Source organism: Magnolia sinica, chromosome 4, assembly GCF_029962835.1.
Source record: "Magnolia sinica isolate HGM2019 chromosome 4, MsV1, whole genome shotgun sequence".
Classification (NCBI taxonomy): domain Eukaryota; kingdom Viridiplantae; phylum Streptophyta; class Magnoliopsida; order Magnoliales; family Magnoliaceae; genus Magnolia; species Magnolia sinica.
In genome coordinates this window covers 11,767,823-11,830,638 of record NC_080576.1, presented here as the reverse complement: position 1 = coordinate 11,830,638, position 62,816 = coordinate 11,767,823, and the positions used below count along the sequence as shown (strand labels likewise).

Genomic DNA, 62,816 nt, shown 5'->3' with positions numbered 1-62,816 from the left:
CGACTCGGTTCAACTCGTGTACAACTCTAATAATAGCACGCGGTCAAGCCCATTGTGGTTCATGTATGGCATCCAATTCCTCTAAAAGCATGAACCCACCTTGAAATTGAAAATCCTCGAAAGTGCTTATCTAACTCTCATGTAAGCCACTACTTGAATATGAAGGTTTTTAGTGATTTTACATGATCTACACCAACTTGTTAATAAATAAGCATTACCTTTTAAGAGTCCTTTTATCATAGCATGATGCAATTTATCCGTAAGTTGGATGATAAACAAATAAGAAAGTGGGCTTGGCATTTATTTAGAGATTTTCTGTGTGGTGCCCTCATTTGGGACGTGACTTCCATTGAGGTGGGTGGATCCTCGAATGCAGGGCTCAAGGTGATGTATGCTACTTACAACCACACCATATTCATCCATTTTGACAGCTTGTTTTAGAGCATGATCTAAAAAATGAAGTAGATCCAAAATGGCCCATGATAGGATATGGTAGTGATTGACCATTAATACCTTCTCGTGGACCACTAAAGTTTTAGACTAAGCTTATATTTGTGTAGTCACTTCATTCATACCTACTTGACCCCATCCACAAGGTAGGTGGCAAATAAGCATTCCCTGGCCCCAATATGTTTTTAATGGTGAGTAATAAATCATCACAATTTTTGTGGTGCAATCCACCTAAGATTTGAATTTTCTTAATTTTTTGTATCATGTCTTAAAATGAGCTGTCAAAAATAGATGGACAACATGAATATAACTCTTGTACATCATGCCAGGCTCCACATTCGGGGATCCACCCACCTCAATGGATCCTATCGAAGCCGCGCCCTCATTTGTTTCTCCATATTTGTGTCCCCCATATTAACTTTTGATCTTTTGGGCCTCACTCTCATGGTGGGGTGAACTTGATGGATGGTTTGGAACTTGGATGCCATACAAACAGGAGGCCCCACGTAAAAACTGTGGTTAAATATTTTACACTGATCTAAAAGGAATGAATTTAAATCAGTAAGTTGCTATTTAGGATATTTAATTAATTATTATATATAATATTTTAATTAAAGATGTCATTAGTTTCGTAAATTATGAAAATGCCTAAGGTAACTGTATAAGCACACATGGATACCGAAATATCAGTATCCGACGGATACTCGAGTGAAATTTTAAAAGGAGGTGAAATCCTATGTATGAAGCCTTTTGTGTTCGGACATCTTCCGTAGTCGGGTAGACATACATCAGTTTCCAGCCACAATAATGACTGTTTCCGGCACGGACTTGATGGCTCCATTCGGGCTCTTAGCTGGTGCTCAAAATCAGACCCGACTTGAAATAGCAAGACCCTGAATTCGGTCGAATTCAGTGCCTCACGTAAACGTGTCCAAAACCAGGGGGGACGCGATTAGCTACTGAGCTCGACAATAGCGAGGCTCGCTATTGAAGTTACGTCACAACGTTCCGTGGGTCCCACCGTGATTTATGTGATGTATCTACACCGTCCATCCATTTGGAGATATCATTTTATGGTATTAGCCAAAGAATAAGGCAGATCCAAATCTCAAGCACTGGGATTGAACGCCTACCATTAAAAAATTCTTTAGGCCACTGAAGTTTTTGATCAAGCTAACATTTGTGTTTTCCTTATTCATGTCTTTGTTAACTTATAAACAGGTTGGATCTCAAGTATACATCACGGTGGGCCCTAGGAAGGTTTCAACGGTGGCTGTCACTGTCTCCACTGCTTTCTATGGTGGGTGGACTAGGGCTTTGGATCTTCCTCATTCTTTGGTTCATGACCTAAAATGATCTTTACAAGTGGATGGATGGTGTGGATACAACACATACATCATGGTGGGGCCCAAGGAATTTGGTGACGTCACTTCAGTAGCCTGGGTGCTATCGGGTTCAGTAGCTAATCCGCGTCCAACTAGAGTACCCTAACCAAATTTCCTTGGCCTGGATAAAGGCGCGCCAGTACCCGACCCAAAACCCGACAACCAAATTTCCCCCGCAGAAGTCCAGGTACGCTCCACCTCATCATAGTTGGAAAACAGAAAATCTGAAAAGGTTAAAAAAACATCGACCTAGCAGCCATCCACCGACCGATCCAGAGACGATCAATCGCAGCCGTCCACTCCGCTCTCTCTAATCAACAGCCCAAACCGACGCATCAAATTCAATCCAACGGTCCAAAACAAACTCCGCGTGAAGCAAGGGCGACTCCGCCTCCTCTCCAACCTCTCTCTTTCGCTCTCTTTCTATCTCTTTTTCTATAAATCAATCTCAACCCATTCCTAGGACTTTCTTTCCAACCCTGGTTCTGTTGTTCTCAGACCAGGCTCTTCTATCCCCGCCTCAAAAATCTTTCCGTAAATGCCCCTGTTTCTTCCTTAAATTCCCATCATCACCCCCCTTGTAAAACCCATTGGCCCTCGGAGAAGAAAATGATGCAATCATCCAACGGTGGCGATCCGCAACAGCAGCAGCAGCAGCAGCAGCAATGGATGGCGATGCAGTACCCATCTGCAGCGATGATGATGCAGCACCAGATGATGCCGCAGCACTACCCGCCGCAGCATTTCGTTCCGTATCAGCACCACCTGCAGCAGCAGCAGCAGGGATCGGCGGATGAGAATAAGACGATCTGGGTCGGCGATCTTCACTACTGGATGGAGGAGAATTACCTCCACAGCTGTTTTGGCCAGACCGGCGAGGTCGGTTTCTCTCTTCTTTGAATCTTTCCCTCTTTCTTCTCCTTTTCTTTTGCTATCTGTCCTTGTTTTATCTTTCGATCTCTCTTGTTGGGATTTTTTTCTTTTGTTTTCTTGCGCTGTTTGAGGCAGTTCGGATTTTTTTGTTAGATTTATTGTTTGTGCGAGGATGCCATCTGTTCGATAGAATAAGTAGGAGAAATTTTATTGAGCTGTACACACCACAGAAGTTTTACGCAGTTCCATCAGCAATCATCATAGTACGCATAGTAAATATGTCTGTTAATCTCACCGGCCCTTCATGTGGGTCTGCTATATGATGTAAATTGAGTGACGTGACTATAACAATCCATTCACTGGTTGCTTGTCTGTTTGAATGTGGACTGATGCTCTGTTTTGAGCTAACCGTCCCTTTTTCAAGCCACTGATTGGATGGTTGTCACAGTCTTATCCCCTTGCCTTTTGGGATATGGCCTATCCATGTTGTGGCCCATCAAATCTACCGTCGTGATCACCATATATAAATGTGGTGGGTATGTTAGGGATGCTTTGGTGCATGTTAGGGATGTTTTGGTGCGCACTCTATAAAACACATGCCATAGTAGCATTCCTCATTTCCCAATTTTCGTTTTCCTTTACTAATTATTGGAGTGCACTGTGCACCCCTTCCCTTCCCAGGATATTGGGTCCGGAGGATTACTGGTTTCGATCTTGCCTGAACCTGCTATGATGTAATCCAAATAATAAGAACATTTTGAACTGTGTATGAGTGAAGGGATTTTTTGTTATGGGTTTTTCTTGAAGAAATGATGCGAAGCTATGCTTTGGTGTTTTGATGTGATATCTGGCTTGAGGGTGAATGTCACATAAAGTTCCATTGCAGGGTGGCTTCAATTTGATGAGGAGGTTGAGCATTTGATGGATTACATGTGCTGTAAAAATGCGGCCTTTCCTATTTCTTATCTGGGTTTACCCATAAGTGGCAATGGCAATCCTAAGGCTGCTTGTTTTTGGGATGTAGCGTGGAAAGAATGGATTAAAAAAAAGGTCGGCAAGGTGGAAGGGCAAGTACCTCTTCTTCAAAGGACGAATCACTCTCATTAAGGCTGGGCATTCAAATTGGCTGCTCTTCCTATCATTATATAGCAAGTCCTAGGAATGGGTTGAGATTGACAAAAATAGAAAGTTTTTCCACAACATATCCAGTGCGCGTGCGACGTAGTAGCATTGTGGTGAATGATATTTGAATCAAAGATAAAGATACAATTTCGAAAGAGGTTATTAGCTTCTTTAGCAATCTTCTACGGGATGAAGGATGGGAAAGGCCCAAACTGGACCAACTGCATGTCGATAGTCTACCTGAAATAGATGCTAAAGCCCTTCAGTCCCCTTTTACGTTGGAAGAGGTAAAAGGAGCGGTGGTAGCTTTGGGAGGAGATAAGGCCCCTGGGCTAGATGGGTTTTCAATAGTGTTCTTCCAAAATTTCTGGGAAGTCTTACAGGGGCATATAATAGAATTCTTTAACGAATTCTACGAAAGAGGTAGGCTTTCAAAGGATCTTCGGGCCTCTTTTATAGTGTTAATCCCACAACATCCGGGTGCAGAAACTTGTAAAGATTGCAGACCAATTAGCTTAATTGGAGGGCCATATAAGATTATGGCTGAAGTATTGGTGTCTTGGTTAAAAGAGGTGCTAGGGAAGATCATTTCCGGAAATCAATGTGCGTTTATTCCTGGAAGACAAATTATTGATAGTGGTGCCCTAATCGTGTATCAGTGCTTGGACTCCAGTCATAAATCTAGTTCCAAGGGCCTTTTATGCAAGCTAGACTTAGAAAAGGCTTATGATCATGTTGATTGAGATTTCCTCTAGTATATGCTTCTTCGGATGGGCTTTGGAGACAAATGGAGAGGATGGATGGGAAAATGCGTGGGATCCGCCTAGTTCTCTATACTTCTAAATGGTTCCCTTAAAGGCTTTTTCAAAAGCTCTAGGGGATTGCGTTAAGGTGATCTCTTGTTTCTATTCCTTTTTCCTAATAGTAGGGGAGTCTCTTTCCAGAATGATGAAGAAAGGTCAAGAAGAAGGAATCATAAATGGAATCAGAGTTGAAGGCTTGGACAAACCGATTTCTCACATCCAATTTGCAGATGATACGTTGTTATTCACTGTTGTTGATCAGAATAAGGTGAGCAACTTGTGAACAACGATTTAGTGTTTCGAGGCAGTTTCGGGTCTCAAGGTTAATATGGCAAAGTCTGAGATGTTTGGGGTGAATATGGAGAAAGAAGAAATAAGGAAATTTGCCGAATACTCTAATTGTTCAGTGGGTCGTTTTCCAACAACATTCGTGGGCCTTCCACTGTGTACCCTAAATCATTATGGGACAAAGACATAGACAGATTTGAGATGTACCTCGCTAGATGGAAATGCAGATTCTTATCTTTGGGTGGGCGCTTAACTCTCATTAAGGCGGCACTTTCAAATCTTCCTTTATATTTCATGTCTTTATTCAAATGCCCAGCTTCGATTGTGGCAACCTTGGAAAAACTAAGACGTGATTTCTTATGGCACGACCGCACAAGAAGGAAGAAAAGAAGAAATTCCACCTGATTGAATGGAAGGAGGTTTGCAAGCATATTCAAGATGGTGGAGCAGGCGTAAAAGATCTCAAGACCATGAATGGGACTCTTTTAGGGAAGTGGACTTGGAGGTTAGGGACTGAAAATGGGAGTCTTTGGAATACGATTGTCAAAAGTAAATATGGGAGCTCGGAGGGAGGTTGTTGGACCAAGGATTCTTCGAACTACAGGGAATTGACTCTTTGGAGAGGTGTGCTATCCATAAAAAAGGAGGTTCAAAAAGGTATTGGTTTTAATTTGGGGAAGGTAGACAACATTCGGTTTTGGGAAGACATCTGGGTGGGTGATTCAACTTTGAAAGAGGATTTCTCAAACATCTTCCGCCTCGCCTCAAATCATGCTATAACAGTAGATAGGTGCTACTCTATCCTCGGGAGTAAAGTTGAGTGGAACCCGATATGCAGAAGAAATCTTCAAGATTGGGAGATTGATGAGTACGTGGCACTCTTGGATCGTATTTACAAGAGCAAGCCGGATCAGTTTAGCAAAGACACAGATTAATTTGGAGATTTGACAAATCCAGCAAATTCTCCGTAAAGTCTTTATACAACCAAATGGGCAGCGATCCCTCCTCCAAAGGAGAGCCACTGACAAATCAGGTTTGGAGCTACCCACTCCCTCCTAAGATTGCAGCCTTTGGATGGTTGGTTGGAAAGAAGAAAGTTCTCACGGTTGACAATATAAGGAAAAGGGGGATGATTATTACAAATGTATGCCTACGCCGCATGGCAGATGAAGAGTCAGTGGATCATCTTTTTGTTCACTGCTCCTTTATCAACCAAATCTGGCTAGATATTTTGAACCCCTTCGGTATTAAGTGGTCTCATTCTGACTCAGCAGGTCGGCTTCTTAAGGCTTGGCATGAGGTTAGATTGGGTCAATATAGGACGGTGTTATGGAGACCGACTCTTCTGGCAGTGTGGTGGTCTGTGTGGGAAGAAAGGAATGGGAGATGCTTCAATGGTACCTCCAACTTAGCGGAGTCTATGGTTCGTAGAGTCAAACAGTTAGTGGTAGAGTGGGCTACAAATGTAGAAAATCTTAAGGGATGTAATTTTCTTTTTCTTAGAGCATAGTTTGGTCCGCTTCCTCTGTGGCCATATTCTCTTTGTATTCTCTTTTTAGCCTTCTAATATAAGTTTCGTGACTTAAAAAAAAAAATAAAAAAAATCATTATACAACATGCCAACACTATTGGGAAGAAGACTTCCTTTGGGAGGGTGGAGGTGATTGTTACAAATTCCGAGGGTTACAAATTCCATCCTATGAGTTGGATGGATGTTGTGAAGTTGAAGGGGTATTGTGATATAGGTAGAATTGGGCTCTTTTTAGGGAAGTGATGGTGGAGATTCAGAGATGTTGAATGCTCTTTGAAGGTAGGCAATGTTGTCAAATGGCATAACCAATCCCGTGAGACCCAAGGGGTCCATGTACTTATGCGATGGCACAACACCCAAAATATTTTTTAAAAATAAAAAAGAAAAATTCAAGGAAAAATTATATATATATATATATATATATATATATATATATATATATATGTATGTATATATGAAAAAACAACATATAAATTTTATTGATGCCATTTTAAGAGAGAGTGAGAGTAATAGAGTGTGAGAGAGGCTCTATATGGGATGATTTGGGGGAAAAGAAAAAAAAATCATTCATTGGATTGGGGCAAGGTGTGTGAGCCCTTCGATGAAGGCAATGCCAACATCTGGAGTTTGGACTTGATGAATCAACCTCTCTTAGGTAAGAGGTGGTGGTGCTTTAGGGTGGAAAGGGAGGTTTTTTGGAGACGGGAAGTCCAAAGCAAATATGATTGCTCAGTTGGGGATGGTGGACAAGGGAGTCTTCTAACTATAGAGCTTCAGCAATTTGGAGAGGCATCTCTGGCGTGAAGGCTTAAAGTCAAGGAAGGTATGGCCAATGTTGTCAAATCGCATATGTGATTAGTACATGTTGTTCGCATATGTGATCACATACTCGCATATGCCATTGCATGTATTTATTTATTTATTTTTTTTGAAAAATAAAAAATTGAAAAAAAGGAAAAGTGAAAAAATTCTTAAAAAAAAAAAGAGAGGAAAACTTGCCTAATTAACACATTATTGGATTGGGTTATTTTACTTATTTCATTTTAGTTTGAGTGTTTCATTAAGTTATTTAATTACTTATATTATAGTATATTATATAAATTTTATCAAAACAATCAACAAGCTATATTAAAAGGGAATTAATTATTAAAAACTTTGAACAAAGAAATTTTATTGATAAATGGATAACTTAAAACAACTTACAAGTTACAATTTAATTTACAATAGAATTATAAAAAACAAACACAACTTACAAAATATAAAAAATAAACATAATTGAAATACTTGTAGAGAGATTAGAGTAAGAGAGAAAGAAGAAGAGATTTAGAGCTTTGGAGTAAAGCATAGTGAAAATGGAGGGGATATGAGTGCCTATTTATAGGCAAAAGTTTTTCAAATTAAAAAAATAAAAAACAAAAAAATTGCTCCCATTCTGACCATTGGGAAATATACGACCGCGTATGTAGTATGCGATCACATATTGGTCACATATCAAAGTGTGCTATGGCATACTTGCCAAGATTGCATATGCCATCATGGCATATGCGATTGCATTTGACAACAATGGATATGGCCATGATATCCCAAATCAGTTACGTATCGGCTGTAACGGCCGATACGTAACGGTAACGGTGGGACCCGTTAAAAAAAAAAAAAAAAAAAAAAAAAAAAAAAAAAACTTACCTTTTTTTCCTTTCTTTTCTTCTTCTTCTTCTCTTTCTTCTTCTTCTTCTTCTTCTTCTTCTTCTCGAGCAGCTGCGCCCTGCTGTGGTTGCGGCTGCGGCTGCGCCCTGCGCCGCTTCTTCCTATTCTTCTTCTTCTTCTTCCTCTCCCTCTCTCAATCTCTTCTTTCCCCCTTTCCCTCTTTTTTGCTTTTCTCTCTTCTTTCCCTCTTTTTTTCTTTTCGTTTCCCTCTCTCTCCATTTTTTAAAAAAAATTTGCAGCAGCTAGCTGCTGACTGCTGTAGGTACGTGTCACGCAAAGACGAGCGCTGACACTCCTTGAGCTCCGAGTTGTACGAACGGTTCAAAGGAGATCAAAGTTATATGGGCTCCACAGTGATGTATTTATTACATCTACACCGTTCATCTATTTTCAAAGATCATTTTAGAGCACCACCCAAAAAATGAATTATATCCGGAGATCATCTAGACCACACCAAAAATAGCAACAGAGATAATGATTTTCACGGTTAAATAATTGGTAGGGCGCACGGTAACGTTTATTTTCCATCCAATCTGATCAGACCCGAGTGGGCCCCACTATGATGTATATATTTTATCCATATCGTCCATCCATTTTGCCATGTCATTTTAGGTAAGGATTCAAAAAATTAGTAATATCCAAATCTCAGGTGGACCACACCATAGGAAATAGTGGTTATAGAATGCTCACCATTAAAAATTTCTTAAAGTCCACTATAATGTTTATTTTCAATCTAACCTGTTAATTGGGTCACATTGACGTGGATGAAGGGAAAACACACATGTTAGCTTGATCTAAAACTTTTCTAGCCCCCAATAAATTTTTAACGGTGAACGTTTAATTATTGTTGTTTTTTATGGTGCAATCCATCTGAGCTTTGGATGTGCCTCATTTTTGGGCTCATGCCAACCCTAAAATTATTTGGCAAAATGGATGGACGGTGTGGATATAACACATTCATCACGGGTGGGGCCCAAAAAACTTTGACACGTGTGCTGCACTTTACATCCGAGTCTCTCTTAATTCAAGCCTTAAAAAATTTTACACGAGACATATATTAACTTAAAATTTGACAATTAAATTATGGACTGCAATTACTAACTCACAATGCTAAAATCAAATTATTTGAATAGTTTTAATTGTTAATTTGTGAACTTTTATTTTTTAAAATAGGGCCTTGTGATTTTTTTTTTTTTAATGATTCACTATCCAATAAATGTCCACCAATTTATAAGTGGGATAATGACAATAAATGGCATGAATTTGAGGTTGATTTGGAGAATAGATTGGTCCTCCAAGTCAGCCCCAAATTGGCAACGCCATCTACCTGAATTTAATTTCATTTTTTTAAAGAACTATTGAGAGAAATGATATCAAGTTGTTAAGTATATAAATTACATATTTAAAAAATTAAATATATGAATTTTGTAGTTAAATTCAAGTTACCTGGTTAAAAAATTAATCAGACAGTCCGATACAACTTCTCACCAAAGAGTGGATTGTTACACCACCATAAATATGTTCCAATTTATAAATGAATGCATATTTGGAATGCTTAAAATATTCTGGATTTAATCCATATTTTTTCATATTTTTTTGGCAAAAAAAATAAATTGCGCCGTTATGGGCCATTACGCCCCCGTATCGCCGTTACGCCACCGTATCCGTATCGGTTTCGGAGGGCACCGTTACGCCAACCGATACCGATACGGGACACCTTGGATATGGCCTTCTCTTTGGGGAATGGGGAGAGAATTTAGTTTTGGGAAGATGTGTGGAGGGGCAATTTCCCTCTTCACATTAGATTTCCACATATTGCTCACCTTGCTCTGAATCGTAGGGTCATAGTGAATTGATGCTACAAATTGAGTGGTGGGTTGTTTGGACCCCTCCTTGTCGTCGTAACCTTCGTGATGACGAGATAGAAGAGTTTTCCTCCATGTTGCCATATGGGAGTTTTTACATCTTTGCATCCCTTCGGTGGGCGATAATGATAGTGTCGTTTGGGTCAAAGATAAGTCAAGTTGCTTCTCAGTTAGATCCTTCACCTCAACGGTGAGAAGAAAGGAACCACCACTCATGTGTGGCACTATGGTGCCGACCTAGGTTGGCTTTTAGGAAGAAAAAGGGTTTTGACGATCAACAACCTCCAAAAGCGATTCTTGGCTATCCCCAACATGTGCCCCATGTGCAAATCCGATTTTGAGACGATTAACCATCTATTCATCCATTGCCCCTTCACTAGCTATATTTGGGCTTCTATTTTCACTCAGTTTCAAATGCTTTGGTCCATGCCTTCGGACGTGGGGGATCTCCTAATGGCTTGGCACGGGTTGCCCTCTATAAAAATACTAAAGTTGTGTGCAGTCTTCTCACTGTTATTTGGTCCATTCAGCGTGAAAGGAATAATAGATGTTTCTGTAATGGTAGTTAAGGGGTGGAGTGGGTTGCTAACAATGTGTGGCTTACAATTGTTGAGCGGAGTGCCTATTTATAGGTAAAAAGTGAAAGAAAATTAATTTAAAAAAAAAAAAAAGAAAAGAAGAAGAAAAGAAGTCATAATAGTCAGAAATCTAACTGTTGGGAGGTTATGCCACTGCATACCATGTACATGATGGTATGATCGCATAACTATAGCTTATGCAGTTGCATACTTCTCAGTGTGGTCGCATAAGCCCCAATGACACAATAACAGCATGTGCCACCATGGCATATGCGTCCCACTAGTCCAAAATGGCATATGTGATGGTATGCTTGCTTATGCGATTGCATATGACAACATTGGAGGTAAGGTAAGTCTTGGCACTTACCAATATGTATGTGATATAGATGGGGGATGGTGGGATGGTTCTTAGGGGTGGGAATGGGAAGTGAGGGCTCGGAGGTGTGGAAGGTTGCATGTGAAATGATAATCATACCAAACCAAAATGGGTTGGGACATCTCAGGTAAAGTGGGCTGCATGATGAAGTGCGGAACTAGGTGGGTGTTGGCATATTCCTATCCATGTGATTAGGTTTGATCTAATGAGGTGCGGTGGCCTTAGGAGAAGGCTAATGCATTGTTGATATCTCTTTTCAAGGTAATTTAGGGATCAAAGTCGACATGAGTAATGCCATATTATGGGCCTTCAATGACTAGAATGATCCTACCCATGCCTTTTGCATTTCCAACATCAGATCCCTTTTAGCCAATAGAAGGTTTATGTTGTTTTTTAATGTTCCAAGGACTGTGAACTAGGTGGCTAATTCTCTTGCGAAAGAGGGAGTGACGAGGGGGTCTTTCAGAATTGACTCCTCAGCCCCCTTATTTGATGCATTCCTCTTTCAGTGAAAAGTCTGTTACCTTTCAAAAAAGTTTAAAAAGAAAAGAAAAAGAAAAAAAAAGGAGATGATGCTTAAAAGAACAATAATTATATCTTGCCTTTTCTTTTCTTTTTGAAAGGTATGTCTTGCTTCTTTTTTATCCCCTTCATTGTTCTTACCAGTTATTGGTATTTTTTGACATGAAATGCAAGAAGCATTTTGTGAATTTGATAATATGGAGGATGATGGGCATACTTTACTTAAAGCTTAAAACAAATTGTCAATGTGAGATGGATTTTTTTTGTCTATCCACCTTCAGGATTTCTTTTGGTTGCTGGATGAAACTTGGGTGGAAAATGCTAATTGGGATGAAGTTTATGTCAATGTGTCCTAAATCTTCGACCCCCTACGTTTTCCGTTTTAAATTAGATGATCTAGTTTATGGTTTGCAATCCAAATCGCTACTTCAACTGACCTGAATTTTTTGTTCTATGCTATGTATTTATTTTAAGGCAAGCAAAAAAATCTTTTTTTTTTTTTTTTTAAAAAAAACACGCACACACACCCCCCGCACTCACACTGGTGGAATTTCACCGCCTATGGGTACTCGAACCCTTGACTAAGTGTTGAAACCCCGGGAGTCTACCACCGGAGCAAGAGTATGGACCCAAATAATTTTATATATTAATTAAAGCAAAAAATCTTTCTTATTATCAACCATGGGCAAAAGCTTAAGAAATACTTTTTTTTTTTTTTTTTGGGTACCGTACTTTTATTGTTAAGTTGTTATGTAAATTTATATTTAGAATGTAGAGATCTATGCTTAGGCGTCGATTGGGAGCTTGTAAATGGATTTAAATGGGAAATGGAATTGGAGGTAAATGACTTACTCAGTTGTGTTTGGATGGGAGTAAATTAAATGCATTTGAAATCCAAATATTCAATTTGGATATGAGTAAATGGGAGGTATTAGAACGCATTGGAATTTTTTAATATATTTACAGGAACGTTTATGATATTCCAAATTAGTTTTAATATCTCAAATCAGTGTACACATGATATTTAATAGAATGATTATAATAAACCCATTGAAATATATAGTTTAGCCAAAAAAGAGGAAATGTTGAGCCTTAGGTGGGCCACAACCGTAAGGATCACAAACAAGCAACTTACCAACATTTTTTAACCGTCCATTTAGATGGTCAACCTTTGGATGGTTTGGATCATTTTATTGGTGTGATTTTAGTTATGTAGCCGATCATTAGATTGTTTTGGAGTACCATTAGCGTGCCACATGTGTGACGGACATATACGTAGTGGTACTTTTGTTTACTCATGCAGCTCTCCAAGGAGCTCAAAAAAGCATTTCAACCCCAATTTACTTCCAAATCCTCTCTCATAGAGGATTTCATTTGCAAGCCCATTTACTCCCATTTCATTTCATTTCATTTCCATGCATGTACTCCCTTCCAAACACACTTCAAATGTCATTTACCTCCATTTACTCCCATCCAAATGTCCCCTAAGATTTATGCAATGCGATGCATATAACATAATACTATGCATGTGGAATCTATAATCTTGCATATAATTTACATTGTCAATTCTCATATAAAATCATATTGCATGTACTTATAGTATGTATTGGAGGCACACAGGATCCTACCCCTAGCATACCACGTATTAGAGGAAGTAGCATACCCGTACCCGTACCACATACCACAGGGACTTGCGATCCGTGTTACCTTGGTTTACGATCAACAAAGGCTTGCAAGTTATGAGAGTATCAATTCAATATTGCTATTCAATCCAATTTGGTTGAATCAAGAATTTATCAATCAAATCTTGCCATTGGATTGAAGTTTTGAACCCATTTACTTGACAAAAGATCATATATGAATCCTGCAATTCCACTCAAAGAAATGGAATGGCATTGGTTTCATGCTTGCTTGTGGGGTTAAATTTCGTTTGTATCTTGTTGATTAAAAGGGATGAGATGGACATGTGGGCAATGTACTAAGATGGACTCCCATCATAATTATTGTCATCGTCGTCACCATCGTCATCATCATCAAAGCCGTATCCCTATTAATTGGGTTGGCTACATGAATCTTGTTCTGCCATTCCACTCTATTAAGGGCCAAACCCTCAGTTAGACCATGTATTATAAAATCTTTTCTTACCGCCTCCATCCACGTCCTTTAGGCCTTCGCCTTGCCCTCTAGAGCCTTCAATTTGTACTGACTCCTAGCTGGCGTGGTTATTGGTCTCCTTTGCACATGACCAAACCATCCAAGTCTACTTTCCATCATCTTATTATCTATTTGGTGCTACTCCTAAGTTCCCTCAAATGCATTCATTTCTATTTCTATACTTCCTCATCTTGCCGCTCATCCATCTCAATATCCTCATTTGAGCTACACTCATCCTATGAACATGTTGTTCCTTAACTACCCAACATTCTATCCCATGAAGCATGGCTGGTCCTATAGCTATCCTATAAAATTTCCCTTTCTGTCTGAGAGTGTTACATGATAATCATATAAAACTCCAGAGGCACATCTCCATTTCTTACACCCAGCTTGAATTCTATAGGCAATATCCTTCTCAATCTCTACACTTAGGGCCTGTTTGTTAACGCTGAATTTTTGCACTTAATGCGGAATTGGGAAAATATTCCGTGTTTAGTGGTGTTTGTTAATGCGTTGTTAACACGGAAGAAGGAAAGCGCTAAGTGGTTTTTCACTGAATTCTTTCCCTGACAGGAGCCTGGCTTAATGGTGAATGCGGAATGCGCTCAATGAATTCTTCATTGAACAAAAAAATTTGCTTCCAAAATTACCCCTTTACAAGTTACTACGCCAATTTTTTCTCTTTAGATTGTTTGCGCAATACAAAATCAACTTTTAACCTGTGAAACTTCTTTATGCCCCACCATGATGTATGTGTTTCATCCATTCCATTCATCCATTTTTAAAGATCATTTTAGGGCTTGATACCAAAAATGAGAGGGATATAAATCTCAGGTGGACCATACCCCAGGAAAACAATAGTGATTGGATATCCACCATTAAAATTCTCCCAAGGCTCAATGTATTGTTTATTTGACATCCAATCTGTTGATTAGGTCATATAGACCTAGATGAATGAGAAAAACAAAGATTAGCTTGATCCAAAACTTTTATGGCCCCCAAAAAGTTTTTAATGGTCGACGTTCATTCAATACTGTTTTCCTATAATGTGGTCAATTTGAGATTGGGATATACCTCATTTTTGGTCTCATAACATAAAATGATCTAAAAACATGGATGGACGGCATGGATGAAACACATACATCATGGTGGGGCCCACATAGCACCGACCATGGTGGCAGGGGACTAGCCAATCTGTTTCCGCGGACGGGGATTGGATACTGACCGATTGAGTAGCGAGACTCCTACTGAAGTTACGTCACCAAGTTATGTGGGCCCCATCATGATGCATGTTTTGTATCCACGCCGTCTATCCATTTGGAAATATAATTTTAGGTAAAGATCTAAAGAATGAGTCAAATCCAAAGCTCCAGTGGACCTCACCACATAAAACAGTGGGGAGAGTGACGCCCACCATTAAAAACTTAAATAGGCTACAAAAGTTTTTGATCAAATTGATATTTGTTTTTTCCCTTCTTTCATGTCTGTGTTAACTCGTGAATAGGTTGGATTTTAAATAAAAATCACGGTGAGCCTTAGGAAGGTTTCAACGGTAGGCATCAATCTCGCCACTGTTTTTTGTAGTGGGGTCAACTACATATTTGGATCTGCCTCATTCTTTAACTCATGCTCTAAAATTAAATCTCCAAATAGATGGACGGTGTAGATAAAGCACATACATTATAGTGGGCCCACATACATCATATTGGGCCCATGGAACTTGATGACGTCACTTCGGTAGCGAATCTCGCTAATCAACCTGTCAGTAGCTAATCCGCGTCCAAGTAGGATGCGGATTGGTTGGTGTACCTCACACCAGCTATATAGCTGTTGTATTGCCATAAGCAAGTTTTGTGGGTCCCATCATGAGGTATGTGTTATATCCAAACCATCCATCCATTTAGCGAGCTCGAATTAATGCTTGAGACAAAAAATAAGCTGCAAAAAGCAGCAGGGGATTGAATGTCTACCAATGAAACCTTTTTTGGGGTCACATAAGTTTTGGGTCAATATGATTTTATTTTATTTTCCTCTTCATACAGGTATTTGTGACCTTATGAACATATTGGATGGAAAATAAACTTAAATAGGCCATGGAAGTTTTGGATCAATGTGTTTTCACTTCATCCAGTTGGGAATGACCTTATAACGGGTTTGGATAGCATATAAATATAAGGTGGGCCTTATTTGAAGGTTTTGTTTCTACTGGTGTTCAATCCTATACAACACATAGTGACAAGCTTCCCGCTAAGAGGAATTGAGGGCCTTATGATGATATTTTAGTTTTTTATTAAGTATTTTAGTTGATTTGAATTAAATATAATGATTTTATTTTCATTTAATAAAAAATAATTTCTTTATAATGTAAAACATTTCCAACTAGAGATAGGGACAAATGTGTCAAATTAACATATTTCAGACATTTAAGATGTTCGTTAAACAAACATTTTGTTTCAGATTCAGTACTTAATTTTTAGACTTCAGCCATAATTATCAAACAAGTTTTTTTTCACTTCAGATTTCAGATTCAGGCTTTAGATTTCAGATTCAGGCTTCAGATTTCAGATTCGGTCTTTGGACTTCAGATTTAACAAACGGGGCCTTACTCATGAATTATTGACTTTTTTTGGGTTCTTTATAGTTCATTGTTATGTAGAAATGCATCTCATGGCAGTCATAAGTACTTTTTGTAATTTTGAATATGTTCTCTTCTTCCATATATTATTTTTCTTACTTTTTTTCTTTGGTTAATTTTTGTTAGTTAAAAATTTCTTTGGGTTGCTTGCCACTTATATTATTCGATATTATCCATCCATTTTACATTTGTTTATATTTTGTTTTTGATGAACGGACAAAAAAATGTTAGCAAAAAGGAAAAGGAGATGCATCAAAAGAACAAAAGAGGATAAAAAGACATAATTGGGGACAATACCCACTAAATAGATACATGTGGCCATGAAGATGAATGAGGCTAACAGGCTGACAGAGGAAGAGCCTGGGGCAACCACAGCCAACTGGAACTATGAGGAAATCCACTGCTTGCTGCTGGAAACACCCTCTTTAGCCAGGTTATTGGCTATGTCATTTGCTGAGTGAAGATGTCATTGAAGGCTGCATCTGAAGTTACCTGTATCTCTTGCTTCCTCTAAAATAATAGTTACTCTCCATGAGGTTCTCCCTTCTTTTATCCAGTTGATGTCAATTTTTGTGTCTTCCTCAATAATGATTGACCTTATATTCCTTGCTGCAACAACTTTTATCCCTGGGAGCATGACTTTAGCTTCATCAGGAATAGAATATCCTCATCCAGCAGGGCTCAAAAACTCCACAATCTTTGACGTAGAATTATCTCTGATTGTCCCTTCTTTCATCCAGCTGATGACATTTTTCCAACATCCCTCACTAATTATTGTCCTTGTATTCCTGGCTGCAGCAAATTTTATACCCATTAGCATGGGTTTAGCTTTAGCAAGACTAGAGTTTCCTCATCCAGCGGGGCCTGAAAACTCCACAATCATCAACCCAGAATCATCTCTGATGGTCCCACCTATGACTGTATGGCTGGCATTAACAATTGAGCAGCCATCAACATTGAGTTTAAAAAAGTTTTAAGGGGAACAGATCCATCTGGCAATACTCTTCAGACATGCACCTTCCACCCAATTAGACCAAAGGAAGGACTTATGGATTCCAATCATGACGCTTGATTGCTTGCCCCGCTGAAAAGAAAGAAAAAAGAGAGCTTTAAGATCACAGCTTCGGACTTCTATTTTCCTTGAAATGTTCTTCTGTTACATTCTAACCTTACACTCCATAATGTGGTTTTTGGAATGAGACACCACAGTAATCTTCCAACTGGACCCCAGGCTCCCACTTGCCATTTGTCCTGCACACAAGTTTCTTACTGTCTTTTGGTGTATGCTGCATTCCAAACTTTTCGGGCGAAGGAGAAATGAATAAAGAGATAAACCAAATTTTTAGATTCTATTCGTTCTTGGTCAAGATGGCTTTCCCCGTGCTTTGGGGAATCATTGTTTCTGATTGTGCGGAAGCTAGAGTGCTTCAAAAAGGGCTCCACTTATTTTTCCTTCCTTCTCCAACATTTTAATTGCAGTTCCAGATTCCCACAATGTTATCAAGTACGTGTTCCCTTGATCATGAAGTCATTGCGCATCTCCTTTATTCTTACTGCCATAGATTATTTCCTCCCATTTAAACGTATCTTTTAGCCATGTTGGGAGCGTCAACAAGGTAGCTGATTCTCTTGCTAAAACTGGAGTAATGAGAGGGTCACTCATTATTGTTCCTCATTTCCTCTCACTTAGGGGCCACTTGATAAAACTTATTTTCAGCACTCATCACCAAAATTTGATATTTTCATTGATTTTCACTGATTCAGATTGTTTGGCAAATCCTACTTTTTAAGTGCTTAAATTAATTTTCAGTGAAAATACAGGTCTTTTTTTTTTTTTTTTTCCAGCTCCCCCCTCCCTACACTTAATGCTCTAGGCTGAATGCTGAAAGTGGCGGTGCATTAAAATTTCTTTTCACTTTTGACTAAAATATCCCTAAAATAATTTCAAAATTACAAGTCAGCACTTAATGTTGAGAACTTAGTTTTCAGTTTATCAAATGACACCTTAGTTGTGGTGTCAGTTTGCTTGCCTTTTTTTCCCATTTTCGGCAATAAAATTTTATCAGTCATTGAGAAAGGTGGATTCATCCTAAAATAGTGTATGTATCATGTATTGTAGTCTAACAATGCCACCTCAAAATTCTGTTTGAGATCAAAGAGAATGATCCCACCACTTGAAGAGCTGTTTTTAGAACTAAAAAGAAGGTTCTAGAATTTGGCTTGGGGATTAGAATCTCAATGACCTTTGTCTGATGCTTGGTTGAAGCATTTGGGGGCCAACTTGATTCATTAATGGTATGGTTTGGTATGAAATGCATAACACAAATAAATTGACTTGGTAAATAAAAGGGTAACATAACATGAATACTGCAAAGCAAAGGTTGATATGAAGCAAAGATACATTAAAAGTTAACAAATTAGCTAGGGATATAGAAGGATAGATTTAACAACCAAATCAAGAGATTAGCTATCTATATAAAGCCAGATTAGTGACTTGGCATGCATATATAAAAAAGACAAGGTTGTTAAACCTTTCATGTACAATTATTGTCTCCTTATGTAAGGTGAAAGTGATGGTCAAGTTAGGGGTTCATATGCGTGTAGTAGTCTTTGCTTTTGCTCGATTCTTTGTATAGAAACCAGGGAAACATGGGATAGCCTATTGCAAAGCATGATGTCATGTAATATGGAGTGAAAGGATGAGATGGTTTATTTGGAAATTGTCTCAGTACAAGCCTCTGGGTTTTGGAAACCTGTGCTTAAAGTGGGGACCTTCTTTAGAAGGGAGTTGTTGTTTATTCCTGGAGATGCATTCTTTTCTGGATGGACAAGTGGTGTGGGGATAACCACTCTTCATTACTTTCCTTCTTCTTTCTAGAACAGCCATGGAGAAAGGTTTCATATTTCTCAGTGTGCACCTTAAAGTGGGGGGAGAATCTTATCTGATGATGAAATTGACAATTTTGTTTGTCTCATGGATCTTGTTCAAGGTATATTTCTGATGGAGAGGGATAGATGGGTGTGGAATTTTGACAGTTTGGGATGCTTCTTGGATAAATCATTCTATTCAACTATTTCCCTACCTTCCTATTCTAGAGTTCTGGACCCCATTCGTTTCATCTGGAAATATCTGGGGCCACCGTGTGTCATGGCTTCTGCATGCGTTGTTAAGAACAAGCGCTCACAGTAGATCATTTGAGGAAGAGATGGATGAACAATCCAAACAGGTGTATTTTGTGTCTTCGGGATGTGGGAGTTGTGGACACTTGTTCATTCTCACAGGAGATCTGTTGGAATTTCTTCGATTGTTTAGTGTTTAATGGGTTATGCTGTTTTTGATCAGGGACTTGGCATTTTTGAAGGGGAGAACAAAAGGAGCTCGACGGTGGCTTGTTTTTTTGCCATCTTGTGGGCGATTTGGCATGAATGCAGTAGCGGGATGTTTTGGGTCAAGTAGCATTCGTCAGATATGGTCTTTCGAAGGGCCAAACGGTTTGCGATTGAGTGGGCAATAGTGTAAGATGTCTTTGCAGATAGATCTGTAGAATCCTGTCATGGATCTTTGCAATATCTATGATCTATCTCATTAATAGGATAATGCTTCATCATCCTCTTTGTATTTCTCTCTTCTTTCCTAATAAAATTTTGGTTGCACCTCAAAAAGAAAAAAAGAAAAGAAAAGAAAAGGAAAGAAAAAAATATGGTTAGGTTGAAACCTAGGTGAACACCCTGTCTTGGGCCAACAAGGGAACCTCTTCCATTTGTGTGTTTCACCCCTACATGGTGGCACAAGTCGCAGCTATATCACTGACTATTTTATATATTCTATTGTTTGGGCTGTCATGTATAAGTATTGTAGGGCTGTCATGTATAAGTATTGTAGGGCTGTCATTGGGGCGTGTCATATAGTACTTGTAACCGGGCTAACTCGGTTAAGGTCTTGTCTGGTCCGGGTCTCGTTCTTGAAGACCCAAACCCGGATCAGGATCCGATTGGGTATGGATCGGGTCTTTGGATCTAGGTCTTAAGTTGGGTTTGGGGTACTGATCGGGTCTTTGGATCTAGGTCTTAAGTTGGGTTTGGGGTACTGATCGGGTCTTTGGATCTAGGTCTTAAGTTGGGTTTGGGGTACTGATCGGGTCTTTGAATCTAGGTCTTAAGTTGGGTTTGGGATAGATGAGTGTGTTTACATGGCTTTGATTGTACACATGTGCCACTTTAAACAAGTACATTGTATGTAAACAGTCTCTTTCACATGTGTGAAGCTTACAAGAACTGCACCGGCTAGGCGTGAGTTGGTTCAAGTTGAAAGGTATTAAAGGGCAAAGGAAATGCCCAAATGGATGTGGGTGGAGGTAATAAGAAAAGGTTTGATGACCTGTGGTTTAACTGAGGATATAGTCCTTGATAGAGTGGATGGCATAACAGGACACATGTGGCTGATCCTTGTTTGTTGTGATAAGGTTTAGATGAGGAAGATGATGATCGCCATTTACAAATTTTGGTAATCTCAATTTTCTTATAGTCATTTAATAAATTTGTATATTATATGAGACATACTTAATATATCAATATGAATTTCTCACAGAAGCTTCCTATGGGGTCTTGGTGTCTTGCCCTATTAATTTATATGGGATGATCATTCCCATGCTTGTAGCTAGTACTGTCATGCTTGGCTCCTCTTAAATTGTCAGTCTTTTTCTAACACAAAATGAGATCTTAAATTGTTTGCAAGAGGAGCTGTAGAAGCTTCACTTCTTAGTCGAGTATGCCCTTTCAGTTTACTCGAAAATAAATTGAGCAATTCTTTTTTAGTAGAATGATGGAGATGATTGGATGAAATGGAGCAGTCTGGTTGGCTCCGTTTTCTTCAATGACCCAAAATATGGCCATTATTGCCATTAGAGGTGTACACGAGTCGAGCCGAGTCGAGCCGAGCCGAGCTTTGCCCAGCTTGTGCTCGACTCGGACTGCTCGAGTCCCAGCTCATGCTTGGCTCGGCTCGTCTCTCGAGCTCAGAACAGCAGCTTGTGCTCGGCTCGTTCGAGTTTGAGCCAAGTTCGATCAGATTTCGAGTCGAGTTCGAGCAGAGTATTCGAGTCGAGTTTGGCACGTTGGACAGTCGATGTGGCATGCCGGACAGGGCGAGGTGTCCGCCGGACTGAGAGAGAGAGGGAAGAAGACGGAAAGGGCGGCTGGGCAGGGCAGGGACCGCCAGACTGAGAGAGAGAGGGAAGAAAATGGGAAATGGGGAAGGGTTAGGGTATTTTTTGAAGGGAAAGGGAAATGGGGCGTGCAGCGTGCGGGTAGGGTATTTTTTTTGAAGGGGTAAAGTAAATTAGTTTTTTTTTTTTAAATTTTTTAATTTTTATTTTTAGGGTATATATACACACACACACACACACACACACTACACTGAGTTGAGCCGAGTCAAACCGAGTTGAGCCGAGTTCGAGTCTGGTTTGAGTTGAGTTGAGTAGGGGCAAGCTCGAGCTTGGCTCGAATACGTTTCGAGCATCAAAAAGCAGCTCGACCCGGTTTGAACTCAGCTTCGATCCGAGTCAGTTTGAACTCAGCTTCGATCCGAGTCAAGTCAAGCGAGCTACCGAGCTTACTCTGCTCGTGTATAGCTCTAATTGCCATTGCTCTGTTTTTGGAAACTGCCAGTTTCTGAAGGAGCTTACTCATAACCTATATGATAATTTCCCACTCCCGTCTTTGTTTCATCTAAATGTTATTAGATGTGGCTAATATGCTTGTTAATTACATATGTTTCCTTTTGGTATGGTATTATTCATTGAATATTATTGCTATCAAATTTGCAAATTGTTAAAAAAATGATTTAGTGCTGAAAGAATTGTAGTTTGGGGGACATTGCCAATCCAAAAATTGAGTAGAAGAAGATCTATCAAGTTGAATTAGAAGAATGTGTCCATATCAATGGAACAGGCGACACATTATTTCGATGAATCATTTCATTGGACAAAAGAAGATTCTGTAAACATGTAAGGGCCGTTTGGATAGAAGTAAATGGAGGGAATTGAGAGTAAATGAAGGTAAATGATATTTTAAATGTGTTTGGATGGAAGTAAATGGATGCAAATGAAATGAAATGGAAGTAAATGGGCTTATAAATGAAATCCTCACTGCGAGAGAGGATTTGGAAGTAAATGGGAGGTGAAATGCCCTTTTGAGCTCCCTTAGAGAGTCGCACGACTAAACAAAGGTGGTGCTATACACATGTCCACTGTACACATGACATGCTAGTGATGCTCCAAAACCATTCAAATACCGGCTACATCACTAAAATCACACCAATAAAATGATCCAAACTGTCTATAGGTAGGGCATCTAAATGGACGGTTAAAAAGCATTGGCAAGTTAGTTGTTTGTGATCCCTATGTTTGTGTCCGACCTGAGGCTCAAGATTTTTATTTTTATTTTGGGTTAAATTATATATTTCAATGGTCTTATACGATCAATCTATTAGATATCACATACGTACACTAATTTAAGATATTAAAGCTAATTTGAGATATCACATATATTACTGTGAATATATTAAAAAATCCAATGCATTCCAAATCCTCCCATTTACTCCTATCCAAACAAAATATTTGGATTTTAAATGCATTTCATTTGCTCCCATCCAAACACATGTGGACTAAGCCATTTACTCCCAATTCATTTACCTCCAATTCCATTCCCGATTTACCTCCATTTACAAGCTCCCAAATGAGCCCTTACTCGCAATATCACATATCAGATTCCATTATGGAAGAATCACCCACAATTTTTGAGGAATTATGATGTAGGACAATTAACCACTTGCTCTAAAAGCTTGAATTGATAGAGCATGGCGAATCAATCCCTTTATCTCACAGCCCAGGCCCCACATTCCAAGGACCTCAGCAAAACCCCCTTGTGGGCCCCACTTCACATGGGTTCTGCTTCACACGAGCCACCTGCTTCACACAGGTGGAGCCTGCCTCACACGGGCCGCCTTCCTCGAGTTTGCCCTTGCATCTTACAGGCCACCTCACTCAAGCCCAGTGTGAAAATGCCTCTGCATTAATTATTACCCCCGGTAAGGAGTCTCAAACATGAGACCTCCCGCTCTAATACCACTTTGATGCAAGACAATTAATCACTTGCTCTAAAAGCTCGAACTAATAGAGCATGGCGAATCAATCCCTTTATCTCATAGCCCAGGCCCCACATTCCATGGGTTAGGACCTCGGCCCAACCCCCTTGTGGGCCCCACTTCACATGGGTTCTGTGTCACACGAGCCACCACCCTCACACGGGTGGGGCCTGCCTCACACGAGCCTCCCGCCTCACATGGGCCACTCACCCTGAGTGTGCCTCTGCATACTGCAAGCCACCCTACTCAAGCCTGGTGTGAAAATACCCCTGCATTAAATTAGCCATGATATATCTGATCAATTCATAATATCATGAAAAATGGATATAATTTTTTGACTGCTACTTAGTATCGGCAATGGATTTGAAAAAAGTATCTAAAAGGGTGAAATTTAGATATATCTGATCGAGAATTTGTTGGAATGTTTTCACCTGTTTTATTTTTTTCATAATAGGAGCTTATTATCTAAAAAAAAAAGAAGTAATAGGAGCTTTAAAAAAAAAAAGGATAAAAAGATATAATGAGCTGCTAAAATAAAACAGATATAACAAGCTGCTGTCAAGGTGATTGTACTGGTTAGTGGTCAATATCTGTGTCCTTATCATTTTTGGCTAATATGCATAAAGAAAAGCAGTTAGCACTAATCACTGTTGAGTTTGCAAGGTGAACCAATATTTTAGTGTCTTGAGAGGCCAACACTGCTGCATTACATGTGGAAAATGACATGCTTGTAAAGTATGATCTTTACCTTCATTTTTCTTTGTTTTGATGTGCTTTTCTGTTATTTGCTTTTGCCAAGTTCACTAATATGAAGGTTACCGTCAAAAGAAAAGAAAAAAAAAATAGTAGACAAAGAAGTTAACCAATATGAAGAAAAAACCAACGCATTTAGCAAAAGCATACTTCTGCTTTACTTGGTAGAGAAATTACTTCTCAATGATATCTGTTTCTTCTGTTCAGCTTTATATTAACCTTTTCATCTATCCAATCTCTGTTGGTTATGTTCTTAATTACCAACATTTTAGCATTCTGCTTTATGCAGGTCCTTTCCATAAAAGTTATTCGCAATAAGCAGACTGGTCAGTCTGAAGGCTATGGATTTGTGGAGTTTCTTTCACGTGCAGCAGCTGAAAAAGTTCTGCAAAGCTACCATGGCACCACAATGCCTAATACAGAGCAGCCCTTTCGCCTGAATTGGGCCACCTTTAGTGTGGGGGATAGGCGTTCAGATGTTGGTGCTGATCCCTCTATATTTGTAGGTGATTTGGCTTCTGATGTTACTGATACCATATTGCAAGAAACTTTTGCCAGCAAGTATCCATCTGTAAAAGGTGCAAAAGTTGTCATTGATACAAATACTGGGCGATCAAAAGGCTATGGCTTTGTGAGATTCGCTGATGATAATGAGAGGTTGCGGGCTATGACTGAAATGAATGGTCAATACTGTTCTACTAGGCCCATGCGCATTGGTGCTGCAACCCCCAGGAAATCATCTGGATTTCAACAGGCATATTCTTCTCAAGGTATTTGACAACTCCCTTCTGTTTCACATGCATCTAGAAATCCAGTGATTTTATTTTAACTGATTGATCTCTTGTACTAAGTAATTGATAGCATTTGTGATTGGCATTCTGTTCTTTAGACTCACGTCGGCTTGAAACACATGAACTGGTCACTACGCAGTTCACTGGAGATTTCAATCTTTGACAGGAAAAGGTTTCAAAATTTCACTCATTTTTTATGGCTGGCCCCTGCCTGTGTCAGGGTCTGCCTGACCCTAGCCTGATTATTTATTGGGCCTAGCCCTGATTGTTTCATAGTTGGGCATTTGATTTCATCCAAACTAGCCCATAACATCATAAACTGGCCTGTTCCTGGGGTCAGGTTTGGCTTCAATAGAAGAATTTTCAAATCCTAGGCTTGGGGCTGACCTGTTCATTGTGCTTCATTATCAGGCTTATACAAAACCCATGGGCCTCTATTACAGGCCTGAGCCTAACATTGATCCGGCCAAGACCTAAAACCCGGTAGGCCAGTCTGGCCTTTTGCCAACCTTACTTGTATTCCAAATAAGCTTGGATGGTAATTTATGTACAACCTTCTACTTTTAGCATGTTGAGTTTTGCCTTGAATTCATGTTACTATCCATCAAGTCCTATGCGCAATAACGGCAGAAATATGAGATTAGAACTCTCTCTCTATCTCTCTCTCTCTCTCTCTCTCTCTCTCTCTCTCTCACACACACACACACACACACACACACACACACACACACTCCTGTTTTGATTTTTTGAAAGACAGAAGCGTACAGTTTTACAAATCATGTTTTTAAACCTTTTAGGATTAATTCCCATCTGGGTATAAACACCTAAATCGTAGAATAGATGGTTCAGATCATACTTTAATGCTCTGTGAAATCTGGATGCAAGTAATCAATGTCGTTCCTTCATGAATCGAGAAGGTCAAGGAAAGGTAAAAACCCACAAATTCTCTACACTATAGGTTTGTAGAACGGTTGGAGAAGATGTGCCATCAATCAGATGGGCCAACAATGGAGTAGATGAGAGAAGGAAATTCTCTTTCTGTTGACTCTCTCTCTCTCTCTCTCTCATCAAGGAGGGGAGAGAAGGGCATGCCCAGGTCTTATTCCCAAAGGGAATAGGATCTATTATATGAACCGCTTCTTAGAAGTTCGGCCTGGTTTCTATTTAAGGGGAGGGATTGACCTTTCTGACACATTCTGTCGTACCGACATGGCTACATTGATTTGTTTTCAATCAGAGCATCAAGCAGTGCAGCCTGGTTGTACCTGACTAAGCCCCATGCTCGTCCAAGGAAGGAATTTGCTTTACCCAACACCTCCCCTTGTTTGTAACAAGGCAAAACCCCCCAACTTGACATTCATTAGCAAGGAGGAGCTCTAGTTTTGGTACTTCCCCACCATACGGACTTTGGTATGCCTTACAACATAAAAAAGTCCATCACATTGCCTATTCCACACACCTAAATAGACCTATCCCTAGGGGTGTACATCGAGTCGAACTGAGTCTAGCTGGCCTCTGCTCGACTCGGCTCGGCCACCGGCTGACCTCAGCTCGAATTCAGCTCGGCTCGGTCCTCGAGCCTGACTGGCCAGCTCGGCTCGGTTCGGTCAGCAGCTCGGGCCGAGTTCGCCATTGAGGCATTTCCACAAACACCTGGACTGCACCTTCAAAACCCATCTTGACTGTATGTGAAACAGAAGCAATGGTTTTACTGTAAAAGACAAAAAGATCGCTCATGTCCATTTCATACTTTTACTGGTATTTTACATGATTCATGGATTCCATACTGCAACATGGGTTGTCCATTTCAGACGACTTCGCATGTAAAAGACAAAAAGATCGCTCATGTCCAACCAAACAAAAACAAAGGGGAAAGTTCTGCGACGCTCCATTATCGTACTTCATCAGATGGGACCACCATGGAATGTTTATTACTTAAATGTCAGTCTCATCTAGCAATCCTAGCCATCAGATACATATATAGCTTACCAACATTACTGTTTCTGTAACAGGAAGCCATGTTAGTTTTACAGGAAATTTATCAAACACCTTCTAAGCAACATCAATGGCAAAGTAATCGAGTCACCGAACTGGTTTGATCTGAGTTCGATTCGAGCTGGATTCGATCCAAGTCGAGTCGAGCTGGGGCCTGCTCGAACTCGGCTCGAACTCATTTTCGAGCTCAAAAAATCAGCTCGACTCGGCTCGAACTCAGCTTCGAACCGAGTCGAATCGAGCTTTTTTGAGTTGAGTCAAGCGAGCTAACCGAGTTAGCTCGGTTCGTGTACACCCCTACCTATCTCCTTCCACCTTAGTGTGACAACAATTCCAGGCCTTTAAAAACCCAATGCAAGGCTCTAAATTGGATATAAAAAGATCTAAGCAAGGTATTAAGTGGTAATTCTTCTGGGAGGTTTTAGCATATACGCTCCTATCTTTTAGCTATACGAGACAAAAAAAACCCTCTAGTTTTCATATTTGTAAATAACACCTTTATTTTTTGTCCTTTATTAAGAAGTCCCAAACTGTCATTGTTCTTGGTTAGTAGCTTAATTAGGTTAGCTAACCTACCAAATTACGTTTTTGCTCCTCATGAGTTGAAAAATATTAGTTACTCCACTAAGTTGTTGAGGTTGATACACATGATGTCAAAAGTTACACAAGTGGCATCATTGTAACTTAAACTGTTTATATAGCTGATCTCAATTTAGAGGTAACTTAAACTAATAATTGCAGTAATTTGATTTATTAATTAGACAATTGATTTTCATTTTTTGAGCGGTTGATGAAAAATAGTGAGTGGTTTGTTTCAACAAACAAATGGGCTTTAATCAGAGTTTGGCAATGTTCAATGGGCGGCAAAATTTGTTCATTGTCTTACTAGTAGTGTCTTGACATGTAGACAGTTTACAATGGGTTAAATATATGCCACATGTATGATTTTTTGAGCGCTCATATATCAACCATTATACACTACCTGAGTATCAAATAAAAACCCAAAAGAAACTTAACAATGCCCCTTTCTTTCTCAACCATGGTTCTAAATATTGGCATCGACGGGCATATCAGCCCGGCAAAAAACCAATACGATACGGTGTTGTGTATTGGTCTCAGCTTGTATTGGCCCTTATTGGGAAAAAAAAAACAAGAATCCAAAAAAGGGGAAAATATTAGAAAAATAGGAAAAGACGAGATAACCAAGAATCTATCTCGTGTGTGTGTGTGTGTGTGTTTTGACATTGTATTAAATGGTGTACTAGACCATTCTGTGGTAAGCACTTTGTATGTCAGCTTGACCTACACGGTAAACTATGATGTTGAGTCTTTTGGATATAAATTGTTGATATATGTCATCAATTGATATCATACATCACCAGTACAATTGTCTATCAACTATTGGACTATCAAATGATTCGAATCATAATAGTAAAAGTGTAAAACACATATAACATACATTGATATGCACTATCATGTATTCATGTGTTGAAGATTAGAAAGCATTTTACCTGGTTGATACCAAAAAAATTGTTGAGGTTGCTCATCATCGTCTTGGTTATCGTATCGTCCATATTCATACTAACAATATTGAGGAGGATAGCTGAGTATTTAGCTATATGTCTTAACACCAGTTGGTGGCCGTTGCGAATAATCCCCATATCGACTGTATGGGTTTGGTGCCACCGAGTTTGACCATGGAGACTGTAAAATCTTATAAGTAGAGATACACATAGGGCATCATGGACCTCTTGGTAGTCATCATCATCATAATTAACACGTGTCTTGTAACCATTACCACCCCCACCATCACCATAATCTCTGTAACCAAGCATCTCCATGGTAGCCGGGTTCCTTCCACGGTCTCAACTAGAGTGGGTTGGGCCAATTGCGATGCCGTAGTGTTATACTACCGTTTCAGTCTCACTGGCACCACCAGCAAGTACTCGTCCACTAGTACCAACACCTTGATCATCACTACCTCCACCGCTTCCATTGTTGTTACAACTATCAGTCTCATTCGCACTACTACTATGAGTCTATGTCCTTTGTTAACATCTTCAGTAATTGGCTCTGGACATTTTGAAGACTGAGCTATTTCCGCGATGACATCCGGGAATTCTAGCTTGCTACCTTTGGCTGCATTTGTCTTTCTCTATTTGTTTTAGTCATGAGAGAAGATGGTTGTCTTTGTCGAAATATAGTCAAAATTTAATGGACAATATTGCGTATGGTTATCAGCCTACCCTCTTGATTTCTTTATATTTTTTTAATTATAGCCTCACATTGTAGTAATAAATACATTTTCTCCACCTTTGTCTCATTCCACCTTTGTCTGCTTTAATCGATTCCATTACTTCGTGTGGATGTGGAAGAAACTGCTCTAGTTTCTCTCACAACCAGCAAAGCGTGTTGTTTGTCTCAAAATTCTAATTACAATATTCAATAGTGTATGTATTTCTCCATAATTCACCCAGTATCGAGCTACAAGGATAACAAAATGAATATATATCAGTTTATTAAATTGGTCAAGACATGCATCTTTGTTAAAAATTTTACACAGCTTATATTAAATCTTACACATTATTTGTTATATTTGGATTGGTTCTCTAGGACATTTTTCCCGTACTTATTTTTTACATGCACACATTTCCATAGGCATGACACTTGTCTTCTTTCCATAGAGTTGATCCACTATTGATTTGCAATCATCTCACCAAGTGCCCCTCTATGATTATATAAATTCTCTATGGCTATAAAATTTATGGCGAATTTACTTGCTGCTGGTCTTAACAACACTCGCCCTCCTACCTGCACGAGGTTTGGGCGAATGGCTAGTGTCGGGGGTTTGCTCCCCATAAACGCGAGTTCGATTCCCCTCCTTAGGATTACTTGATGCACGTGGTTTGTGGGTGATTGCGTGCATCTGCAGGGACTAGTCTCGCCTTAAATTGGGGCAGGGACACTCCAACATCATAAAAAAAAACTCTCACCCTCCTGTGGACTTCTTCATGAGAGCAATTATCCAACTTTGTTGCAATTATCTTTCAAAAAAAAATAAAAAATGTATGTTGTAATCAACCTTGCATTCTTAACTAACTTTGATGCATTGTTCTTCTGCTCAATATCCTCAAGGATAGGATCACTGCAGCGGGCTACATAAGGCAACCAAAATAAATCGGTCCTTTTTTCCATAAGCAGCTTTCCTGCCGCCTTATATGATGCCTTATTAGTAGTAACAATCTGTACGGCATTACTCTCATCAACTTTTCACCATTCTATTTCCACAAAATAAATATATATTTATCAGTCTTCACTTCATCAGATGCATCAACGGCTTTAATGAATACTGTAGAGTAGACCATGAAATTTATCATGCTTAATCAGATTTGGCCAGTCCAACCATCACACATGATTATGCGTCTTCTATTGGCCCATATCCTTCTAAATGATTGTACATAAGCCCACACTTTATTTGAATATTTTATGTCAATGTATAAGAACTGATCGCCTTAATCCCAGGTCCTGCATCTGCAGCTACATCTACAAACACCTGAAAATATGAGAAAACGACAACTTGTGGAGAGATGCTATTATGTAAAAATAACTTTATTGTTGCCTTCCCAAGAATATCCATAATCTGCTTTTGATCACATTTGGATCAATTTTCTTTGCTTGCTAGTAGCCTTCCTAAATAGCGTCTCATCACTAGGAGGTGCCTGTGGCTCCCTTTCATCCTCATCGATATTATGAATATTGGGCTGAGAGGTTATTGATTCAAGCCACTTGGCTCTTGTTGTTGTGTGTTAAAGGCATGACATAAACCCCTAAATAATCCTACACTGTCATCAGCTTCATTACTCTCACCAAATCACGAACCGAATCAGTCCTCCCAAACATCTGACATTATTTTCATCCTCATGATTTGTTTGTATACTTTTCCTCATCATTGTAATCTCCATATCTGAGTCCTCCCTTGACTCAATATCCTCATAAAAGCACTGCCTAGGAATACCAAACACTTCTACACGACATGCATCGAGGGTTGCATTTTTCTCTTTTTCCCCCATTGCCTTTTTCCCTTTAATTCTTCCAAGTTTTGTTTTATCTGCTCCCTTTCTTAGGAATGCTTCAACACCCAGAAACTTGGCTCTTTTGATGGGTCAAGTGTTGTTTTAATAGGGTTGCGTCACTCCTCACTTTCCCATTGTAGTACTTGCACATTATTTGTTATCTGCTCCCTCCTATTCTTTCCCCATGCTGATACCCTACTGCTTCACTATCATTCCTGATCATTTTCCTGATGTTAAGTCGTACACTGCCAATTGCCAAGCCCAAGCAGCAACCCACCTCTCTAATAGACAATCCTACCCAAGGCCAAGGTACTCAATCCAAATCTCCAATAGACAACAGTCCATGCTACTCCACTGAATAAATGCCCACCATAAGTTCCACAACTCAACCCAAGTTATCCAACAAACACAAATCCGCAATCAACAGTCCTCTCTGCAGAAACACCAAAGTAGAAAGAAAATGTTGTAGTGTTACAAACTTAATAAACTCCACTGTACAGACTTAATAAATGTTTGTCTTAAGAAATGTGTTACAAACTTAATAAATGTTTTAGTCTTGATAAATGTATTACAGATTTAATAAATGTTTTAGTCCACAGTACACCATTGAATAAATGCCCACCACAAGGTCCACAACTCTTGTAAGTTATTATTCAACAGAAACTACTCTGCAAAAACACCAAGATAAATAGAAAATGTTTTAGTGTTACAGAGTTAATAAACTAATTAAAGAAACATATGAAGTCACAAAACAACTAACGTTCAATGAAAAAAAAATTATATAACTAATAAAACAATAACATCCAACTTTACTAAAAATAAACAAACAAAAAAAATTACAAAATTGAAAAAAAGAAGGAAGAAGTGTTGAAAATGATTATTAATTTCGCAAACAGGCTAATAACAAAAAAGAAGAAGAAGATTACAGCTCATGTATGGTAGATTTATGTTCAAACAATACTAATTATTCATTTCCCCAATTTGATTTTTTGAAGAAAAATGAGATTTTTTTTTTTTTTGCCAAAATTAGGTGAAAATACATTAAAAATAACATCACAACATATAAAATGTAGATCTATGTTTAAAGAACTTAGATCTATGTCTAAACAACACAAATCTATCACTCCGAAAGAAATTTTGGAAAAAATAAAAAATGCCTAAAAATAGAAAATAATTTAAATTCGGCAGAAAATGGTAAATCTATGTTAAAAGAAAAGGACATATATTCACCTAGATCTATTATGAGATTCATTTCCCTAAAATTATTTTCGAAAAAAAATAAAATTTTCAGAAAATGTGCAAAAATTAACTCGAAAATACAAAACATTAATGAAAATTATTCAACCAATGCTTGGGTGAAATCTTTAGATCTGTAGTATTAAAAGACTACTCATGCATCATTACAACATTTAGTTGATTTTTTATTTTTTTTTTCAATTTGAAATATTCAAAAAATTTAGTGCAAGTTGAAAAATAAAAAAATAATGATAATAAATGCAAAAAATCCCCAAATCGAGAAAAAAATCAACCATGATTTGATTGTTTGGATTTATAATGTTGTTTTGACTTGAGTCCTATAATAATAAACAAAAAATGGTTATTTTTATTTTTACCTTTTTTTAGATTTTTCCCAAATTGGGTATAGGCCCTTCAATCCTTCTATCGGATTCAAAAACCATATTTTGATCCTCAAATCTAGTGTAGATCTGGTTGGAAATGTGCTTCAAACAATCTCTAAGGTAAAAAAGTTTGAAAGGAGTAGAGGGAAATTTTTTGAAAAAGAGGTCGGTTGGGGCTCTTGAAGCCCATGTCAGTCTGACTGATACACATACAATGTCATGGTGCCAATACGGGTTGGATTTTTTCGACACGGGGCAATATGGACCCATATCGCGTATCATCTCATGCCGATACGGATACAATACACCCGTTTTTCATAACTATCTCTCAACCACAACCTTTCTTTTCCTTTTCCCTCCATCTCTTCCTTTGGCTGTCAAAGACTCAAAGCAACCTCTAGCCCTCTCTCTCTCTCTCTCTCTCTCTCTCTCTCTCTCTCTCTCCACGTTGCATGTCACGAAAGGATCATGTATGACATTTATAAGGCCTTACTATCATATGAGGCATGTTTATCCCACCAAAGAGGGTAAATTGATGAACATGCTAACAACTCAAAAGTAACGTTGTTTAACCACAGGGTTTTTTCACACAAATTCGAAAAAGGTCAAGGTCAGTTGTTATTCACAAATATGAAAATGGGAGGGTGTGTTTTCTTGTATACACAAAAGGAAAGATGCACATGCAAAAAATACTTCTTCTAAAGGAGTTCAATGTCTATCCATAATGCTTTGGGTCCTCATTATCATTCTAATACCGAAGTCAGTTATAAGCCTCATATGAAATTCCCATATGCTCCTCTTGGAATTACTTGGACCCTTTGGTTGTAACTGCTTCTAAGATTTTTCTAAAGATCTCAGATCATTTAGGTCTTGGCTGAATGCCAAATAAGCCGGTTATTGTTCTTCATGGCAAAGGTAATGTTGATGAAGATTGACATGATGAAATTTAGTCAGATTTGGATTATTAGGGTCATTGTGGATTTTCTATACACGAGAATCACCAAGAGTTTATTCAAGTTTCATTTGTTGCAACTTCAAATGTCCATAATAATTCATCAAAAAAGGTCCAGGCTTACCATGGTACACTAAGTCAATCTTCAAGGAGGATAGGGCTATCATGATATCTGTTTTCATATGGAATGTTATGGAGATTGGAAACTCCCCATCTATGAGGTGGTTGAGTCCTTGATTAAATTATATAATTTGATGTTTGTTGCAATCCTTGAACTGATGTTTGATTGTTCTAAGATCGGTTATGTTTATAGAAGAACGAAGATGGGCAATCTTCTTTTGCAGTAATTTGAAAATGTCAGACTATGGTTGTTTGTGTCCATCTCTTGCATTGCCTGCTGCCCTCAATCATTGACTGTTGATGTTAGTTATGGGATGATGCCTCTGTTTATTTATGTATCATTTATGCTGCTAATGATTTTTGTTGTTAGAAAGGATCTTTGGAACAATGCTACCTAAATGTCCTAACACCCTATGTTTTCTGTTCAGAATCATTTGATCTGGATTATGATTCATTTGCCAACCGGATCGCCACTTTTACCAGTCCGAAATTATCCTTCTAGACTCGTAGGCTGTTTGGTTAAAAAAAAGAAAAAGAAGACCGGAACAAAAAATGATAGTTAATTTTGTTCTGTATAATTTTTTAACTCAATTTGGTTAACTCAGCCTGTAAACCATCGATTAGATGTCCATAGATCTGTTATTTAAGATATAATTTCACTTTATTGTTGGTTTATGATCCATCTAGATGGGAATCATCTTTAAATGCCTATTCCTTATATAATTTATTTTGATGTGATGCTCGAACCATCTGATCAATGTTGGTGAAATGGATGTTTTGCATTGATTATAATATGGAAGTTCCATCAATGATGTGGACCATCCATCATGTGGGACCCACCTTTGATTGTTGATTGTTGTCAAAAAACACTTTGATAGGATGATTCTAACCATCACTAAATGACTATGAAAATGGGCAACTTATATCGAGTACATTAACGGAGGTTTGATCAGTGATCTGGACTGTTCATCATGTGGGCCCACCTTTGATTGCCGATCTCTTGTAATGGAGACTCGATTTGACGATCTTAACCATTCAACCAATGGCTAAAAAACTAGACAGTCCATATTGGTAATAGCAAAGAACGTTCAATCATTGATCTGGACAATCCATCATGTGGGAGCCCGTTTGATTGTGTATCCTTCTCAAAAGACACTTTGATTTGATGATCTTAACTATATGATCAGTGGCTAATGGTCCATATTGATTCTAAAGAGAAGCTCTAGTCATTGATCTAGGTCATGTGAGGTCACCTTTGCTTGTTGATCCTGCCCAAAAATAAAAAAATAAAAAAAAATTCACTTTGATTAGATGATCCTGGCCAGCCGACCATTGGCTGGGAAAATATAGACAGTCTATGTTATGATAGAGTAGCTCTAGTCATTTATACGGATCGCCTATCATGTGGAGCCCCTATTTGATTGCCCATCCTTCTTAAGAGGATGGTGGTGATGTTAAGGTTGATGAAAGGAGGAAAAAGGTTTAATAATTGGTTAAATAAAAAACCGCTTCTCTCTAGGTTGAAGGTGAATATTTCCAAAAGTGAGATTTTAGGGGTGCGAATATCAAAAGAGGAAGGGCAGAACTTTGCGTATGTGTTCTGATGTCGGGAAGCTTCCTTTCCGACAACATACCTTGGCTTACCATTGTGTATAGGGAGACCGGCAAAAAAGATGTGGGATAAAGTTATTGAAAGATGCTAAAGGAAGATGTCCAAATGGATGTCAAGGTACGTATTAATGGGAGGGAGAATGGTTATGATTAAAGTGTCAATGTCAAATATTCCTGTCTATTTAATGTCTCTTTTTAAATGCCCAAAGTCTGTTCTAAATGCTTTGGATCGTCAAAGAAAGGATTTTTTTTTTTTTTTTTTTTGGGAAAGGGTTGGAAGATACAAAAAATTCATGTTTTGAAATGGGGTGAGGTATGTAAACCGATGGATCTTGGAGGGCGAGTTTTAGGGATTTAGAGAAGATGAATCTTGCGCTGTTAGGGAAATGGGTGTGGAGGTTTGGATCGGAGAGGGGTTCTAAATGGAGGGAGATGATTTCTAGGAAATATGGGGTAGAGGAAGGGGGGTGGTGGACTAAAGCTTCCTCACTGTATTAATCTTCCTATCTATGGAAGTCGGTGGTGTCTTTGAAAGAAAAAGTGAGGGTATATGTTTCAATTTGGGGGATGGTAAAAATATTAGTTTTTGGGAGGATAGGTGGTTAGGAGATTTGAGGTTGAGTGAAACGTTCCCAACATTAGCGGGGTTAGCTAGGGAAGAGGGGTTGAAGGTAAGCAATTGTTACTCACTTAGGGTGAATGCAGTTACATGGGCTCTGCTTTGCAGAAGAGATCTTGCGGATGTGGAGATTGAAGGAATGGTTCTTCTTCTTCAGATGTTAGAGAAAGTTTCCCCGGTGGTAGCAAGTGCGGATTCCATAATATGGTTAAAAGGAAAATCCGACTCATTCTCAATTGGGTTTCTTTACCGTTTTTTGAGTGCAAGCATTGGTAATGGCGAGATATCTTTGACAACCCTTCTATGGAGATATGGTGCTCCTCTAAAGGTGGCGGCTTTTGGTTGTATTGTAGGGAAGAACAAGGTGTTAACAATTGATAACCTTTGTAAGAGAAAAACGATTCTTCCAAATGTTTGTTTGATGTGTTACAAAGATGAAAAATCCATGGATCACCTTTTTGTTCATTGCCCCTTCGCAAGAGAGGCGTGAAGTCATTTTCTTCAGCTATCCGGGGGTTTATGGGTGCTTTCGAGCATGGTGGGGGGATAGGAAAATCGGGGAAAAGGTTGTGGAGATGGATCTTGCTGCAGTTCTGTGGGCTATTTGGTGGGAAAGAAATGAGCGTTGCTTCAGGAGTACAAAAGGCAATGCTAGATTTTTTTTTCGAAGAGCTATTACTCATGCAAAGGAGTGGGTGGAATCTTAGTCTTCTTATCTTCATATATTGTTCTTTGGGGGGCTGGTTTTGTTTGTTGGGGTTGTATATTTGTTCATTTGTATATTTAGGTTGTGTCCTCTTTTAATGAAACATCATCAAAGTTTCAAACCCCCCCGCTTCTCTTGGTTTAATATTTTAACCAAAAATGGACCCTTGCTTGTTAAAAGTTTGACCTAATTAAAATTTTTACCACATCCTTTGCATTTACCAAACATGGTTAATTTTTGGATAACTGATTATCATTGTATCCAAACAGCCCCTTAGTATCGATTAAGGTGTATTGTAAATTTATATTTAAAATGCTGTGATTTATACTTAGTTTATGTAATAGCATGCATATAATACAATACTATGTGTGCGGGATCTGCAATAATAAGATTCATCATTTCAAATATAAATTTAAAAGTTGGCTTGAATATAAAACCATATTGCACGTACTTGGTGAATGTACTGGAGCATTGGCATGATGATACCTCTAGTAGTCTAGTTTACCATGTATTCGAGGAAGTAGCGTACCATGTACCTGTTCCCAAACATGGTACCAATGTACCATAGCAACCCACGGTCCAGGTAACCTTTTCTCAGAGTGATCAATTGCAGTTATTCTCTTCAATATTTTAGCTTGCAACCAACAAAAATTGGGTGGTGTCCTGTTAACAAGAGAGCCATGCAAGACTCCAATTCCTTCGTTTCTTCTTGTGGCCTCATAAATGCATGTTTTGGTGGCAAACAATTTTCTTGTTGCAACAATCAGAAAGGACCTGATTGTATATGTGCTTGGCTTGATCATATTCTTTATAACATGGACTGGTTCAGTGCTTTTGATGAGACAATTTTCTCATCTCATTAAGATGAATTCTGGCCATGCTCCGCTTCTTGTTCAGATTTCAAATGATGAGTAAAAATGGGCTCAAACCTTTCAAAGTTCAGCACGTGGATCGATCATGAAAATTTTATGCATGTTGGAAGTAAAATTGGTAAAAGGAATGTAGGGCAGTGGGGCACTTCTCTAAAGGTCATTGCTGAGAAGCTTCATAGATATAGGCTTCCCTAAATGATCAGATTCAGAATATCGTTGAAAACATCTTCAAAACTTGAAAGAGGCTTATAGTAGTTATAAGCTGGCTGAAATTTCTTTTGATTTGGATCCTTTTGAGGGGAATGGTGTGGCATTGAGCTGCCAGGGCAATTCTCAATCACGCCCTTCCTCAAGGTTTGATTCTGGTGATCGCAATTCAAAGTTTTTTATGCCTTGGTTCGGGCTAAAAGGAAGATGAATCACATTTGTTGTCATTAAAAACGATAGGGGCAATTGGATTGAAGAAATGATGTACTCTGTTGCTTTTCATGATAGCCTTCTTCAATCATTGGGCATATCTGGGAATGGCAGCATTCTGACGCATCTGTTAGTTTATTACTGATGCAAACAACCATACGTTATTACAGCCTCCAGAGGATGAGGAAGTGAAAGATATGGTTATTAGTATTCCTAACGAAAGTGCTCCAGGCATACATTTACTCGGGTTTCTTTTTCTCAGCTTGTTGGGATATTATTCAATGTGATGTTTGTTTCTTGTAAGGGATTCCTTTTTTGGAGTATTCTACCTAGACTTACTCTTCTTTATTCCTTTTTCTCATTTGAGAAGTTCTTTTGCTGTCCGAGTTTGCTGAATTCAGACAAAAATAAGGCTGTTCCAATTGTCAGGTTGGTCACACCATTGGAATCAATAACCAACCGACAATCTGACTCAACATACAGATGTGACCCACAGTCAGCCTGATTTGTGACAAGGGTGATCTTCATGGTGTGGCCTACTGTTGTATGGTGGTGATGTCCTACACAAGTGGCATGTTGGTTGGAAAGATGGTATGGTACCACAAGTTGTGGTACCATTGCCTGTACGTGATATATATCCCATTAGTTTGACAGGTACATAACGTAGGTTTTCTGTTTAATTATCTTCTTAAATGCTGGATCATTTGTTATTGTGGTTACCTTTCAATGTTTGCACTAGGTAGTATATTGATTTGCTTCAATCGTGTTCATTTCTTTAAGATCATTATTATGCCGGATGTACAACAGAAAGGCATGAGATTCTTTTTCTTAGGTTCGCCCAAATACATCTCGACATATTACAGTAAGATATGTCAGACTCTAGCCATTGGATTTTTTATTTTTTTTGAGATTTTAAATGACACAAACCATTTATTCGATAGGGTCATTGTTGTCAAATTGCATAAGCCATCAGCCGGGGCTGATTGCTTATGCCATTTTATAACCACATAAGCGATTGCCCTGGCTGAATTTTTTATTTTTTATTTTTATTTTTATTTTTTTTGAAAAATAACAAAATCGAAAAAAAAGGTTAAAAATGGAAAATTTCTTTAAAAAAATTCTATATAAAAAAAAACTGTCTAATTATTACAAGTGATTGGTTTGGGTTTATTTACTAATTTTATTGCAATTTCACTATTAGACCATCTATACGTTGAGTTATATTATATTATATATAACAAAACAAATTTAAACAATCAACAAGTTACACTAAGAAAGAATTAATTATTGAAAACTACGAACATAGAAATTGTATTGATAACTTGAATCTTGATGAGTTGATGCATACAATACAGTTACAAGTTGCAACTTATTACAATCTACAAGAAATTTGACCTTTGGCCATTATTCCATGGCATACTAGAGTATGCCATGGTTATGCCATTATGCCATCACATAACCATTGCATATTATAGTATGCCATGGCATGTGCGATCTGAGCAAATATATGTGATTGTGCGATCACATAATCACTTATGCGAACGCACATGACAATACTGGATAGGGCTCCTCTTGGATGGGGGATGCCCAAAAAAGCTCTTAGATATGAGGGATTCTTGTCTCCAACTGTTATTCTGTAGTAGCAGGAGTAGTTTGGGAACCTCCTTGGAAAAGACATACGAGTGATGAGGAGATAAAAGAGTTCATGGCCCTTATGAATCACATTCATCTATGTTGTCCGAACATTTCATCCACAGATAATATGATTTGGCGTTGTCACAAATCAAGCTCTTTCTCGGTTCACTCCTTTTATGACTGTATTACCAGGATGTCTTCAATTTCTGAAGAATCAATTACCAAGCATGTTTGGCATTATCCTGTCCCGCCTAAGATTGTGGCTTTTGGCTGGTTGGTAGGTCGAAACAAGGTATTGACAATTGATAACCTCTGGAAACGAGCAATGGTCCTTCTGAATGTTTGTTTGTGCTGTATGGGTGATGAGGAAACGGTTGACCATCGGTTTGTTCATTGCTGGTTTATTGGGACAATTTGGTCAAACTTTTTGAGCCGTTTCTGCGCGTTGTGGTCTCTTCCGGCATTAACGGGCGATCTTCTGAGAGCTTGGCATGGGGTGAGTTTGGGTGGAGAAAGGATGATGATGTGGAGGATGCTCATCCTTGCCATTTGGTGGTCGATTTGGGGGGAAAGGAATGCCAGATGTTTTCGCAATGAGAGCAAGCCGGTGGAAGTCATTTCCCAAAGGGCGAGATTTTTAGTTGTCGAGTGGGCCTCAAATCTTGAGAAGCTCAAGGGCTGTAATTTTCCTTTCTTGGGGTTGTAGCTGGATCGCCATCTCTGCGTTTCAGTGCTCCTTTTCTTTTTTGCTTTGTTTTGCTGTTTGCTCTAATAAATTCCTGTAACCTTTCAAAAGAAAAGAAAAGAAAAGAAAAACTTGTGGATAGAATATTGCAAGCCACTGATTACGCAAAATTTATGGTGACCTTTCATGTTCAAGCCAAAGAGCCAAAATAAGGGTTGAAATGATCCAACCGAGAGCTTTTATTTGCTGTCTTTCCACTGTACGAAGTGAGACCTGTCATATAAACAGTTCAGATCTTTGGAAGATGGCCTAGATTCAAAGGCTAAAATCCTGATGTAATGTATTGCAATATGTCGAGATTTACTCTATTTCTTTCATCGTGTGGTTTGCATGTCATGCTGCAAAATGAGTCTACATCCCTCTAATCCCATGCTTTCATCTTGATCATTTAATGATTACAAAGCCAGTAAAGGTTACTTGTCTTTGCTGTTTTTTTATGCTTTTTTTTTTCTTTTTTTTTTTTTTTAAATTTTTTATATATAAATTTTCTTTAACCTTCTGTGCTATTGCTAGGTGGTTATGCAGCAAATGGTGCCAATGCACAAGGCTTCCAATCTGATAGTGATCCGAATAACACAACAGTGAGTCAAGGTCTTTCCTATGGTGTTATTGATACTTGCTACTGAGCATTTTGTGTTGTTAACCCATTTCTTATGCTAGATATTTGTTGGAGGGCTCGACCCAAATGCTAGTGATGAGGATCTCAGACAGGCTTTCTCTCAATATGGTGAGGTTGTCTCTGTGAAAATACCAATTGGAAAAGGATGTGGCTTTGTACAGTTTGCTCAACGGTACGTGTTCTGACTATCATATGATGGTATTGAATCACCCATAGAGATCCTTTTTCAAATATTAATAGTTTGAATTTGCGGCTTTTTACTTACGGCAGAAACAATGCGGAGGAGGCATTGCAGAAGTTGAATGGAGCAGTGATTGGGAAGCACACAATTCGTCTTTCATGGGGTCGCAATCCAGCAAACAAGCAGGTAAAATGGGTCATCATTGCTGGAGTTTCCACCTTGGAGTTTCAAATCAGGCAACCTGTGTGCCATTCAATGAAGCTGTTTTCTTGAGGAACTATGATCCTTGGCCTGAGGATTTTTGTTTACAGTGTCATTGGTCCTTCATCCCAGACAAGTGCTGCCCATGATTTTGTAATCTTTATCATTTATCTAATGTGTCCCTCAATGGATGGACCATGCCTCAGAAATCCTCCAAAATAAAAAGATCCTAGATCCAATCTTTGGTTGTTTCCTGTTGAATGTGGAGTGTGCTGTTCTCTCCTAACCCTCCATTGGGCCGTTGGGGCCCCATCAGGTCACCAGTCTGGATTACGAAGCCATGGGTCCACTTCTATGGACTTGGGACCTGAGAACACTAATAGCCTCGTAGCAAGGGTCATATAATTCCTTTATTCATTTATCGTGTCTCATTTCTTCCTTTTATTTATTTATTTATTTATAATATGGGCTTCACAGCCAAGAGCAGATCCTGCTACTCAATGGAATGGAGCATACTACGGAGGGCAGGCTTACGAAGGATATGGGTACGCTGCAGCACCACAAGATCCTAACATGTACGCAGCTGCCGCTGCTTACGGGGCTTATCCTATGTATGGGAACAATCAACAGCAAGTAAGTTAAGGCTGTTTGATCTAAGGAATCAGCTTTAGCATAGGTCAGACATTATCACATTAGATGGACACAGCTGCCTTAATCGTAGTTCTTAGTTGGTAATGTATCATCATCCCCTTTGGCGAACAAGAACTGAACCAAGGACCCCAATTTCTTTGAGATTCTATCACCTTCTCTCTCTCTCTCTCTCTCTGCTTTTTTTTTTTTTTTTTTTTGTTTTTTTGTTTTTTAAATTTATTTAAATTTTGTGAGGTTGGAAAAGAAGAGAACATTTTTACCAATGCTTGGGCAGTTTCTTATTATCTCTGATTGCGATGGAGAAATTGTTGGCGGCATCAAAGGTACAGTGAGATTGGTCCATGTCCCAAAGGGTTGTCCATGGGAATGATCGTAATGTACTTTATTTGATGAACATGTTCGAAAGTCTTTTGTGGGCATGCACCAATGAGTGTTATTTAGATCTGGATTTGTGGGCCAATCTTCTATGTATTGCTGTATCTTTTACACTTCTCTTATATTAGAGTAATAATTATGATCCTCAACCTGATGATGTGGCAGAATTTTTTGAGAGTCAGTTTCAGTCCGGACCAAAACGGAAGCCCCCTTCTTTCCTCTAGAAGGGGAGCTGGATGCTAGGAGATGACAGGTTACTTGTCTTTGCTGTTTGTAGAAGCCGGACCTATGTTATCCTGACCATTTGTTTATTGGTCCACACTGTTGATAGACTATGCCTGAAAAATCTGCCAGATTGGAAGAGATTGTAACCACCAATGTCAAGCTGGATGCTAGGAGATTGTATTCCTCTTGAATTTTCTATTTGCAGGCTGGTTAGTGGTGTCCTATTGAGGAGATTTTCAGGTCATGGTCTGTCTGATGGACCAATCGCCTCGATCGAAGATCACACTTTTATATAAACTGAAAACTGAGAATTGATGTGTCTTCAGTTTGAGGATCATATAATTCCTCATTCAGGGAACCCACATTCTACCAAGCACTCTGATTAGCACTGTTGATCATGGTTACATGACTCCACAACTCAGGCTGCATTGTTGGGTCTTGAGTAGAGTCATGAGTCTCATGACTCGCTCAAGTTGGGGTGCCATGGGTGTCAAACTGGATAGGGCCCAACTGAGTCCAAAGTCAGAGTTGCAGAGGACTTGTACGTGTTTTGTGCCCTTGGACTCTGATACCCTTTAGGCTCTGTAGATTTTAGCCAACAACCATGTAGGTCAGACAGCTTGATGTTGGCTTCTGTGATTTCTGATGGTGATGGGTGTAAGCTGAAAATTTTCCAAATGATGGAGGGCGTTTTGACTGTTTGTTTGCTGGACCCCACATATGGTGGATTTGGTTGTGCAAAGGTAAGAGCTTTTGGTATTGCTCAACTATGGGCTGGTGCTACTTGATCAGCGACCAAGATCACCATACACATTATTACAAAATGATCCATGCCTGTATTGAATTTGAAGCACAGTATGCCTTTGCACAACAAAATATAATGCAGACTTCCTCTACTACGCCTGAGGACGATATAGGACGAATTTGAACCATCCTCCTGGTGGGACCCAACTAAAGTATGGCATGATGATTCCTCACAACTCTTATCAATGTAGCTTTCTATCATTCTGCTCAGATCCCTCTGCGTTTTTCTAAGGAATGTAATGGATCGCTTGCAGGCTGTTGAATGAATGGTTAGAAACACACTGGCCACGAGTAATACCCACCTTGAAGAAGAAGAAGAAAAAGAAAAAGAAAAAAAAAAGTTATGTGCGGCACCCCACCTATCCAAATGGCTTACACATAGGTTCAATGACCCGGATCTGCCTGTCCGACCTGAGTCAACCTCCTTTTTTTTTGGGACACCAGTTTTTGGGCCGCTCTGGAGTGAGCTGGTCCACTTTCATGGCTCAGCTTGATTTTAGGCCAGATGGCTGGTGTGTCTTATACACGTTATACCTTGCCAAAAAACATGCAGCAGGGCTGTACATGGCCATTGTTGTCCACATAAGCAACACGTATTTGAGGCACCCACATGTGGAACCGGTACCGTGCTATTATGGGGGGCCATGTCAACTGTGCATCCGATCCAGCACATTCATCGTGTTCTTCCCCTGATGCTCACCGCACAAACCAAAAATCAATCCATTACAAAAATTAGGTGGGCCACAAAACAGGGAACAATGTGAAATCATGCGGAAGACCTCTACATTCATGTAATGGGACCCACTTGGCTCTTGGAATAGCCTGTTTTTGTTATGTCCCTTCTTCCTAGTGAGCGTGTCTGATGAATGGATTAGATGGCGTACACCCAACACAGTGGGGCAGACAAAACAGTGGGGAATGTTCAATTGGTTGGGTGTCCCCTCCCAACTATTACTTTTGGTGTTGGCCACCTGAGTTTTCGCTAGGGCTAATTTAGGGTGCATCTAAGGGACCAGGTGGATTGGATGAACAGTTGAGATGGCTCCCATACATCCCATCCCCACGAGTTGGGGTGGTATTGTGGTACTGGTATCATATGGGCGCATTTTACACGTATCTCAGGGTATTACTGGTGTGTACGCTCTAAACCCATCCATGTGGTTTATTCACTCGCCCATGCTGGAAAGTGACACCCTTCCATCTCTAATTATGGTAATGCATAATGTACATATTTGGTACGACATGGTGTTGCTGCATTACCAAAAGTAGAAAATGTGGGTGAGTCTATCAACCGAGACGAGGGTGTATAGTGGCTAGGGGTAGCAATAGGTTAGGTACGGGCTGAGAGGGGCTAGCCCGAGCCCTACCTAACCCAGCATGGGTCAGGTACCAGCCCTCCTGAAAATTTAATGGGCCTAAGCCCGTCCAACCCAGCCTGGCCAAAATATTGATAAAATTTTTATTTTTCTCTTGAATTTTCCTAATCTAATCTGTTGAGAAAGTGAGTTACACATGCATAAAGAAATAGACATATTAGACAAATGAAACCAATGGTTCATATTCAAGATAGATAGGTTTTCTAACCAAGGATTAGAATAGCATATTTGTAAGATGTAATATGTAGATATGAAGTCAGGTCAGGACAGGTTGGGCTAAATGACTTGAGCCCAAGCTTGACTCAAAAAATTAATCGGGCCATGATTAGGCCTGACAATGGGTCGGGTTTGGGCTGGTCTGGGCTGGGCTCAATCCTAGCCCATTTAATTAACAGGTCAAGAAATTTTACCCTAACCTAATCCATTTAATTGTAATTGGGTGAAGAGGATGCTTAACCCAACTCATATACTAATAAAATCTCTCATGTTTTGTTTCTTGGCGCTTTTCGGAGTTTTCATGTGTATGGAGCTCACTATTATACACTTACGGCCCATCCATGATGGATCTAACCATGATGGATCTAACAAATAATGGTTTAAATTGTTAAGCTATGGCCCCGCTTGAATTCTTAAACATTTATTAGTTCTCTAAAATTTTAATTAAAAAAAGAAAATATACGAAAACCCAACAAGTTTCCGTGCAACCGGTAAGCAAATTGCCAAAAATTCTAAGAAATTCTAGACTTAAAGATCAAAACTATAGTAAAGATATATTTGTTATGGGTTTTGGGTTTGGCCGGGTCATTCGGCCTGCCCCATCGATTTAATATATGGGCAGGTTGGGTTGGGTTGACCTCAACCCAAGCCTAACCCCTTATTTAACTGAGCTTGACCTGACTTGGCCTGAACCTGGCTTAGAACTAGGGTTGGGCCAATTGACCATAGGTCAACTCGACCCTTTGCCACCCCTAACCATTATGTGAGGCGCAAGCCCGGGTCACAGGCCAAGCTTGTAGTCCAAGCCCAGCCTGAAGCCGGGTCAGATGGGTTGCCAACCCATTGCCATCCTTAATAAGGGCTCTTCAAGTTGGGTGGAGCCACGGCATGCCCTCATCGACTAGGGTCTTAACAATTTCTACCTAGTCTTGAAGAGAAATTACAGATACAGTAAAGTTAAAAACTCCAGCGACCCTATAGATAAAAGCTCCAATTTCAATAGATATTCGGGAAAATCCCTATTCAATATGGGACCCATCAGATCAAAGGGATTTATGATTTGGGTCCACCTAAATATGGTACCAAGTTACACAATCACGGGTAACACGTGTCAGCAAAATGTTGTTTAATGATGAGAATACCTTGTGCTTGAACACGCATTGATCATCAACCAAGTTAGGTTAAGTTGAATGGAATAATATAAAGTGGGGTCCACCCAACCAAGTTAGGGTAAGTTGAATGGAATAATATGAAGTGGGGTCTACCCATTTGATGGCAGGACCAGAACTTTCCACCCTTTGGAACATCTAAGCCATTCAGCTGGTGTCCGCTAATGATCTATAATATCAACTATTTCAGGTTAAGCTTGTCACACCTTTAAAAAAGAGTTTCTAGAGTAATGTGGGGTCCTTTTTTGTTATATACTAGATAACTCCTATTTTAAGGGCTGTGAAGTAATCTTTTTATTTATTATTTATTTATTTTAGACGGCTATAAAATACCTCATTTTTAACTTTTATAGATTGGTCATTAAAGGAGACCACTAACCATTAAATTTGGCCATTGATTACAAAAAATGGAGCCCATAATTAAATGGCATTGATCTCATTCAAAATAAATAAAAATATCTCTATCTTTACAAAGCCAAGAATAAAAGTATTATTTCATGTAGTTAACAATCAATTATTCCTTTTAATGATCCATAGTTAATTATGAAATATTTTAGAGATGATTTTATATGACTGCCTACCTTTTGAACCATAAACTGAAAATATCTTACTTTAAAATTAGTTTTGAAGAGACATATATATTTAAGCATTGACCAAATTCCCATGACCTTTGTTTGTCCCGTACCAATCATAAGATAAATCCAAAACTCAAGGGGCACAGGACAAAAACAGTTGGAAGGGAAATGCCCACCGTTGAAACCTTTTCGGGATGACTGTGAAGTTTATATGGCATCTAAACTAGTCATAAGGTCAATCCACGGCAAAAATATTAGCCTCATCGGACCCAGAGTGTTTCAACAATGGACATTCAATTCCACTGTTTCTAGCTGTGTGGCCCACTTAAGTTTTGGATTTGACTCATTTTTTAGATCATGCCCCAACATGAAGTGGAAAAATGAATGGACAAGGTGGATTTTTCAAAAACATCATGTAGGCCCTAAATGTTTAAACGGTGGCTGTTCAACCTGAACTTTTTCCTGCCGTGTGATCCACTTGACTTTTGGATCTGCCTAATTTTCGAGCTTCCCCTATGACGTGAGCTAGAAAAATAAATGGACTGAGTGGATTTCTCAAATACATCATAGCGGGCTCCATGAATGATGGAAAAATAAAATGATTGAAGGGTCGATGTTCAAATACCACCATGTGGCACACTTTGAGTTTTGGATCTGCCTCATTTTGGGCCCACCTCTTAAAGTGATCTGGCTGAAATGATAGATGGAGTGGAATTGTGAGAAACACCACGGTGGGCCCGAGTGTTTCAATCGCTGTCCTAAATCTCCACATTTACACTTATGTTAGTATCAATGCATGCATGCATGTTAACGCATACATATTGCTGCGACCAACCGTGCCACGACTCTGTGGGGGTGACACGTGATGTGTGTGTTTTATCTGTACAGTCTATTCGTTTTGCCAGCTCATTTTAGGTCATAAGCTAAAAAAATGAGAATGATGCAAAGCTCAAGTGCACCACACCATTCAAGTGGGGATAACGACACCTGCCATTGAAACCTACCTAAGGCCCACCATGATGTTTTGGAAAAATCTACTGTGTCTGTTCGTTTTGCCAGCTCATGTTAAAGTGAGGCAGGTCAAAAACTCAAGTGGGCCACACGCCATGAAACTTTAGAGAGGACAATGACTACAGTTGAAACCTTCATGGGTCCATTGGGATGTTTATATGCCATCCAAACAGTTGACCTATGCATGGCCCACCGTGATGCATGTTGAGAAGTCCATTCCATCTATCTGTTTTTCCAGCTACAATATAGTGAGTGGGCCTAAAAATGAGGCAATTCTAAAGCTTAAGTGGGCCACATTGAATAAAACGGTAGAGATTGAACGACCACCATTGAAATTTTTATGGGCCAGTTGAATATCAGATCTGTCTCATATTTGGGCCCACCCCCTGAAATGATCCTTAGGGTGGATTTTTAAAAAACCTTATAGTAGGTCTGAATGTTTTAAAAGGTGGGCTGGTGTTGTTTCAACAGTCGGTGTTCAATACCACTATTTTGAGTGGTGTGGCCCATTGAAGCATTAGATCCGTCTCATATTTGGGCCCACTATCTAAAATGAGATAAGAAAAACGGTGGACAGGGTAGATTTCACAAAACCATCTGATTGGCTGGCCACACAAGTTTTTAGAGTTTTTGTCCTCAAACTATTGAGGGTTTGAAGCCACACGAGTTTTGAATCTTCATCATATTTGCTCCCACCAACTAAAATGTGTTAGAAAAAATGGTGGATTGGGCGGATTTCCCGACAAACATCATGGTGGCCACACTAGTTTCAAATGGTGATGGCATTATTTCAACGGTAGGCATTCAATACTATTGTTGCAAGTCATGTGGCCCACTTGAGTGTTGGATCTGCTTAATATTTGGGCACACCCTCTAAACTAAGCTGATGAAAATGGTGGACAGTGTGGATTTATCAAAACCATCATGGTGGGTTACGAATGCTTCAACAGTGGAATGATGTTGTCTCAGCTGCATGTGGGCATTTACCACCGTTTCAAGTAGTGTAGCCCACTTAAGTGTTGGATCAACTTCCTATTTTGAGGCCACCCCCTAAAATGCGGGCCACATGAGTTTTTGGAGCTCTTCCATTCTTACTGTGGGTGTTAGCCCACTTGAGTTTTGGATCTTCATCTTATTTGGGCCCACCGGCTAAAATGAGCTGGAAAAATTGTTCTACAAGATAGATTACTAAAAAAATCATGGTGGGTCACACAAGTTTTAAGGTTGCCCTAGCTATTTTTCCATAATGGGAATTCAATATCATTGTTGCAAGTCATTTTGGCTGACTTGAGTATTGGATTTGCCTTATATTTGGGCCCACCTAAAATAAGTGGATAAAAATGGTAGATGAGTTGGAGCCCCACTATTTTTTCAATGTTCGGTTCAATGGACCACCCTTAAAAAGCCCAAAATACACATATGAGGCTCGTGATGATAATGATGTTTATTTGCCATCCAACCTATTCATAAGGTCACGTACATGTACACATGGATGAAGGTAACACACAAGTATCAGCTTCATCTAACACTTTCGTGGCTCAAAATTTTAAACTCTATGTGGCCAATCTCGATTTGTCTCATGTGGTGTGATTCACTAACAACACCTTGTGAAATCTACTTATCCATCCGATTTGTGAGCTGGCGTAAGAGTGGGAGTCCAAAAACTAGATAGATTCAATGCTTGGGTGGACCCATAGAGACAGAAGTATTTAAATGGTTTGGGTTCAGTTCCACTGTTTTCTTGTGGTGTGACACTCCTAAGATTTGGATGTGACTAATCTTTTGACCTCGCAAACTTCCATAACCTCAAAAAAACAAGGATGGATGGAGTATTTGCCATATGGGCACTGAGTAAGGCCACCAAAATCACCTGTACCACTAGTGTGGTAAGTGGCCTCTTTAGTTATGAGTGCATGCATGAATGCCGGGTGAATTGCCTACAACACCCAGATGTGGCGTGACTATGTGAGGGTCACGTGGTGTATGTATTTTATCCATGTTGTTTACCTGCTTTACAAACTCTTAGGGCATGAGCCCAAAATGAGGCTGATCCAAAGCTTGAGTGGACCACACCACCGAAAACAATGGGGATAGCGATAACCTACTAGTGTCCACCATGAGACTTATTTGGGTCTAACTTGTTCATGAGGTCACACAAATCTATAGGAAGGAAAAACACAAATATTTACTTGATTCAAAACCTTAATAGCCGATGATTTGTGACATCCACTCCGTTCAATATCTGATATGCGATCGTGTTAAAGTGCAGAAGCCCAAAAACAAGGCCGATTCAATGCTCAAGTGAGCCACTGCACACACAAAAGTATTTGGAATGGTTTGTATTTAATCGCACTGTTCGTGTTGTGGCCCACTTATGTTTTGGGTGTAGCTAATGTTTCTATGTAAGGTCCTCGCATGTACTCTAAAAAAAGGATGGATGTAGTGGATGTACAAGATCACTACAGTAGGCTCCACTAATCACCAGTACCACTTGTATTCTTTGCTCTTAAAAAACGAACACGTTTTGGTTTCCATGGAGAAAAAGCCACCCCCATAGAATGAGGGTAAAATCGTAAACAGTCGTTACCGCAATGGGTAAAATAGATATTTTTGCACGGGCAGGCGCTTTTTATATGGTCATCAATCGGCATGGCATTTGAGTGTCTATATCTTGAAAAGGCATATGATTTTTTTAAAATAATTTTAAAATAAGAGATTTTTTTAATAGTATATATTGTTCTCAATGCACTCGAGAACAATACATAATTGTTTTCATTGAGAAAGAGCTTCTCCTACAAAACAAGGATAAAACAATGAAAAGTCACCACTACAATGGGCAAAATGGATATTTTTGCACTTAATAGACACTATTCCCGGATCCATCTATCATCAATGCGTGTTTGAAATAGCATATACAGATCTTAGGGCCAGTTTGGCAGCGTGGATTTGGAACCCATTGGATTTGAAATCCTTCGTTTGTGTTTGGCACCCTGAATTCAAAATCAACTTTAATATATCTAATCAGTGAACGCCTGTAATATTTGACACAATGGTTGTAATAATCCCATTTAAATATATACTTTGCCTAAAAATGATAAAATTTTAAGTGTCAGATAAGCCACAAGCACAAGATCAAATCCGAGTGACTAATCAATGATTTTTAACCATTAATTTACATGGACAATGTTTGGACAGCTATGATCATTGTATTAAAGTAATTATAGTGATGCAATTGATAATTTAATTATTTTGGAATATCATTAGTGATCCATCTGTCCATAGATTAATAGTATATTAGTACACATGTTACACATGAAACTCTTGAAAATTTCTTAGATGAAATCCAAGCTTTTACATTGGATTGCAAACCTAGTTGATTTGAAACCCTCGGTCACTTTATGGTGCCAAATAATTAAAAGATTTGAAACTCCTTCAAATCTCTCCAAATCTATTGTAGCAAACGTACCTAATGGTTTTCAGCAAGAAAAAGCCTCATCCATAAAACAAGTATGAAAAAGCCTCATCCATAAAACAAGTATAAAATCACGAGCAGTCGGTGCTGCAGTGGGTAAAATGAATACTTCTGTACTCAATGGTCACTTTTCCCCGATCTATCAATCATCAAGGTGCGTTTGAAATAGTATACAATGTTCCTGAGGCATTCAAGACCAAGATACTCTTCATTGAAAACAAGCATCCATAAAATAAGGATAAAATAGTGAAAAGTCACTACGGCAATGGGTAAAATGGAGATTTAATAATCATTTTTATTTTTGCACTTAATACTCACTTTTCCTCGTCTGCCGTGTATATCTTGAAAAGACAAGTAATGTTTTAAAAATAATTTTAAAATAGAAGATTTTCTGGCTGTAATCTAAAAAGTAGGCGGCTAAAAGAAAATAACCCATATTTCACAAGTGCAACCATACTAAAAGAAATGGAATTTTTTGCCAGCAGTATAAATAAAAAACTCTAAATAATAATAATTGGTATATATATATATATATATATATATATATATATATATATATATATATATATATATAAATCTTTAAAAAAAGAAAAAGTAAAAAAGAAGAAGTATTAAAAGGTAACCTAAAACACTGATATTTTGTCCTCTTGCTTCGCTTAGAGGGTGACGACTGTCTACCACCTACTCTCAACCAAAGCGGGTTATTTTTAGGTAAACCGGATTTTAGCAATGATAATGAGACCGACCATTGTAGCCGCGAAAGCCGAAAGGTCATGGCTACTCATGTTACTCCATTATAACTTGTATAAGTAACGTATTTATAAATTATAAAAGATAAATACCAAGACTCGCTCGTGTGCATTTCTCAGAGCCTACTCTACCGAGTGCAGGTGAAGATGAGGAATACGTGTCCAATGTTGGAATCGTTCATCAGGCTATCCTTGTTTTCTAAATGCCATACCTCACAAATCAGGCGTCTCAAATGAAATTTAATCTGGACCATTGATAAGTTTTCTTTAAACCGTTCAATTACTTCTTTAAATGTGTGGCCCATTTAATGATTGGTTTAGCCTGGTTTTGGAGTTATGCCAACTAGTTGGTGGGGTTTGGCTGATGGGTGAGTATGATCTCGTACGTGTGAATGGTGCTGAATGTGTGAAGCGGGTGCACTTTCAAAGTAAACTCGAGCAGGTGCACTTACAATGGCCTCGTTTTAGAAATATTTTCGGAGGTAAATGACTAAAAAAAGGTGTGTAGTGATTAGAGGGCGCAGATGGGCAGTTGTTGAACAAATCAATGTTGGTGGGCCTCCTTTCCATTTAGTGGTAAGAGGAATGCTATATCAGGCTGTTGCACTAAAATTCCATGCATTTCCATCGATTTGTACGCCTGGCAAAAAATTTTGATGATCGGGACCGTTGATCTTGTGGGCCACCACGTCGATGAAATATAGGTAGAAATTAGTTGATTGGATTAGTCTGACCATATTAGATATCGTGAATCTTGCACGTTAACTGTACACCATTGATCTAGTCGGTTCCTTTTTAGGCCACTTAAACATCATGGTACAATCCCCTTGATTTTGGTGATATTTTCCATCCAATCGCTGGCCCAGTTAAACAAACCGTCCTGATCACCGGTAATTTTTTGCGATGTCTACTGTACGGAGCGCACTTCATGTAACTTCTATGCAGATAGTCACTGAACCGATTGCTCCAGTTATCAATTTAGCATTCCTTGAATAGTAACTTATTTGATACTCGGCTGCGTATGACGCTTGATATGCAGACAAACAGGAATTGCACACGTGCCAAACATTATCTAAAGCTAAATCGACTAAATTGTACAACCGACTGCTGCTGAGCCACAGGCCCAAAATTAGTTTGGTAGAACAATCCTAACCTCTGATCCATGGACATCTTGTGTGTTGAAAGACTCACGCGATATTTTCCATTTTTAACCGTCCTTTAAATGTCCACCAATCTGATAGTCAGATAATCGAATAATCTTAATTTCTGGTTTATGATATCTCTAAACTGGGGCCCATACTTTGGACGGTCTATTATTAATTATTGTAAGTACGCATTTTCCAAGTAATGTCAAAGTTTCTGAGTATCATCCATCACACTCGGTTTCAGAGTATCACAGCTTTTCTCTACCCGAAAATAGATAATGAGAGGTGCATGTTACGCGTGACAGCCGTTGAAACGGTACTCGCGCGAGTGCAACTTGCTAGTAGTACACTTGTCTCACACGCGCACATATGTGCTACGCTTATGTGATCCAAGGCGCTCATCAGGTGGGCCGTGCCATGTGGATGAGATCTCCCAGAAAAGCAGAAACATTTGCGCAACATGTGGAAGAAACGGACTATCAGGAAAAACAGCCAAGGATCAAGATCAACATGTATAAGTGGCCCACTGGAGCAACCCTTGATGTATTTTTTTGTATATCAATGCCGTCCATCAGTTTTTTCTAGATCATTTCAGGACATGATCACAAAAATGAAGCAGATCCAAATCTCACTACAGGAAAAAAAGGTGATTGAACCACCACCATTAAAAACTTCCTAGAGACCACCGTAATGTTTATTTGCCTTCCAACCTGTCGATAACCTCACACAGACCTGGATGAAGGAAAACAAAAATATCAGCTTGATGCAAAACGTTTGTCCCACTTAAGAAGTTTTTAATGGTAGAATATCAATCCCTACCGTGTGATCCACTTGAGACTTGGTTCTGCTTCATTTTGTGAACTGTATCCTAAAATGAGATGGAAAAGCTGATGGACGGTGTGGATATACAACATATACATCAAGATGGGCCCCACGGTCAGGGAAACACCCAGCATCTAATCCGCTCTTAAAAGAGCAAGGGGTGGGCCCTGCAGGGTGGATGCGAGGAGCCTGACGTGGCTTTCCAGTAGGTTCTTGTGGAGGGGACCAGAGAGAGAGACGTATGGCATGACGTTGCCGTGGCCCACCGAATAGAATAAAATAAAAAAGAAAAGAATTCAACGGAGTATAATAAAAAAGAAACAGAAAACCCCGAGCCAACACGTTTCTCCTCGTCAGGAATGGCCCTCTCTCTCTCCTCCTGGTCTTCTCCTGCTGCTTCGTTTCTCTCTCCGCCTCGGAGATTCCTTATCCCTTCCTTCCAGCTCCATGCCTCTGCTTCTTCTTCCATCCGTCCTCCGCCCAAGGTCGTCCTCACAAGGGAGCTCGGCAAGAACGGCAAGCTCATCGATGCTCTGGTTCTCTCTCTCTCTCTCTCTCTCTCTCTCTCTCTCTCTCTCTCATTTTTTAATTTCATTTTCCTTTAAAAAATAAAATTTGTGCATGCAATTGGGTCTGGAAAGTCTTTTTTTTTTTTTTTTTTTTCCTGTTTTCTTTTTATTTCATACAATGCTCGGGCCGAACACCGAAATTTGGTGCAGTGACCGTTCGTATTTTCATTTTGTACAAGTGGGGTATGGTTGGACGATCCAAACCGTTGGTTTGACGGGTCTCGCCGTTGATTGACAATGGACGGAAAATTTCGGAGATTGGCAGATCCTAGCCGCATTTTGTGTGGAATTTTTCTTGGTTGGATATGAATCGTTTGCTGCCTTTTCTATCTTAGTTGTCTATTGGTCCACATCTTTTTGAAGGGCCGGGATTCTTTAATCAAGTGTGTGGCCTGTAATATCAACTGTTTGGATCACTGAAATGCGGGCTCCATTTGTCCAAGCTTCAAATCCGAATGGTGAGCATTGTGTGGTACCTGGGTCGTTGGCGCTCCTTCATGAGAGTGTTCTCCACCGTTGATCTGGATGTTTCATCCGTGGGTGGGCCCTGCGGTGGATAGGGGTGAGAACTTGAAATTGCACTGATCTGATGATGCTCACCGTGTAAACAGTGTGTCCTGCAAATGTAAGGCGGAAATGGCAAATGGACATTGTATACATTTGACGATTTCCGTGGTTTTCTTTGTCCATGGCCCATCCTAGGTGGGGCTCACTGGTTTGAGTCACTGTAAAAATGGCCAAGTATACTTTGGATGTTGGTTGATATTTTTATCCCTCTCATGCCTTGTCTGAAAGAAGAAAATGAAAATCTGGGGAAACAGCTGGGTGGAGGAGATGTTTATAGCTTTTATACATGTCAGCTATGATGACCAGTAATGGTGGGTGTAATCCATCATTATACACAATGTCTAATCAAACTTTTTTTTTTCTCAAGTTAATTAGTACATGTGGGCCCCACCTTTTGTTTATCCAAACCATTCATATAGTGGGCCACATTTGTCAATGGAAGATATTGAAAAATCTCTTCCATCAGATAATGATCCTGTCTGATCAGACCTATCTTTCTCCCTGTAAAATGTGGAACCGGTAGCTACAGTCATTCTTTTTTTTTTTTTTTTCAAGTGACTTATAGGGGAGAGATTGGGGTATAGCCCATCTTAGGATGAGGAGTCTCACCAGATGAACGGTTTAGAATTTTTAGCTCACTGAAAGGTCTCCCCACTTGTCCCATTTGGGTTGGACGAATGTGTCAATTATTTCGGTCGAGTATATTATTATTCCCTCCTATACAACGACTGATGACTGCTATTTTTATTTAATTTACAGGCAAAACATGGCATACCTTGCCTGGAATTTCCTCTCATTGAGCATACACAAGGGCCTGATTTAAATAGGCTTTCTATTGTATTAAGTGGTAAGCTGTTGGAACCTATTGGTTGTGATTGCATTTTTATTTACTTTTGGTTGTGTCTCATGGATGAGTAGTTCTTTTTCCTTTCCTTATTTATTTATTTATTTTTATTAGTATTATTATTTTTTTGTCTTCCATCTACACCATTTTTCTTTTTGTCTACAACAGTATCCTCTGCTTGGACCAAAATTCGGTATGGATATTTGTTTCTGTTTTTATCATGTGACCTTGACCTTTTCTGTGAAGAATGATTTTGTGGTGTTTACTTGCATTTTAGTGTTTTATTTTTCATAGCTGCATTTGTACTTCTGTAGTGCAGGATGATTGTTAATATATCTTTTCCTAAAGGTAACTAAATTTTATTAAGATACGAAGGGCTGCATATAAAAAGAATGCCGGAAATACATTATGGACGTATCTGGAAACACCAACAAACTGACAAAGCATAAGCAAAATTGGCCAGCATGGACCAAACACTGAAGCACCAACTCAATGCCATACAGTGACATGAACTGACTCTGAACCTCTCTCACCACATGGCAATGAAGGAAATGATGATTGGCGGTCTCTACAGTCTACACATTCACAACACATAAAGCAAACATTGGGAAGTGCGAAGTTCTTCAGATTGTCCACCGTTAAAAAAAAAATAAAATTTGTGTTTGCCAACCAAGCAAAATCGTAATCACGGAGGAGAACCATTCCCCCACACCTTGTCACAAGGCAAGCTAACAATTCAGCTTGTAATATGCTCAAAGAATGATTTAGAAGAGAAGAACCTGCTCAATTACCTCTCCCATAACTTCCAGTCATGTTCCCTTGTATCAACAACTACATCTATCAAGAGTCAAGACACTCAACAAGCTTGCGAAACACCCACCTCCTCCTTTCAGGCTAATGACTCAAAACAATATTCCACAGGACTCCCAATGATTTCATAATGGACTTTCACGATTTACTTCTCTACGCAAGTTCGGAGGTTTGCTAGCCTCACACGAGGTACACATTCCAACCTGTCTAGTGCATGGATATCTGAGCAGTGCACCCAACAAAGAAGATGCACAAAGAAGAAAGTAAGGATGACCCACTCATCAACTGAACCACAAGGTGTACATTGAATGTTAACTGTTGGCGTATGCTTTAAACCCTACATTTCTTACACATAGGGTGGTCCACCTGATGAGTGGACCAGCCTGCCCTTTGTGTATGTTCATCGTCAAAGTGGGGTCTACCTAGTGCACCAGTTGATGCCCCACACGGTTACCACATTGGCATGTTTGGTGCGTGTAAAGGTGCAAAGATGTTTATCTATTCATTAAATTCTAACAACACAGTTTTCTGGAATGTTGTCTTTATTTCATGAGTTTCATCATCAATCCATGTTTTTTTAAAAAAAAAAAATAATTTATTATTATCAGTTTTTGAAAAACTCAAGAGATCTATTGACCAATTGCGGGTCTCTCTTGAGTTTCTAAATAATGCAATTTATTCTTGTCCATGGAAGAACGGAACTTTGAAGTGATAAGCAGGAAGGCAACTATTGTTGGATGTGGGGACTTTAGATTATAGATACCCGTGATCAAGTGGCCATAAGTTTCTAGGTATCCAATTCAGCAGTCTTGGAAGTTATATATTCATGATATCGATGGGTGGATAATCATGTTGGATATACATTCTGATGTAACTTGCTTTGTGAATATTACTGCTAATTTATTCTTTGTGCTTCATAGTAAATTTATAACCAATCTTCCTTATTCTTTGTACACTGATGATTGACGATTCTTCATTTCTATGTTGTTAAAAGTGTATAAATTTGATTTTGTTTGTTTTCTTTTCCTGGGTTCTTTGCAAACAGACTCTACCTTTGATTGGATTGTCATAACCTCTCCGGAAGCAGGATCGGTGTTTCTTGATGCGTGGAAGTAAGTATTGCAGCTGCTTGTTTGTGATGACATCCTCTGTTTCTTTTACTCCATCGAATGCATGAGAATAGCTGAATTGACCATTGGCATGAATGATGAATAACAAAGGTAGCTGTCTTAAGTATTGGTCGTTTGTTTCCTGATTTGGTTAGGTATTGATTGGTGTTGTACTCATTGTTTTCCACATCGTTATCACATAATGTATCACACCCTTGACATATGGATACATATTGATTATCACATGGGATATATCAGTTGTATTGCTGTTGCTGGGAAACATGGGGAAACATTGGGAAATTGGTCGAATTTTTCAATAAAACTTTAGTGATTGTTAAAAAGGACATCAATATAAACTTGGAAATCAAAACATCACAAAAAACAAGTGCAAATAATAGGTTTCCTTTATATAGGGTCTTAATGTATGCGTTGTTTAACTGAACTGATGCAAGTATATTCAAAGTCAATTCATATAAAATATAAATGTAAGAAGCCATGTATGGAAACACAAGCAATACATTCAAAAGTTTTTTTTTTTTAAAAAAAGAACAAGAAAAAAAGAAGTAGAAAACTAGAAATATACATATAAATAGTGTGTGTGGCTGTGGCTCAAATCCATATAGAGTTATGCGGTGGCTCAAAATTATCATCTCCATCTTGACGGGGCTAGGCATAGTACTGTTGCTCCACAAACCGACAATACCATGCCCAAGTCATAATAGAATGATACTAGTGAAGATACTCTCTAACATAATGTTGGTATTCATCCTCCGATTTAAGAAAAATTTGGAAAATTTTTGAATTTTCTCCAATTTTCAGCAAATTGGCCCTTCCCCCAAATCTCAAAATTAGAGTTTAAGTGACAATGATTTTGTCAAACACTCCTAAATACTCTAAAATAGGGGCCAATGGATTGCTGACCGAAGTGGAATTTCAAAATTAACATTTTTAAATACCCAAATTGTCAAGAATGACTAGATCAAGTTACATACATGTTTGATTTCAAGAAAAAAGGGGTTTGGATGGTTTTTTTTTTTTCAACTTTTCTAATCAAAGTTTATTTTGTCTTTACCACGAGTTATTTTCCTTGGTTAACAATAATTGTGGTTTTGCCAATATTTGTGTGTTCATCAATTTTCTTTTTCCCTCATCGAGGAAATATGGTGGTTCGGTGGTATACTATTTGTATCTGCTTATTAGAACTTCTAACGACCTATGTATTATGTTATCATTTCCAATTGGATGATCCATTATTTCAATTGGAGGAGGATTATAAATGGATAAATATTTTTATTGGAGTTTGGGAATCAATGGACTTTCCATAGGGGACCTAATTTACTAATGAGATTCATCACTACTTTTCCTGTAACAGCCGTTATAGGAAAAACCGCCCATAACGGCCTTGTAACAGTATGTAACGGCCCATAACAACCCCGTAACGATTTCAAAAATATAAAAAATGCCATAACGGCCGTTTCGGTCCATATGGTAACGGTAACGGTGGTGGCTGTTACAACCATCGTTACCGTTATTGAACACCTTGCGCAGGACGAAGGAGAAGATGACACATGGAGAGTAGTACCTAATTGGGCTACAACAGCTCCGGAAACCTCAGGATTATCACAAACATAGAATTGCATGAAGGCATCATAGATTTCTTGGGAGACAAGAATGGTCTCACCTGAAGGAGACTTCCCTTGAGGTTCTCCATGTGTAGGCTGCATGGTTGGATCAGTATCAGGAGGTGCACTACTAGCTAAAGATGCATTTGCCAAGGATGGACGGCCCATGAGTTTCCAACACTGATTAACAGAATGGTTTGTTCCCCCACAATGTGTGTAACTGCAAGATGAATCATGGTCGCGTCCACATCCACTTCGACCACGGTAGCCACCATGATCCATAGTACGACCCCCGACCTTGATTACTATAACTAACATCATGACCATGCCTAGGTATTCTGGATGCAGGAATGAAAGAAGGCTGATCACCAACTGCGTATGTAGAGTTATCAGATGAAAGACCAAGGTTGATGTGGTTGAGGTAGAAACACACTGAACCATAGCATAAATTGCAGTCAAAGGAGGAAGATGATCCATCACAACAATCTGCCCACAAACACCTTTAAATTCAGGGTTAAGGCTGGAAAGGAACTGCATGCTTCGGGTTTCTTCCCATTGTTTACGAATAAGATCATAATCTTTCTTACTATCGGACGGAAGATGATGATAGAGATCTAACTCATCCTACATACTTTGAAGGGTATAAAAGTACTCCTTTAGAGATTGGGAATCCTATTGGAACCTGCCAATATCTGAAATCAACTTAAAGACCCTTGATAAATTCCTTGCTTTTGAATACATGTCATGTAGAGTATCCCATATCTCTTTTGCAAACGATAAAAACATAACAAAATTACTGACAGATGGATCCATACTGTTAAGCAACCAAGCCATGACTTGGTAGTTCTCATTGGTCCACATTTTGTAATTTCCATCTGTAGGGTCTGGAGCATCATCTAATATGTAGGTTAGTCCATATTTTCCTCCCAAAAATAATTTCACGGACTGAGCCGATTGCAAATAATTATTATCATCCAGCTTGACAATGGTAATCAACAAGGGGTGTGAATCCAAAGTCCCCGCACTCGATCCAGAAGATATTTTGTCATCCATAGGGCCCGAAGGCACTAAATTGGAGCAAGAAGACAGAAATGGAGAATGGTAGAGGATAAGAACAGTCACAAGCCAACACAAGGCAAATTTCCACATAACCGAAGGTCCAAATAATGGGCCACAGGTCCAAAAAGGAAGGAAAACTAAAAAACCAGCATGAAACATCACATAAAGACTAGCACTGACACAACACAACTATAGAGTGAAAGAGGGACATGACAGATACACACCAGAGCTGTGGTGTATGTCCAGGGGCCCCAAGGGGCCCAAAAACGGTGGAGTCGCACCTCTAAAAGTGCCGGAAAATACAAAAAATCCTCCCCAAGATAAAAAAGATCTCCATGGATGGCTTAATTAGACAAAACCGACCGACCCTAGAGAGAAATTCCAAAAAAACTCTTACCGATTTGGGAGAAATCGCGAAAAATCAAAGAATCAGGGGTTTTCCGTCGGGCTTGAAAAATGGCCAAACCACACCTCAGATCACCTCTAGAAATTCCGTAAAAATCACCATAATTCTTCTAAAATCAAGCTCCATTAGATCATGTTCTTCCTAATGTAAAACTGTCCGTACCATATATACACTTGTTGACATCAGCTGTACGGTAGCTGACGTCAACAGACCCTTGCAACTTCAATCAACATGAGGTCCTTGTGCTCTGATACCTAGTAGAGGAGTGAAGATTTGAGGGGAGAGAGAGAGAGAGAGAGAGAGAGAGAGAGAGAGAGAGAGAGAGAGGTTTGGAGAAAAACGTGCTTGGTGTATTTCGGGGCTACCACACCACATACAACACTTTATTATACTATTAAAGTTACAATAGAATACTCCTAAGAGTATCAAACACTGAATATGCACAAACAAGAAAAGACACATGAAGGACCGTATACACCTATATCACCTCTAAATTCTCTATAGGACATGTCATAGCAAGGTGTTCCGTAACGGTAACGGTGGCCGTAATGGCCACCACCGTTACCTTTATGATACAGGGCATAATGGCTGTTACGGTCTTTTAAAAAAAAAAAAAAAATTGAAAAAAACTTCGAAAAACCCGTATCTGCCCCGTAATGTTGATTGAAAAGTATGAAAAACTTGTATCTGCCCCATAATAGACCACTACGGGGCTGCTATCGCCTTTATAGGGACGTAACGTGCCGTTAACGGCAATTATGGGTCATTTTTTTCCATAATGGATGTCACGGCCGTTGCGACCCCATAACGCGCAACAGTTGGCACCATTACCTTTACGTAATGGCCTTTATGGCACACCATGTGTCATAGCTCCTCTCGCATTGGTCCTCATCACTACTTGATTCCTTTTGGTTGAAACATGTCCTAGCCTATTCCTATTGGTTAAGCATTCCACACTCCATTCCTATTGGTTGAGACACCTCATACTCTCTTTCTATTGGTTAGAATTCCTCATACTTCAATCCTATTGGTTGGAACACATCACAACCCAAGCTGTTACAACTCTTAACATGAAGCTCCCTATCACTACAAGGACTCCCCATCGTGAGAGTCCCAAAACATCACCTACTTGCCTTCTATGATGCACGCGTGTGGTGTGTGCACAAGGCACGTCATATTCCAAACCTAAATTTGAAATCGTGATCATTTTGGAAATGTTCACTCTCTTATTTATAGAATCCTGTGTAACACTATTTCAGTTAAGGTGTGATAGTGAAAGAATGTGCTTTGGGTTGAGCCAGTAATTCAATGGTAGACAGGGTGTGTTCCAACATAAAGGTCTCAGGTTCAAGCCCATGTTACCTATAAAAAAAGGATGTGCTTTTAATATATTTACCTGAAACTCTAAATTCTGCACCATTACCCTAAAAAATAAATCTAAATAAGGCACCAATCACATGTTATATATGGATAGATTATGTGCGATATTGACAAATGAGGTCAGACATGCAGACAGGATGTATGATAAGATACCATTTCAATATTGGTTCAAATGTGTAATTTATTTTTCTTCATGCTTAGGGCTGCTGGAACTCCGAATGTTCGAGTCGGCGTGGTCGGAGCTGGTACAGCAAGCATATTTGAAGAAGTAATGCGATCACCCCAACGATCTCTTAATGTTGCCTTTTCTCCATCAAAAGGTATGCTATCCTCATGTGTGTGTGTGTATATATATATACAATGCTTCAAAATCCAGCACTTATTCTTTAAGAAAAGTAGAAACTTGCAGTCTTAAAGCTTTTTGCTATACGTATCCAAACCGCTGCGATGGAAACATGTGGACATAATTGCTTAGTTCCCATGCGTGATATAGGTCCCTTCGGTCCACATTGTCAAAGAAA

The 62,816-nt window shown here is 39.1% G+C and overlaps 2 protein-coding genes and 1 long non-coding RNA gene across 3 annotated transcripts in view; 2 read left to right on the top strand and 1 right to left on the bottom strand.

Annotated features, from left to right (window-relative positions):
• Positions 1-2,133: 2,133 nt before the first annotated feature.
• On the top strand, positions 2,134-42,131 carry LOC131242443 (polyadenylate-binding protein RBP47-like). Its single transcript, XM_058241070.1, has 6 exons — positions 2,134-2,714; positions 24,473-24,953; positions 40,852-40,919; positions 40,999-41,129; positions 41,228-41,324; positions 41,817-42,131. Exons 1-6 carry the CDS (start codon positions 2,445-2,447, stop codon positions 41,979-41,981), a joined length of 1,212 nt encoding a protein of 403 aa, XP_058097053.1. The 5' UTR covers positions 2,134-2,444; the 3' UTR covers positions 41,982-42,131.
• Positions 17,083-17,664, bottom strand: LOC131242444 (uncharacterized). Its single transcript, XR_009169611.1, has 3 exons — positions 17,455-17,664; positions 17,304-17,370; positions 17,083-17,212 (listed from the first exon to the last, which is right to left on the bottom strand). It is a non-coding gene; the product is annotated as an uncharacterized LOC131242444 (long non-coding RNA).
• A 12,106-nt stretch (positions 42,132-54,237) lies between the features above and the next one.
• LOC131242442 (uroporphyrinogen-III synthase, chloroplastic) overlaps positions 54,238-62,816 on the top strand; it is a 17,982-nt gene continuing 9,403 nt past the window's right edge. Inside the window, exons 1-4 of the mRNA XM_058241069.1 lie at positions 54,238-54,465; positions 55,825-55,912; positions 57,765-57,831; positions 62,497-62,615. Of these exons, the coding sequence (XP_058097052.1) occupies positions 54,289-54,465; positions 55,825-55,912; positions 57,765-57,831; positions 62,497-62,615 (451 nt within the window). The 5' untranslated portion in view covers positions 54,238-54,288. The remainder of the gene's footprint in view (positions 54,466-55,824; positions 55,913-57,764; positions 57,832-62,496; positions 62,616-62,816) is intronic.

What these genes read in the sequence shown, in the direction of transcription:
- LOC131242443 (XM_058241070.1), top strand. Translation starts at nt 2,445, where the DNA reads ATGATGCAATCATCCAACGGTGGCGATCCGCAACAGCAGCAGCAGCAG. An exon ending in GTTTTGGCCAGACCGGCGAG is followed by an intron (nt 2,715 to 24,472) that starts GTCGGTTTCTCT and finishes TGCTTTATGCAG; the next exon opens with GTCCTTTCCATAAAAGTTAT. An exon ending in GTGATCCGAATAACACAACA is followed by an intron (nt 40,920 to 40,998) that starts GTGAGTCAAGGT and finishes TTCTTATGCTAG; the next exon opens with ATATTTGTTGGAGGGCTCGA.